The following is a 72,089-nucleotide window of genomic DNA, read 5'->3' on the forward strand; positions in this document are numbered from 1 at the left end:
AGCAAAATAAAATAAAAAAGACCGAAAACATAAAAAAAAATTAATAAAATAAATGCTGAAATAAATTCACAACTTAAATAAAGATGAGAAGATAATAAAAATCCAACAAACAACTCACAATAAAAGTTCAAAACAACAACGAAAAACAACTAACACTACTTTTATTGTGCCGAGTTGGGTAAAAACAACCGACAAACGTACGTACACGTATCTATTAGATACTCGTACACTCGAATACTCGTACATCTAACAGAAAAAGTGGAAAAAGTGTGTAATCCAATGCTAATTAAAACTTTGTTAGATAAAGATAAAGAAATTTAATTATAGCCTCACAAAACAGATTATGAATGGCAGAGCCGCTGCTGTAGTGCAAATAGCAAACCTATAAGGAGAACCTGGCGATAACAGTGGTTTTGCATGGGCTTTTCTTGTCTCTTGGATAAGTTGAGTCCATGTTTGCAAACGACAAACAGTGAACGGTAATAGATGCAAATACGGTATTACTGGTGTCGACTACTATTAAATTAACAATAATTAAAAATTATGCAATAAATTAAGTTTAACTAATTTCGTGGCATAAACAAAAGGTGTGGGGCCAATGTAATTAAAATGTTTTTGTTTAGAGATAAAAATCTAAAATTAGAAATATAAAGAGAAAAAAAACAAAATTTTATCTTTAAACCAAAACGTTTTTGTGATTAGTTGATTCCACATAGGCAGAGATAAACTTAAATATATTATAAAATTTATTAATTTATCTATAAACAGTCATTTTATTTTTTAATTTTTTTAATGTTGTTTCTTTTTACAAAATATAACTGCATTACTCCCACTATCAGCAGCGATAAAAGCTTCACATGTATTGCGCCATAATTTATTAATGCAAATGAGTGAGGTAACTTTAATATTGTACCAATAAACAACAATGAAGCACATTCACACTGCATTGTGAACAAAGAAAGTGTTTTTTACTGTCCTACTAATATTACTTCATAAATTCAGAGATTAAATAGTCAATGCCATTTAATTGTTATGGTTGTACGATTTGTAAATAGAAAAATAGTAAACAGGGTGCATACTCTAACCTTCAAAGAAAAGGTGATAACGTGGTTCAAAAATGTTACGATGAAGATGGTCCATATTTTTATTATTTTTATATATTGTGGGAAGTTGGGACAGCGCACCGTCCAACAAGTGGCCTCATTGAAGTGAAAAATTAGCGAAGTAGACCTCAAAACGAATCGGGTCCTTTTTCCTCCTTTGATTCTTGGATGTCGTTATTGAGCTAAAGCTAGAGTGGCTTCCGTTCGCATAACTACATCTCTTGTTATTACAAGTAGCTCATATAACTTGAGGTTGCCAAGTCATCACAAACCCAATGGTGTCCCAAGACAGTCATCTTGGCAAGCCAGTGCTGGACATTGGCACATTATATGCACCGCCGTCTTTTCTTCTTGACATAGTCTGCAAGTGTTTTCCTCAACAATGGTTATCTTTTTGTCCAGTAATCCATGAGGTCAACCAGCTTAGTGTGCTTCGGGGACAGCTGATCCATATATAATATATACCGCGATTTGAATTATAATAGAAAAGTCTACTTAAAAACTTAAGTTGAAGTTTCAATAATATCTCAGCACAGTTATATTCAAACTCTCCTTTATTCGTACAACGATTTTTACTAAATTTAATTGTAAATATAACATTCAAATATATATATTTGAATATCATATATATTATAATATATAACATATACAAATATTTTAAGTCAATATGACGGTAGTGACTATTATACTTAATAGAAACTGTTGTATTTAATAGAGAGGTTTCAAAAAGCAGGGCATGACTTCAACCCTTGGTACTTGCAATCTTAAAAAAATTAGTTAATAATAATTAAATATAAGAAATAATTCCAAGATCACTGATGGGTATTTGGCAATACTTGAAACAGCTGTATGGTCAGCCAAAAATTCAATTAATTAAAATAATATGAAATCTATTTTTGTTGTTCTAGTTTACTACTTTTCGAAACCTCTTTATAACGATTTACGTTCAATATTTTTGCATATTTTTGCATAGAAAAATAAAAACTTCAATTTCCATTAATGAATGCCAAAGTACCTGATTTATCAAATCTGCAATATTATTTACATTTGCAACTGTTGACTAGAATACACAGACTTCTTTAACTTTAAAATACCATAGCAGGATAAATTTTCAAAAACGTTACGAACATCACCCGACTGATGTAACTCTTTCGAAGCAAATTGTTATTATAGATATAGTTTTTATTTTCTTGCTGATTAAATGAAGAGATGATTTGAGATGATATTAACAGGACAATTCTAGCAACGATTTTTGAACTGACCACACTCAAAAATCTTGCGAAAGATCGTTCGAATGATCTTTCGTATTCTGGCAGCGGTCTTTTGCAAGACTAAAAAGCTGCTTTCGGTCTTTCTAAAGACCAAATGAAAGATCTACTGTTGATCAGATCTTTCGAGTGTTAGCTAAGATTTTGTTTGTGTTTTTCGTGTATAAAGTTTTCCTTATATAAAATAAAATACATAAAAATTAAAACAATTATTTCAATTTATTTCTAACTTTATTTTTAATACGACGCAAATGTAAATGTATTATGTACTGTGCTGCCTTTAAAAAAATTTTAAAATATATATTTTTTATATTTAATTTCTATATATAATATATATATTTTTAAAATATTTGTATTTTAATATTTATTAATATTTATTTAATATTCACTTATACATTTATTGATTTAATTAAATTAATTTATTAATTAAATTTTTTTTTGCTACTGCTGTTGTTAATGCAGCAATTGCTGCTACCATTTTTTCCATGACATGAGTTAAATTCAATAAATAATTATTTATGTATATATAATAATAATAATGGGACACACATCTGTATTTAAATTCAATCGTTTACTTCCATGCGGTAGCGATTAACAGCTGTTTTTGATTTCACCACTAAAGAAATAGAACAAAACAGTTTTGTACCACGTTTATACTTCGTGGTACAAAACCACGAAAAAGTTAAAACTTTTTCTGAAAGACTTTTGTGTCATAGCTAAAATCTTACAATCAGTCTTTCGGTCGATCTTACAAATATCTTAAGCAAAAATTTAAACGATCTTTGCCAGAATTGCCCTGTATGACTCTGACACCTAGATTTTACATAGTTGCTAGGATATAGTCTGAGTAAAACTGTACTTCTAGTTCTATATACGTACTTAACTTATCCTACTAAAGGTGTAGTTATGTCAGAGTTGGCAGACCTCACTCCAAGAACAAAACTATTTCGTGTGATGATTTCAAATTTTAAGTGTAAAAATAACACATATTTTTCATGCTCATCATTTTATAATTTTAAATAATCACCTATGCGGCTATATATGGTATTTCAATAAGGAATACTACTTAACATAAGGTATTAAATACAGTCTATACTGCGACTACATGATCAGCCTTTCTTGTTAATTCTTCCATCTTTTACTACCTTTCGCCGAGTTTGAGTACAGGTGAAACTTATCTAATTAATTGCGATGACTGCTCTATTAATCAAACAGTTTTTGCATTACGCCTGAAACAAGGACGTACAGTCATGACTTCTACTGTAACTTTTAGGTTTACTTTGTTCGCAAAACTTTCTTAATTATTAAGAATAATTTAAGCAGTTTTTTAAAGTTTGCTGCTACTAAAAACAGTATACATGCTTACTAGAGGGTGAATTATTTTTGGGAATTTGAAAAATATTTAAAAAAATTATTTAGTTTAAAACAATGTACCAATAAACGAAACTTTTTAAACATTGTATCTGATTTTGATTGTGCAAATTAAAAGTGACAACGGCAGAGAAATAAATTGCAAATAAAATTTAATAAATCAACAAAAAAAAAAAAAATGAACACAAAAATAAAAAAAATATATAAAAATAAAAAAAATAAGTAAATAAAATGAAATTCAGAAAATAATCATAAAATATGGACCAATGTCCCCTGTTGGTCTGAAGAACTGAAATGTGACAGCAACAACGATTCGTTCGTGTAACGAGCGGATAAATCGTGTTTGGTGCACGTTTTCACAAAATTTCAGTGAAAAAAGAATATTAATGAACGTACCCGGGCACGTTAGGTTTTTTCTTTCTTGTTTAATCTCATCTTGATTGTTGTAAGCATTGTTGTTGGTGTTGCCATTGAATAAATTGTACATTATTGTATCTTTAAATCTGCCTTAGCACAAAGCGACATACACAACTTCACATATAAAGTTTATTTTGGAAGTTTATATTCGCTTGCTTTGCACAGTTTTATAAGCGATTTTTTTTTCTTTATTGAACTGCAGTTTCTTGCTGGTCGCTTTTTAGTAAACGTTTTTGTGGTTGGCACATATCTACATTGTTGTAATCTCTATGCCGTGCTCAAAATAGTGGAGACAAAATACAGGCAACTGCGGCTACAATAAGAAATCATAAATATGCCAGATACGGCGTGCGATTATCTTTATTTGTACAACAAATAAACAAACAAGCAAACAAAATAATTTTAAATAAAACAAATAGAAAAAAATCGCAGGAGAAAATCAAAAATACAAAACAAACATTAAAAAAGTTTTGAAATGTTTTTGCTGAATAAAAAATTATATTTAGTTATGGGCCTACATAGAGAGATACGTTCGAGACTTTATATGCAACTGTTGAGATACTTTTGTGTATAAAGCTACTTATTTTTAATTCTTAGTGTAAACTTTGTTTCTTTATTACGTTGTGGTGTGGATGAGGTTATCGTGGATAAAAAACAGTTCAAGCGCTGTTTATTTTGTAATAAAAGATAATTTGAGAAACAAATTAAGTTTCTAAATGGAGTACGGTTAAGCAAGAGAAAAGTAAATTACTATCTATATAAATATATACATTAAAACTGTGTTCATAAATAAACTTCAAGCACGTTACACGTTTTCATTTTATTCAATTAAAAAAAAATTTCTTCTAATTGGTATTCATGTTTTATATTATTATCACTATTTACTATGAAATTTTTTAAACACAAAATCTGTGTGATTAGTCTTAAACATTAATTTTTTAATACCTTAAGAATGTTCAAAGTTGTTAGTACACCACATAACACAATAACCATCATCTATATTGCAATATTTTGAAAAATTTAATTATAAGCATCCAAGTTATTAATATTCTGCGTCTCCAGTTACTAACCAGTGCTTGTTAAAAAACAATTTTTTTCAGTGAGACTCCCTTTCTCCAATTGTTTGTCAGAAAAATCCAACAATATCACAATTTTACTTCGTGAAAGTACCAAATAAAAAAAATGTTAAAGATACGTAGCTGCTTTACCACTATAAGTAGTAGTTTAAAATTAATCGTTCTAACTAGGGATTCATTTCCTTAACTGTCTATCCGAATAATTTTAATGCAAGCATTAATGACTATTCAGACTTTCTGAAACAATGAATATCACAAAAAAAGAACAATTATAATGGTCAAAGTTAGTAATATTTTCTTACTTTATATTACTGGTTAGAAAATAACAATCATTAACAGTTCCTTTTACTCAATGATGGCTGGGGGCCAGTTTTACTCAATGATGGCTGGGGGGTTTCTGCATCCAACCCATCTTGCTGACTAATTTAAGTATTCCTCATAATCTTCGTGATTCAATGATTGATCTAAGATCTGCGTACCGTCCCGTGCGGTTAGTGATTAATCTGAGATTGGATAGTTATAGAAGAGTAGCCTATCAGAGCTCTGTTTCTTATGTACTTTTTGACCGGATCTATTTTAAGGTCTCTTAGCATGTCATTCGTGCGGATGTACCATGGCACTTAGAAGAGCCTTCGCAGAGCCTGACTTTGAGCAATTTGTAGCTTTTGGATGGTAGAGTCGACTTTGCTATACTCTACTATCCAAAAGTATGTCCATCCGATAAATAGAATGTAAACGTTATTCAAATACCAAAAATATTTATTTGATTCAAAATAGGAAATTAAATTTTAAAAATCAAGTAATATAAAATAGAATAGAAATAAATAGAGTACCGTCTCCTAACGGAACGGAGCACTGCAACCATAGTTGATCATTTGTGCTGCTACAGACCCTAACCGAACAGAAGACTTTCTGCGGTTCGAATGAAATCCAAAATGTTAACCATTGAGGGCCTTCTAATGTAAGAAAGGGAAAGTAATTCTCGATCCAGTGACCTGCTTCTGGCCCAGATCAAAGCCTGAGAGTCACAGAGGATGTGACTGGAATTCTCGTCAGCTTCAAAGCAGAGTCGACAATCTATCTCTTCGGACAGAAGAGATAGGTTGTCTGTGGTGATAACGTAGTCCGTGGTACTCCGTTAAATATCTTGCCAACAGATTCAACTCTGTTCTGTAACTGTAGGAATGAACCAGGTCTTTAGTCTGGCTATGATTCGGTAACTGTACCATAAACTTCTAGTACGGTTAGAATTAACTTGTTCTCTAAAGCTTAAATCAGCCACACATATTATGAGATAAGTTGTCATTGCAATCTATTATCGATATATAATGGTTTTCTTAAAACAAGCACTTTTTAACAAACATATACCGTATAACATAACCGAACTTGATCAAAACTAAATTAGTAGAATTACTTTATTAGTAGAACATACTTTAAATGAAAAATTGGTTCTAAATCACACTATATGGAATGATTCAATACTTTCTATTCAAGTAGGAAATAAATTGTGATATTCTATACATTTTTAAATAAATAAAGTGTCACTGATTCAGTGAATTATAGAGAGCACATTATCTAGGAAAATGTTAGTATTTCTGTTGTCCAAAAAAGAGAAACCTGAATTAATAATAAAAAAATATTTTAAATATTAAATATATAATATATAAATAGAATTAAATTGTCAAAGTATAAGAAAATCTTTTGAAAAGTTGTGCTCTTATTCAATGTAGGGGATTTTAAACGAATAAGAAGAAATTAATATTAACCATAATGTCGAGTTCTGAATTTGTAAGACCGCAGTAAGGTTATAACTGTTGTATGTATATTCCATATATATATAGCTGCAAAACATATTTATGCTATAGATATCAAAATTTTTTTATACCATGTAAGCTCTAATTATACAACCATTTAAGCATTTGATTACACGCTCTTCTATGCATTATAAAAATTAACATAAAACAACTAATAATTAATCAAAGTATTAACTCTCCAATATTTATTAATAGACGGTATATGATAAATTATTGTTATTAAAAAGATTATATTGATTTTATAATAGTAAAATTATGAATATATTAATGCTTCAGAAACAGTATCTTAAAATAAATTTTTTTCAAAACTCATTGCACTGTGGTTTATACTTTATATCAGAAAGAGGGGTGCCTAGTATAGTATTTGGTTTCCGCCTTTAACTAATTTTTTTCGAGTAATAATTTATGCTAATTTTTAAATTTATGTTTAAAACTCTCAAATTCAAAACACATTACTAAAAATAAATTTAATCGCATTAAAACATAAAATATAAATTAATATTTGTTTGGTTGAAGTTCACTAAAAGACAAATAGGGAAGCCACGCTTGAAAATATGCCAAATATGGATTTAAAACTGCCCACATATATATTAAAAATATAGGTAGATTATATATATGAAATTTAATATGTTTATGTGGATATATGAACGAAAGTTGTAATATTTATTTATGAACTTTAAATCTTATCACCTAAAACCTCAAAAATAGTAAAATTTTTCACGAACACTTTTTTTATATTACCATAAATTCACTTACATGAAAACTTTTTTTCATTCACTTTGTTTTTAAATAAGATATATGTTTGTAAGTATTGTACACTACAACTGATTGGCACGAATGAAATACCAGTTCCAAGTTTTTAAATATATACGCTGTTTATTAGATATATTTTCAGTGAAATCATAAATGCTACAACAAACTATTGCCTGCCAGTCTGAAAAGATACAGGCATTTTATGCTTGAAATAAAAAACTGATATGTCACTATAAACATATCCCATTATTTTTTACATAGTTTCTTCAGTTGTATCTGTTGCGACCTCTTCCAGGTTGTTGATGGCCGGCCTCTTCCCGGTTTTGATATTTCGTTGTATTCTTTATGCGTTTTTTCACTTCCAAGTTGATATTTGTTTGATTGGTAGCTACCCACAGTTCTTCACTGGAGATGATTCTCGACCACCAGATTTTTAGAATGTTGCGGAGGCAGCGGTTTATAAATGATTGCAGTTTAGCTTTTATTTCAATTGTTACTACCCACGTTTCCGAACCGTACAGTAACACCGACTTATCGCAGGCGTTAAATATCTTAATCTTCGTTTTTAGACGCATAACGGTCGAACGCCATATATTTCTTAGCTCAGTATAAGCTAAACGGCCTCTTTGGATACGATTTTTTACTTCCGTTTTGGCTCCCACATTCGTGGAGATAACACTACCTAGGTATGTGACGTTCACGGTACTTTGATCGTCAATTAGAAATGTACTATAATTGTTTGTTTTAACGCACATGGCCTGAGTCCAACACGTTTTGATTGCACATGATCCTGTCTGCGGGACAATGGTACTGTCGTTTACGTAATCGAGGTCTTAAGTTCCCAGTTTATTTCTCAGTTTTCGGTAAAAAAATTTATAAGAACCCAGTCCAGAACTACATTGAAAAACAGGAGGAACAGAAGGCATCGTTATGTGACACCCGTCGTTGATAGGAATGCCTCGACTCTAAATACTTTCGATCCACGACTCTAAATACTTTCGAATTATGTATTATCGATATTAAGAAAAGTAACAGTGCTGTTTAGCCATTAAGGGTGAAGACTACGATGTTCTACAAACACATGTATCATGATAATGTGCTGATAAATGCTCCATTGAAAATTCTGATAAATTTCCGCCTTCACCAATGAAGTTATATGTTGTGGACATAATTTTCTCCTTTATAAGGAACGAGACTCACCCAACCTCACCCGATTTTTAGGTCACAGCACCCAGTAACAGCACAGTAATGAAGAAGCAACAACATGGTCAGCTAAATTACAAAACAATTAATCAAATTTTTGTTGTTGCTTCTTCATTACTGTTCGAATCCTTCCACTTTTGCGTCATAAGACGCATCACATTCGACAAATAAATTAATATTAAAGATTTTTAATTATATCCAAACAACAATGATACCTGTAATTGGATATATGTACTTTCTAAGCCCACTAATTTTATATATATTAGATTCAATTAATTGTGTGAAATGCTTTATGTTTGTTTCTGTACGTGTACCGCATTTACTGCTTTACTTTATTAAATTTTATGGATTGCTAGATTTTATTAACATTTCGAATACAAAGAATATTGAACTAATTTGTTTACTTGATTGACGGATTCACCCGGATTCATATCAATTTATAGCTTTCGTTATTAAGTTTATTAATTCATGATTGCTTCCTCATGCGTACTCAGGAATTTTCGTCTAATAAGAACAATTTGTGCTCTAAATGAAGCAAGAGCCTATGCAATTTTAATATCGTAATCACTTTCAACGGAAGCTTTTGTTATTAACGTGAGCTATCGGCACAGTTATTAACTTAATCCACATCGCCATTCCATACTACATCACACTGCACGTCACCGTAACTCATCACAAAAGCACTTAGCCACTGTAATAAATGGAATGATATGCACCAAAAGGCACAAATCAAACATTATGACAAACTGTCACTTTTGTTAAGTTTATTAGTTCCAGCAACGAAGCGTACTAAACTCTACAAAATTAGAGAACATACTTCTGTGCACAGCTATATATAAGTAAAGATAAATTTTTATTAAGGACGAAAGGACATAACATGAAAACCTATTGTTGAAGTCAAATTAGGGAAACACGTGCACTAACCAAGTCAATCGAAGAAACGAGTATATTGAAATGAAGGACAAATGAATAGACAAGGAATGAAGCCGCATAGATTGATAACCGGTTGGGAGCAGAGTTAACTGAGGCACTACTTCGCCAGCTAAGCTCGTTGTTAATAATTTTATTTATAAAGTAACGAAGTAAGCAAATAAGCGTTGAGCCAAAAATCTAAGTTACTTGACTATTTTCTAATATATAATTTTTTTCGTGACGTCGTTTTTTTATGTGATTTCTTTTGGAACTCCAAAACACAAATAGCACTGCTTTTGACACAGAAGGCGTTACGTTGGCAATGAAGGCGCATAAATTTTCTTTAATATACGAGCACGACTTTGTATATTTTTACTATATTTTATATAACGTACACAATATTTTTCGTATATATTTTAGTTTTTTTTTGGATATGTTTAATTTTTTTTTTTGTTGTATATTCGCTTTTTTTCATTACGTAAATATTTTTGTGCTTTATTTGGCACAATATTTATTAACATAATGCGTGAAAGCTTTCATCGTTCTTTGGTATACTTTTCTTGTGTCGTTAAGTTTTTCAATTTTTTTGTTGTGTTTTTATTCATTCATTATGTTAATAAGAAAAATTTCCATGAACGAATCATTGAATCCACAGACGGACGCATAATATGTACAACAGCAGTCAAAGCAATAATAAGAGCAGCGAAATATCATCAACAGAAGAAGGAACAACTTCAGCAACAACTCCAGTAGCTGAAAAGTTATTACTTCAAAAGAAAATTTATAAAAGCTTAAATTGTGGTCACTTAAGACCGATAACGAAACACGCTACACTTGGAAGTCTTAGACTTTATACTATATAAGTATCAAACTGTTGGTATGTTAACTTATAAATAAAAACAGTTAGGTATGTTAAGTAAAAAAAGTTAGCTATCAAACCCGCGCATAAAAACTGAGAGGTTTAAATGTATATACCGGAATGCAGTCGTTAAAGCCACTTCAACATCAAAAACGAAATTTAGCTTCTCAAATTAGTAGTTCCAAAAAGTTTTATTTGTGTTTTCGAAAGATCCATATAGGAATGGAAAAATTGCTCCATTGTTTGCCTGATACTTAGATCTGTGCATTTTCGTTACTGCAAGTAACGGTCTTACGCTACTTCCTTAAGTGCCCAACGAGTAACAGTGTCCATCGAGTAACAACATAGTTTTAGTATATACCTAAATGTTTTAAGAAATTTAGTTAGGAGGACAACGGATATATCATCATAATGCTTCGAATTAGGTGGCACTAGCTTGCTACATCCATGAGTAGTAATTGAGAAATTATTATTATTGATAGACAACTAATGACACGTAGGATTTCAGACAATTGTGGAAGCCAATTTAAACTGGTAAAAGTCACTCCACAAAGTATTTATAAAAATACATTTGCCACAAGATAGCAGTAGGAAATCCAATTCAAATTTGTAAAATCAGGTGCCAATATCAGGCAATATTGTTTGGCTTGTTGTTATTATATAGTACATATCGGCGTTGGCAAGTAGTAGTATATGGAATGGTGGTTCCCTTCTAAATGTCTAGACAAAATAATATTCCATTACGAAAAGTGGACTTATGGAATTGTTAGTCCTATTTTAAACAACTGCCATAAAATGTGATGCACCAATGGCGAAAAGTATAGGTCATATGCATATGTAGTGCGCAAACAGTCTATCATAGACATATGTAATAATGTGATCACCTCTTTTAAGTGAAATTAGTTTTATAGATAATAGAATAAAAGATACTGGGATTTAGGGCTTTGGATCAGTTGGTTATGGAGCACTGACTCTGAGCTTCAAATTAGGCAGGGCATTAGATCGATTCCTGCTACTTACAGTCTCAAAAAATTATTTACAAATAATTAAATACAAGAATTATTTCCAAGATCACTGATGATGGGTATTTGGCAATACACAAACAGCTGTATGGTCAATCAAAAATTTAATTAATTTAAATAATATAAAAAAGAATTTTTGTTGTTGTAGTTTACTATTTTTCGAAAAACCTCTTTATAAAATTAATTAAGTATTTTCTTGCATTATGTGTTTCACTGGATAAATATTGTAGATTGGCATTGTAGATTGATACTGGGTTTACCATATATACCTTGTTATAGTATTTTTCGTCTGCTAGACAGCGTAGTACCATTAGCCGCTACCCATGCAAGAGCAGATTTCTTATGAATTGAAAGTGCTGACGTTGTCTTTTAAATTTTCTTTATTAGTTAAGTTAATATTGTTAACTAAACGAATTCACAAATCATAAATCTGTGTAATATCGAATGCTCATATCTTTGCATTGTAGGGTATCGAAATAAGTGCACAATAACGAAACTAAATATTAAGGACATAAATTGGGCAGTGACTTAATTGTGTGTAAGTGTTTAGTTACGAATGTATTAAGGGAATTTATGTATTTATGCGTATGGGCTTATACTTTTTCTGAATACTTTATTCAAAAATTTATAAATTATTTTTTGTTGTAAGTTCAGAAACTTTTTTGCCTTTGCAGCGAAAAAGTTTTTAATTTCTTCAGAAAAAAATTAATTCACAAAATTATAAATATTATAAGTGTTATATATGTGTACCAAAGTGATATAAATGAGTGAAATGATTTCTTAGTCCGTTAAACAAACAAAAGAAGCAACACAAAAATATATAAGAGAAGTGGATTTAATTTACAATATTAGCCGGAGTAGAAAGAAAAGTCGTTTAGAAAATATCGGTTTAATATATCTTTTTCCGAAAATTTTATTTCCACAATTTTATGCTTTAGTACACATAGGTTTTAACTTATTTGTGCTAAGACCTTTTCTGTATTTATTGAAAATCCAAAGCATATTATAAATTAATTTACTTTGCATGAATTAAGTATGGTGTCTACGTCTATTATATGAGACATTAAGTAAAAAGTATGTGACAAACACTTAATTACAAATTAAGTTTTTAATAATAACGTTAATTTGCTTAATACTTGGTTACAAATTATACAACGATTACAAAATATTAACAAATAAATTTATCTATTATAAAGTTAACTTTTTCATTAAAAAATATTTGCGAAGTTTTATAGCTTAAGTAAATTAAATTTACAGATAAATTGTATATTATGTTCGAATACTGTAGGATTCATTTAATACGGTGTTAGTGTAATTATAAAATAATACTTATGATTATCTTATCTAAATGTTTTCCGTTTAATTAAATTTAAAAAAAATAAATTTAATAAAAAATATATTTTCACCTTTGCTAAAAAGGAAAACAACTTAAAAACTTATATTGTGGACTTAGCTGAAGTCATAAATTTTGGCAAATCTTTATTCACATTTATAGCCAAGTGAATATATTACTGAATACACATTACATACTGTATAATATCTTTTTGAGATATAAATTTAAAAAGCAAAAAACTAATTATTTTGTAAAATGTGATTGAGAAAGATTGTAATATTTTATTGAATAATATAAAATGTAATAAAAATCAAGCATAGATAATTAAATAAATATATTTTTTTAATATTTCATTAGCGCAACATTAGTAATTGAAAATATGGTTACATAAAAATATATTAAAAAATATTTCATTTGCATGAAAAGGACTTTTTTATTTTATGTTACAAAAAAATTATTATTTTCGCATATTAAGCTTATAATAAAAAAGTTTTGAGTAAAGTGAAAGAGAAAGTAAATTTGAACATTATGCATGTCAAAATTTATAATACATATATTTAATAAGATTTAACTTCTTATTATACCATACTTTTACTCATTAAAACAGTCAAAAATTTATCAAATAAAACTAATAATATGGCCTCACCTATATTATTGATTATGTGAAAATAGGGACTCAAAAAAGATTCAGTACTGATTTAAAATAAAATATATTTTATTATATATTTATATTATATTATTATTTATTATAAATAATAAATATTCTATTAAATATATAGTCACTTCCGTCTGAAAAATTGACGTTAAATTACAACTTATATTCACAAAATATTGCTCACGCCCATGCGAATCGTGGTATCGAATCGTAATATTAGCATGACTTTCTCAGTATTACGTTCCTAAATTAGGTTCTATACGTAAGAAAGAATATATTAATCCTGCAACAAACAGACAGAATAGTATTGAAATTCAATAATTAAAAATAAAAAATATAATTAATTAATTCAATTATTACAACTTTTACAGCAAAATTAGCAAAACTTCATAAAAATGTGCGAACATAAAAGTCAAGTACGGCTTTGGGTCAGTTGGTTAAGGAGCACTGATTCTGAGTTTCAAATTTGGCAGGGCACGAGTTCGATTCCTGGTACTTGCAGTTTTAAAAAAAAAAATTAATTATGAATAATTAAATACAAAAATTATTTATAAGACCACTGATGATGGCTATTTGACAATACACGAAGCAGTTGTATGGTCAGCCAAAATTTTAATTAATTAAAGTACTACTTTTCGAAACCAATTTAAAAAACCATAATAAAAATTATTTCTAGTTAAAGTTTAAAGAGTAATAAAAAACAATAATTCCATTTCTATATTTAATAACATAACGCGGTATAATTAATTTCTGTCGAGTATTAGGTATAATTAATTTCTCTAAAAAGGAAGCTTTTAAACATAAATAATTAATAATAATTAATTTTAAATAATTAAAAGCCAAAATATTATCCTTAAATAAATTTGCTATGCGTTACCTAGAAAATGGTATAACTGACAGAGTAAATTTTAAATTCACTCTGTCCTTTGGTGGGTATTGAAGAATTTGCTTACTGGTGCTTTACTATTTATATTTTGAGCCTTGGCAACACTGTTTGAACATTAAAAAAATCGAATTGATGGGTCCTCCGTACAGTTCTGATATGGCACTCAATGACCTATTGTCCCTGCACGTCCAGAATAAATTGCGTGGGCAACGATCATGATTTTTGTCGGCGGAAGAAGCAGAAGCCGTTGTTCCATTTAAAAACCATGTTTTGAATATGTCTGCAGAAGATTGGAAAAAATGCTTTTACAAATGGTTAAAACGCATGCAGAAGTGTGTTAATCATAAAGGAGAATATTTCTAGATAATATTTTTTTATTATTAGGCTTAAAATATAATTAGTGACCCTCGTATATTAAACATTATATAGCATTTTTAGATAAGGAACTTTTAGTTATACTAATATATGTGCTATAATCATATTATTTTAAATATTATTAATAAATTATTAATAGTTGATATTAAGCACACATTTTATAGTTCTATTTGTTGCAAGTGCTTAATTGAATTAAATTTTTTTTATATCTTTTCGGCTTTTGATGGTTATTATAATTGCATTCAATTATTCCATGTCCATTACGAATTAATTAGATTTTTTTTACAATAAAAATTATTTCTATTATCTGCTTAAATTAAGTTCTTCTAGCTGCTCTATGTGTGCTAATAATAGTTAAACGCCATTTCTTGCATATTTTAAATGTGATTATCTTACACTTAATAAATTCTTTTACAATATATCTCTACTGTGATTCAATAATGAGTAAGAAAACCACTTTAGCATTTTGCGACTATTGTACTTTGTACACACATCTTGTGTAATAAGGCAATACCTATGTGCTAATATGTTTTGTACAAATGCATATATAAATATTTAATTAACATTTTGTTTTCTGTAATTAAATTAGTTTCGCAAAATGAGTTAATTCCATCGACACCCAGTTTGTTTTTCAGCATTCGACATCGTCTTACAGTCAGTATATGCTCGACTCATACACTGCCTCGTACACTATATGTTAGTATATAAGTGCCAGCTAGCATTTGCCAAAGCAATTCCGTAATATCGCAAACATGGAGCACATGCGGAATTTTATGGTCGAGCATTTCAATATAAGATCACTGCTATACGCAATCAATATTGTTGTTCCAGATGTACAAGTAACAATTCAAACTGTCGAATAAAATACAATCAGAGAAGAAATATACAGAAGAATTATACAAAAACTGAAAAAAAGTTAAATAACAAATTAAACTGTAAGCAGAAGTGGCAGAAAATGGCAATGCTGAAAAGGGCGGGAGTTGGAGGTTTTGTATAAATAAATTAAGGCAAATTTATTATGCGTAACGCACAAAAGATTTTCTTGTATTAATGTTTAGTGATTGTGATTGTGTTTGCCGTTGTTGTGCTTACTTTATTACAACAGCCGAAAATTCTGAATAATATAAAGTGCAGGGCAGCAGCATTAACACACACTGTTACTTACATATACATATGTACATATGTACGTGTAATAATAGGAATAACGCTTCGACGATTTGAACCAGCTCAAAGTCCAAACAAAACATAGCTTGTTTATTGTCAACAATACAGAAATACAAAAATATAGTAATGTGTTTTTTCTTCTTGTTGTTTTTGTTGTTGTTGCTTTTTTTGGAGATGATGACATGAAGCGTTTAATTTTGCGTTGTTCTGGGTCAAGACATAAAAAGGGCTACTCCATCCAGGAAACATTTGAATGCGAACATCATGCACACACCATTACAAATTTACCAGTAAATAAAAATTCAATATTTCATGGCTGTGTTGATTTTTGCTTTAAAATTTTATAAGATTTTTTAATATGTTTTTTGGGAGTCTTCGGTTATTTCGACACAGGGCTGCGTTAATTTATGCTTCCTGGCAACGAAGTTATAAAAAAAAAGCAAACTAAAACCTAAAGTTTTTAAAAAAAAAAATTAAAATAAAAAAGCTCAAAAATGTTTTTAAAAATGCGTACGTAGTTCTTTTGAAGTATGTAGAAATGCGCATATTTGTTTTAAAAAAAAAAGACTAACAAACAACAACAACAGCATGACAAACAAACAGTCTTGTAGTTTGATTTCTTTTCAAAGCGGCCGTTTAGCCCTTTTCTTGGAGATTCTGTTGGCGAACAACTTTTTGAATCACTTCTGCTGCTTAGTTTTATTTAAGTTTATTAGAATTTGTATTTGGATTCCGGAATATATGAGCATAAGCATGCATAACCTTTTTAAAATATTACATATTCGTTGGAAGACATGTCTTTGATATTTCGTAACCGAATGGTACACATAAGAGTATACTTTTCTTCAGAAATGAAATGGATTCTATAAGTGGAATACTGAATAATGGTTTAATGTTTACTTCTTCTACGATATGCAGTCACTGTGCACTTTATATTTAGCCAAACCAAATATTGTTACTTATTGTTTTTCAACAGTTTGAACAATTGTTTAATATTATAAGTTCTGATTATATTATATACAATGATATTACTATATACAATATTATTCAATATTATACAATATATTCAATATTATAAGTTATGATTATATTATATGCAATGATATTATTAATTACATTATAAGTACAGTAGTTGCTCGATAATTCGTACAGTTGGTCTTCGATTTTTCGTTTTGTTGAGAGTTCTCTATTGTCTTAGATTAGGTTAGGTTAGAATAGTCTTGTGCGCAAAAGCCATGGCCCGTTGATTGACCACACGGCATAATACAAAATGTATACAAATTAGTTGATTATATTGAAGCCAAAAATTACTTAATTCAGGGCACTTTTCACTTGTGTTCTCTATTTCATTATATTATTATTGTTCTCTATTTTATTACATTATTATTAGTTCCTTGTCAATTTATGTTGAAGCTATTTGAACCAGTGCATTTGAGCACTTTTACTCTTTCTTAACTCGAGGTATTTTCAAAACCGCTCTTTACGCCTTGACTGGATTATTGTTTATCACTTCGTCAGACTAAGCAATAATTAACCCCAGATCTGCATACCTCCCCGAGAAACCTGTAACTATTCTGAGGTAACCATTTGATTATTTAGCGGTTTTGGTAAGTCTGTCAGTTTCAGGGCTCTATCCTCTATGTATTTTTTGATGGGATCAATCTTGGGGTCCCTGAGAATGTCATCCTAATGTACTATGATACTTTGAAAAGTCTTCTCAGAGCCTGTCTTTGTGCAAATTCTAGCTGGCGGACAGTAGTGTTTGAAGCTTTGCTAAACGATACACATCCATATAAAAATTATTTGGTTATATATCAGTTTCTTGTTCTTAGCATTGAGATTTTCATTTCTGAATAGCAGTTACCCACCCAGTTTATTACCATATCTCCCACTCTCACTCTCCACGGATTCTGTCTCCACTTACGCGTTATAAACTGATCTTTAGCTTTTTCATTATAGATTTTTATTTCCCATTGCTGGAAAACCTCCAGAATGAGGTTTATATGCTCTTGAAGTATGTTGGTTATGTTGAGAGCACATTTATATGAATATAGCATACACGTATTGTCAGTATATAACGCCAGAGTCGAGAGACCTAACATTGGAATATCATATGTATAAATGTTGTAGAGAGTGGGCAAAAGTGGCGATCCCTAAGGAACCCCTGCTTCTATAGATCGGACTGACGATATTTAAAAATATTCAAAAAAATTTTAATTAATAATATAATTGTTTTCGATGATATTGTATTGTCTATTCGTTTGTCACTATGTTCCAATTTATACTTTTAGGACTCACTTTTGACGACCATCAACAATATATAGATATGCATATATAAGTACTACAAAAGAGAAGTAGAAGATGCAAAAGTATCTCTGTGACATACTTCATACATTTGTTAAATGCTTATAGTGCATATGAATTTATAAGCTTTTCTTTTTTTTGTCAATATATTCTTTTATCTAATTTATGACTTTGATTTTTTTCTATGCTGTTTATACTAAAATAATACTAAAATATAAAATCAGAAATGGTGGCATTTATACATTTACTAATTTCGCACTAGCATAAATATTAGAAAATTTATTGTATCATTAGTTTACTACTTTTCGAAACCTCTTTATTAACTCATTAATGTTATTTAAGATTCTTTCCGCAAAAAGATTTAGTCATTATGAATATTATGAATATTGTTTTCAGTAATACTATTCTTTATTTAAAAGTTTATCCCAACAGAGTTTTATCATGCTTAAAGTTAATAAGTTGATACCATCTGAATACAATACAATACATACCATCTGAATATAGCTACCGTATAAAAGCAAATCAGATGCTTTTAAAATAGAAAAAATCACATAGGGTCAAGTCTGGAGTATTCGGTGAAAATTTGATCAGTTACGTCAAGTATTTTGTTTGACCAAATAATTGTATGATACGACGAAATTCGTGGATTAATTTTGCATTTATCTAGATATTAATTATGATTATATATTCTTTAATGCTAAAATTTATCAAATAATATTATTTTCATTCAATATATCTTTATTAAAAGAATATCGATGGCATGAAGAAAAGTCATAGTTGATGCTTTCAAGAACTTTTTGAGCAGAGGCTAAACTTTTAATTTATTTTAACAAATATTTTTAATTTATATTTTAACAAAAATAACATAACTAAATTATTATTTATTAATAAATGTGTTTAATATTAATAAACTCAATTTATTTATATTTAAAAACAATTCATTTATAGAATTTATATGTTAGGTTGATAGAAGGTTTTCATTAACTAAATATGCAGAATACAATATTCATAACACAATACCTTTATATACCTATATATACTTATTGCATATACCAAAAATACCTATTTTTAAATTAAGTCAAATTTTGAAAACCATTGATTGATAATAAGTTATATTGTACCTATAATAAGTTTATTATAAATACAAGAAATTGTATTTAAGTACTTAGCTGAAAAGACAGCAAAGACAAAATTTTATCGATCTATCAAGTTTTTAGTTACGATATGTAGTATAATTTATTTACTTGACATGTATATTTGATAAGAAAATTTGATTTAATAGAAATGAGCTACTAGCTTATAGGAAAGCTACATTCAAATGAAATTTAAAAATAATACTAAGTTATATTTATGTATTTTTAGAAACAAATTTTAAAGTTCTTTTATAAATTGTCAAAAAATGTGTGATCGAATTTATAGTCTATGTGTTATAATAAACAGATTAATATATAATATATAACCATCATCTAAAAAAACACCTCGAAAAATGAAATTTTGGGTGGTGTTGTTGGGGTGGTGGCATGTTGGGCAGCACTTGTTCATATGTAAATTAAATAAAAATACGAATATTACAAGCAATGACAATCGAAACGGAGTCAAGACTAACGATCTATTTTTCGAAAAGTAGGTTAAAATACTTTGGAAAATGACTTATAAATGAAACAAGACTGTGGTACACGTAAAAATGTCGTAGAAATCAATGGGTTATAAAATAAGTGATCAATATGTATATTCTATTCAGAATTGTAGTTGCAACGCACAGAGAGGCAGAACTTTTCCATAAAACTTTTTTAAATTGAGAAGAAAATATATTTTAAATATAGTGATATTTTAGTTTTACAATGTGACTGTTTTTAAAATGTGAACACTAACAAATTTTTTGGAGACAATCATTTGAATGCAGTTTTTCATCTCGTATGGAATATCTTTGATAACTTGATATGGCTATCCGTTCAAAAGACATTTAATTTTTGCCCATTCAATTTTTGCTCTTTCCCATTCTCTAGTACAAACTATGAGCAGTGATATCCAATATCCTGTGATTTTGGTTAAAGTATTTAAAATCATTTTTGTTTAAGGAAAAGTCAACACTGATTGCACCCTTGTAAGCAGATATTGAATGAACTATTTGTAAGAAAGAACAGATTTTAAGGCGTTTCATAAGTTTTTCATTCCATTGTCTACTGAATTAAAGGTATTGCACTCGTTTGCTTAAATTTGAAATTCTATCCACATTCATTTTGGATATTTTTATAATTATATATTTTTCTAATATTAAAATTTTTTTTCTTCGTTAAAGTAAAAAGGCGGAGACCTAGCACAGACTCTTGAGGGATGACTGCGGCAACAGGGAAGGTGCGGGATAGTGTGAACCCTACATGGAACTGGAAGGTTCGGTCAGTTAGGAATCGGAAGATGATACTGCATAGGATGTTTTTATAATTATATATTTTTCTAATACGAAACTTTGTTTTTTGTTGAAGTTAACATGCGGAGACATATCATAGAGTCTCGAGGAACGGCTACATCAACAGGGAAAGTGCGGATAAATGTGAACTCTACACGAAACTGGAAGGTTCGGTCGGTCAGGAATCAAAAGATGATGCTGCATAGCGTGTGTAGCAGACTGAGTCAGACTAATTTGTAGACCAGTCCTTTGACCTAAACCGTGTCAAAGGATTGATCTGAATATCCAGCCTGACCGCTACTGTTGACTGTCTACTCAGAGGTCAACACAAATATCGGTTTGGAGTATTGACAGTGCATCGACAATAGCGCGCTTGTCTCTAAACAGGAATTGGAAGTTATGGATTATGCGATTTGTGAAAACAAATAGAGTCAGTTTGAAGCTTTTATAGAGTTTACTCACTGAGCTAAGAAGGGACATAGGCTGGTATTGATGCAGGTCATGTTTGGGCTTGCCTTGTTTTTATAATTATGATATTAAAATTAAATGACCAATTTTTCTCTTAAAAAATCTTTATGTACAAAAGTAAGACAAAATGTATTCTTACGAAAAGAATAAAAAAAAATAGCTTGGTTTAAAGATGTGCTAAAGTCTCGCATCGTTTAATTGTTCATTTAAATATTTCATTACACTACAGCTTATCTTTAATTAACGAAAAATAATTGAACCAAATAATCAAGTCACCTTGCTGTAATAAATGCTGAACTATTAAAAAAATAGAAAAAATATATGCAACAAAAACAAAACCAAAATAAAGTGAAATAAAAATTATACAGATTTTTTCAATGATTACTTACTAGGGCACTCGAACACATTTCCATATAAACGTACACTTTGCGTCAAGTGGCTTATGCCACTTGGTAGTTTTTAGTTGGGGTTTCATTGCTGTTGGAAGGTGTTTCACTAGAACGAATATATTCCGCTTCTATACGTTTTCTTCTGCTCCCCATTGTACTATTAAGCTAATTACAATTTACAATTTGTTTTTAAAGTGTTTGTTGCCACCATTTTCACGGCTCTGCCTCCCCTACATACTTTTCATAAAACAATTCATTACAATTAGAGCAAGTTTCATGAATAGTGGCTCAGTGCGTAAAGCAACGCCATATAATGAATTATTTTAATTGCTCGTAGCGTCGCCGTCGCTGTCGTCGTCGTCGTTGTCGTCATCGCCATTATAATCATTGCTATTGTAGTTGTTTTTGCTCCGTTTTGTTGCTACTTTTGGTAGTTATCATATTTTTACATTTGATTTGAATACGGCACTATATGGGTGAGTTCCTACAAAGCTCTTCCAAATAAATACTCATATCTCTCCATGTATTGAATAAATGAAGGAATTATTTCTATTATTAGTGTGATAAAGCATTATATAATGATGAATAAATCATTATTAGTTTAATATAAGTGAAATAAAATAAGCACATTCAATTCATTAGAAATTAAGATAATGAACTGAAGAAATCTGCCGAGATGGTTTATTAAAATTTACTGTTGAGTAAGGTTATCCATTTAGTATTCCTGATTTATCAGCACTATTTCCATAACAAACATCTAATAAGTCTGTCAGTCAAGACATCATTTTATCAACACAAAATTTGTCATTTCATAATATGTATCTCTTAACAACCGATAAATAAGTACACTAAAATTGTAAAAAGTTATATAAAATAATTAAGTCTTCAATAATTATTTTTTAATAAATAATTAAAAAATCTTGTTTTCTTTATTTTATTATCTTTAACTGTAATACATTTAATTAATAACAAAATTAAAGAAGACTGTCCTGTAAGTCTTATGATTGATCGTAAATAGTTAATTATACGTCGACGTTTTGAATGGCTCCGTTAAAGTTAAATCACATACACATAGAAGTTGTTTGTTGTTATTAACAACTTATTAACGTAACTAGTCACAGTCTTGTGGCATGATTATAAGTTGTTCGTTGCTACTCCTGCTACATAGAAGAAACTTCTAAGATAGAAAAAAAAATTTGCATTAATGGTAAAATATTGTATCAATTTTAAACGCAGCACACACTTTTTTCATTTATAATATTTCGTTTTAGTGTCACATCTCAGAGATATTGGCACAAGAACGGTCCGCATAGTAGTCAAATTTTATTGTTTAAGTTTAAAATCGAATTTTTACCAAAAGAAAAATAAAATATGAAATTCTAAATTTTAATTCAATATCGTTAACCTTTCGCTTCTCATACATAGTAAGAGAAATTTTTAAAATACAACTTTCTAAATGAAGAATATAAATAGTTTTGAATCGTATTTGATGAATTAATACACGCTATAGAATCTCTCTTTGGTAAAGTGGGCACTAATAATCATAGTATTCAAATGAGATATATTTATAAGATATAAGATATAGATATAGTATTCAAATAAGATATATTTGAATACTATGATTGAGTTGTATTATATAACAATTAAAGTTAATTTAAAGTTATTAATTTCTTTGTCAGACTCAATAGAGAAGACAAGAAGATGATATATACTTATGATTTGAATCTGCTACCAATAGAGCAAAAATTAAAAGAAATATTCTAAAATAACTCAACAAATGAGGTTCCGAATTCTATTTTGCTAGGCTAGGCCTTTCATATGTTTAGGAATACTAATTACATTGGGCGACTTTCATTTGAAACTTTTAATACATTCATCATATGCTCCATTTATTACATCACTAAACTCAAATTATTATCTAGTTCTGTACCACTTTCTAGATAGTCTAAAACTGACCTAAAAAAATTACGATTGGTTTTTACAAATAAAATTCAAAAATACTACAATGTAATAATAATGGTCTCAAATAAAAAATGACAAATGATTGTCTAAAAAATGAAATAATATTTATTATAAACATTTAAAAACAAAAATATAACATAACGAAACACGTTTATTATAAACACTTAAAAACAAAAACAGAACATAATGTAACACGTTTATTATAAACACTTAAAAGCGAAAACATAGTATTTTTTCCCCAAGGCATTAACAGTTCTTAAAATTTTTTGTTATATAGGTTGTTTTTTAAAGACGATCCATAAAATTCATAAGTGTATCCGTGGTCAAAGAGAAGTTATAAGAACTCAAAATATCTTACAAACGGTTAAATAAAAGTGCTTTATCCAGACACCAATTTTTTTTCTGTAAAATATTCCTCATGTTCTTATACTTAAAACGGAATTAGCTTTTTTTCCAAGATTTTGAATTATTTTAGTAAAATCTTACTTTTAACTTTTCTTAACATATTCTGGTCCGATAGAAATGACAAGTGCTTAAAAGACACAAGCACCCAGAAATGTTAGGAACAGAAATGTTACAAATTGAAGAACTTAGACACGTTAAAGTAGGAATTACACTACAGTTTAGCGAGATAATCGGACTAAGAGAATAAATTTAGGTCCAGTAGTAGTACAATAGATCTGAAGGTTGCGGTGTATACACTCACATAATAATAATATTATACTTTTAATCTATTTTGAACAGCAATCGGCCTATAAAACAAGCTATTTATTTTTTTGTGATTTAATGAACACATTTTCTATAATGTGTGGGTAATAGCATAAAAATTAGTACATTTTTGTTGCAAAAAGTAGTAGGTAATTAGTTTCAAGGTTAGATTACAGAAAAACGGTTCAGGATAAAAGAAAACTTTAGGTTATAACAAATTTCTTTTGCGAAAAATAAATTTCAAATCATTTTGCGAATAGTGAAAGCAATTAGTGATATACCGAGACTTTTTAATTGAACCATTTCTGACATATTTAAAACTTAGTAGCTAGAGGTTTTTTATGGGCAACTTTTCTTTGATAACCAAATATTATTGATAATATTGAAAATTATTATGTACTCTTCCCCTCTTCTCTAGGGTTTTTTTTCGTTGTTTAGTACAAAAAATCGGCAGCGAGCTTAATGAGAAACGCACAAGAAACATAAAATGTATATATATATATATATATATATATATATAAATATAATATATATTACATATATGTAATATATATATATGTATATTACTATAAACCATTGTAGTCCGTTATTATTTTTAATGTTTTCTATATTTTTTTTGGACGCCCTGCCGTATAAGTAACATTTTGAATATAAACAATGAAATTACAGCTCTCAGCACCGATTGCTCTTTATTTAGTTTATGTACGTTTTTTTTTTTTTTCGTGTTTATAATACTGTGTTTTTCCAAAATTTCAAATGTGTTCGCTACAGTATTGAATTATTTTTAGAAAAGTACAAAATGAAAGAAAAGTTATTATTGAAAAAGTTGTGTCGTTTGGCTTAGACGCAATTGAAATCAATATTAATTCCCATTAGTTTGGGAAGAAAAAGCCTTGCGGATCTACATGCGAATATGAAATCAAACACACACAAAGCTTTCTGGTTTACTAATGCGCTTTTATTATTTCAAAATTCATTATAGAAATAAATTAAAAATTTAATTAAATATTGCAGTTAATTATTTGCATATGGAGCACAAACAAATACGCACACTCAAACGCAAAGTAATTTTTTATTTATTTTCATTTACAAACAATTTATACTTAACCGGGCAATATTCGACTAACTTTGTGCTTTTAACCATGAAGAAACGCATTCACCCAGAGGTGTTCTGCAGCTTTGTACGCATGCATCTATGCATGTAAATATGTATCATTGGCTTCACACATTCATACAAGTGTACTCGTGCTCGTGCGTATGTGTGTGAAAAATTGTTATTGTTGTAATGTTGGTGCGTGCGGTAGAATGGTTTTTAATTAGGTTTTCGTTTTGCTTATTTTTTTAATTATTTTAACAGATTTTTTATGGAATGGAAAGATGTTACTGACTTACGCAAGTTGTGCCTTGTATGGAATACATAATTAGGGATTTTAATATGTGTGGCTTGGGTTCGCTATGCGAGCGAGTATTGTTTAAATACGATTTTTATATGTGCAGTGTGTTTTGTCTATTGTTGTTTGGGTCGTTGATGTTGTTGCTGTTGTTGTTGTAGGTTATTCTGTTGTTAGTACTTTGCTTTATGTATGCGCTGCTTATTCATGGGAGAGTTTGTGCGTGACTTGTTGTATTTTGTTAAAAAAGACAATTTTTTTTTAGTTCAGCCTTTAACCAGATTTTTTTCATTCTTTTTTCTTCAAACATTAGTGTTTGTGCGTAAGTTCTTTTAATTTTTTCTTTTTTTGTGTTTTAATTTATAAAGTCAATTATAATATTTCAGCATTAGTGGATTGGGTGCTTGTGTCTTTTTAGCACTTGTCTTGATTATATGTAGTGGCGGTGGTCGTAACCTTTTCTTTTAGTGACATTTTAATGTTTTGACAAGTGGCGGCTTTAGTTTTGAAGTGGAAGTGGATTTTTCCATTTAATGTACACTCGTTTGTCAAACTATTTTAATTTTCAAAATGGATTTTCGTTGTCTTAAGTGCTAAAAATAATGTGCTTAACATTAACAATTTCTGTAGCCTAAAGCTCGTAAATAATAATTGCAAGGCACATTAAGAGTATTTATATAATTTTATGTTGTCAGTTTTGTAACATTAAATGATTCTACAATTGGAGATGGAACACGAATAACACTAGAGATGAGATATTAGATTCATAACACTTCTGATGATATGTTAATTTTGCGTTCTCCATGCAGTTCATATTTTTGGTGGTTTTCTTAGAATGTCTTAGAATGGCTCGTAAAAATTGGCACTTTTGGGCAATGAAGTAAATGCATGTCATGCAGAGTGTGATACAAATTGTAATAATTTGCTATTAAAAAACACAAATAATCACATTTATTACCAAACAATAGAGCTTTGCCTTTAGTGACGAGTCATATATAGCCTTGGATCTCATGAGCAAATTTGAGCCGACATATTGTTTTTTCTCTCCCTCTAAATTTTGTTATTTGTATTAAAAACAAAAACAATTTTGCTCATGACACTCTTCATAATATGGATCTAGACTTTTATTTTTCATCAGTCTTCAAATGTATATAAAGAATATTAAAGAATTATATATTAAAGAATTATATATATTAAAGTATATTAAAGAATTATTTAATAAAAATTCTCATCATTATTTAACTGAAATAACTAAATCATACATTGAAAACACCATGCTGTATATGAAATGAAGTTTATATAATTTACGAAGTACCTATCAATACTTCATTCACTCAAACATTCAATACTAAAGATTGCTTATTTTTACATATATGTACAGATAAAATAAAAAAATTGTGCTAGCTAACCGCTCTTCAAAAAGTCAAGATAATAAATTGAGATGGACACTTTCACAAAAACATGGCTTGCAATGAAAAAAGTGCTAGTTAACAGTCTCAAAAATAGCTACAACAAGAATCAAAGCCGAACAAACAAAAACAAATGTACAAATATACCAAAGTGTACAGAAATTAATTGCTAACAGCGCTAAAAATGAGCAAAAGTGTCTTAAGGTTTAAAAATTATTGTACCAAAACGTTTTGTTGTTTGTTTGTAATAAATATATATAAACAATAATATGAAAAATAATTTGTTAAAATATTTTATTTATACTTTACTCTGCAGGACAAAGGAAATATGTTTAATGCAACTTAGATTAAAGTAGATTCAGTTGAGACTATTCATCGTATTTATCCAATTTACCATGATGTCGTCAATTAATTGGATAACAATTAATTTGTGGTGTTATCTTACTGAAATGACAATGTTTCTGAGTTTGGATATAAGACAAATAACTTCAGTTTAACTTTATGAACTTCAAATAAAGTAGTATATTTGTTCGATTTCTACTTTGCACAATTTTTTGCGTTACCATTGAAATGATAGTGTGTTTGGACTTGAATCCTTAATAAATACTCAAACCCTATAGTATAGTTGCATCGTTAGCAACAACTCAACTGCAATAATAATTTATTTAATTTATTTTATAAATTATAGCTTAACAAAACTAACCTGCACCAATTCTCTCATACATTTGGCATGAAGTTACATAGAACAACTTCAACACACAAAAAAGCGCATCATGTTTCTGTTTTTATAACACAACGTCCAATGTTTCGGTTATGTTTTGTTTTCAAAAATAGTAATTATTTTTGAGTTTTATAATTTTAAGGCAAAAATAATAATTATTTCTGAGTTTAAAAGTACAAAGTAGAGTGTATGAGTTATTTGTGTGTGGAAAAGTAAAATACACATAATAATAATTATCTTTCAAATATATATTATAAAGCAAATTTATTTATTATTTTTTCAGTTTTATTTTAAAACGCTTACATATATAAAACATGCATAGTATTAAGGACGAAAGTTGTTCGAATGATAACTATATACTTAAATAAGATTTTAGACAACTTTTTGTTGCTGCTTTTTTTAAAATTATTATTTTCAGTCCCTGTTTTAATGTTTTAGAATTTGTCTAACAATCAGTTTCTTATTAGATTATTATTAGTATTTCCAATAAAAAAATTAATTAAGTGTAGAATACATGAAAGTATTTATGTAATGTTTTTTATATTTTTAATAAAACAATGCAAAATAAATATCCTAGAGCAGTAAATCAGCTAGCAGATAATGTTTTAAAGGAAAGGAGAAATAATTCCATTAATGATCTCTATAGTTTGTTTTTATAGTTATCAAGCAGAATCCATAACTAAAGGATATTATATAAAACGATGAATTGCTTGATTTAGTTTAAGCTATTTTATTTTAATTTTTTATACTTTATTTGAAAATATAATTTGTTTAGTCAAGCCATTCTCGTACTTTATGCTATTTCCCTTCAAAATTATTACATTGAACTAGTCTAAGCTTATTCGCAGCACTGTATATTAAGCGATGTAGAGTTATTTAACTGTACAAGATTTTAATTTTTGTTAGCAGGAATTAGAGTTTTTCTGTCCGTTATTGAAAGTTGGATACATTGGTGTATCCAATGTAAATTTGTTAGGATGTTAATACTTTCTACATAACTGTTAGCTGAATTTAATTTATTCGGTTCCATGTGTTGCTGGAGCTTAAATTAACAGCAGATTCAGCGACTGTCTAGAAGATTAAGTATTAACTGAAGAAAATTCAAAATAGTGTCAAGTGTTTTTAATGGTATAATTCGTAGTAACTTCGTTAAATAATAGAAGTCAGTTTTATACAAATTAACAGTGCTTTTTTTTATACAACATACCATAAGGCAAGAATTAAGTTGTAGCCTCCACTTCTTTCCAATACATTAATTGCTCAATTTTATACACAACCTATTGTTTAAATAAAAAAAATTATTTTATGATAGTTCTTTAGCAATCCACTTCAAATTCATGATCCTCTCTGTTGGTTCTTTAGAAAAGGTATCTCTTTTAAATTTTGTGCGATCATGATTAAATTTAGATATATATTATTTTCTGATGGGTTAGAGATTGGTTTGTGAACTTTGGCGATAATAAAGGCTTCAGCTTTTTGGATAACTTTTTTGTTGTTATTTCAGCGACAACTTCCTTTCATAGCAGTTTTTTTTCCATTACTCGTAAAATCCTTGGCTACTCTGTTTAACATATTACGCTTTCAATATATGAATGATCAATTACAAGGTTTTGTTATTCGTTGATGTGATCGTTATTTAGATTGGGTAATCATTATATTCAATGACTACTGTAGTTCATTTGCATTTGTATAATACAGCTAATGATTCATGAGCTCTAACATCAATATTGAGTTTTCATTTTAGTTTTTTTTTCCATATAACTCCAGAGTGTCTTGAACTGTCTATCAGTTGAGGGAATGAAGATAGACTATGGTAATATACACAATGATAATATGTGTGTAAAACGAAACATAAATAAAAAGTAAACTACTATAACAAATAAAATAATTAGTTTCGACTTCATGATTTATAACATTTAATTGTATGTGTATAAATAATCCAAAACCAAATAAACAAAAAACTTGTATTGCTTAAGAATACGAAACGTGTTTATAATTGATTAAATTGATTATTTTTCAATGAAATTAAAAAATGTCTTTTAAGAATTATATATATATATATATGTCTGTATGTAAAGATATAATGTACATATATTTTTATACTTTATATTTTAATCTTACTCAAGTGCGATCATAATTATATTTCAGTGAGTACATACTTCGGTCTAATTAGTTAGATATTCACTATTGATTTTCAATCTAATCAGCGAGAAACTAACAAACAATGTTGCTGGAACTAACCTAACCCAATCAATTAAAATGTTGCCAAGTTCTGACTTCTCTACTCACGACTATCGACAAAGCATTGAACTGTTCATAAGCAAATATTGCACTCTTTATCAGCTGCCAGCACAGTTTATCGCACTTTACTTATCTCTAAATAAAATTGAAAAACATCGTACATAGCGCAAAGCAAAAGCGTTCTGGCAATTGCAACTAAAAAGTATCTACACTGTAGGAAATTCATGTACGAGCATACGTACGAGTATATGCACAAATAAGCATTTAGGTATGTAAGCTGTGTGATGTATGCACGGGTTTATATATATGAAATTTTACGTGCAACAGTTAAAGCAACCACGCCAACCAGAAAGTCAAAGTAATAAAGTAAAATTATTGATAAATAAAAAAATAAAAATAATTTAAATTGCATTTATAAAAAAAATTCACGGATAAATGATTTTAAAGTGCTTTGCTGATTGCCGTTGGTATTTTTATTATTTCTGTTTATTTTTTTTTTTTGGTTTTTTGATTGGTTTTTATTATTTATAAACGAAAGATGCAAATTTTTATTTAAACAAAAGATTTTACTTTTGTGTGAATAACACCATTTACAGGCTAATTATTTAGTTATACAATAAAAGCTGCAATTTAAAACTAAAACTAGTTAAGTGCGTGTCAGAACATTTACAGAAAAAGGGTTTGCACAACCCTCTTCATTAAAATTTTGGAATCATTTATAAATTAATGAAATAAATTTGTGAATATAACCTACTTTTTAATTTCTACACTCTCTTGTACGGTACTATTAACTGTTATAAAATATCGAAACATCACTTTACTACTATTAGCTACACTTTTGAATTAAGGGAGTTAGTAATAAGGTTGACACTTGTCGTAGATCGCTGACATTTGAAGCACTTTTTGAAACATTCTCCAATATTTTTCAGATTTGACTCCCAGTGACTAATGGGGTTGAGATCTGGAGATTGGGGCGGATGCGGCAATGTCTTTTTGCATTATGAGCGAGTCACATACGCACATCATAAACACTATATTTCAGAACATAGTCATATTGAAAGCTAAACGTAGCTTGTAAATTCAAGATTTCGGCACTTTCTTTGACATTTCTCTTCTGGATGGCTATATTATATTTTACGTCCATAATACCGTCAATGAATTCTAATCTGCCATTTTCAGAGGACATACAGCTCCATATAAATATTATGTATCACAAACATAGCAGGATTATTTTTTTGCAGTTCGATGATTAGTTTTCTCCAAACCATTTAACTGAAAGATATTAAATTTTGTTTTGTTCGGGAAGATTTTATTGTTTCAAAAGTTAACTTAAACTTGATTAAGAACTCTTTGCATAGGCTTAATGCTTCTAGCAACACACCAACTATAATAGATTTCTTGCAGTATGCTCTTGACCTACATCATTGATGTAACGGTTTCTATCCATTATTCCTTGAATATCGGCATAAGATTTGCCTTGATTTTGTAAATATAGAACTGATTTCCGCTGAGATTCGGTGGTTTCTTTATGAATTGTTTGTTAATATTATAGGCATTATGGAATTTTTAGCTAGAAACTAAACCACCACGTCATTTATAATGTAGAATTAACAAGTCTTTCGTATTTCTTATGATTTTCTAATTTTAAAAAATCAATTATAAGAAATAATTTAACGAAGTAAAATGAATTTAATTGTTAATTAAGTATTTTATTTGAAAAAAGTTTTTGTTAATTAAAACTCGCTGCAATCACTGTATGTAATACAGTAAGATCCCGATTTGCGTTGTTAATTGGGACTAACAAAATGTTACGCAAATCGAAACAATAGCAAATTGAATCACATTTTTCCATATATTTCACTTCTTAAAATATTTTGGTTCTCAATCACTTGTTGAAGGAAAATTTCCTCTTAACTTATTGAATATCGACAGACCCTTATTCTGAATTAGCATTTGGCTCAATGACATTATTTTTTGATTCTTATTTTCTATCCACATGGATAAAACGGACACCATTTTTACAATTAATGGACTTCTAGTTTTTGTTACTTGTTTAGCCTGCAAAAGTGTGTCAGCTTTTCCGTACTCTTTTATATTGTTCGCATCTTTTTTGATTCTGATTTTCTATTCAATTGGAGAGAAGGGACTTCATTCTTACAAATAATGGGATTCTAGTTTTAGCGACTTGATTGGCCTGCAAATGTGTGACAGCTTTTCCATAGTACTTTATCTCGTCCGTATCACGAGAACAAATTGTTCTTACAGAAGTTGGACCTAAACCCACAATTTTCCCAATGTCAGCAGATTTTTCTTCAAGTTTAAAAAATTTTAAAATGTCTACCTGTTCTTCCAAGGAAATTCTTTTTCGTTTTGGGCTCATTTTTATACTTTATAAAGCAGAAATTTACCTTTCCACTTCACCAAACAAATGTAAATTAACATCTTTAAACTAAACACTTAATACATGTAAGTCCCCTTTTACAAAATGTGACCTACAAGAAATAAAATGGAAAACCCCTCTATAGCAGTGACGACTGCTCTAAGGTGCGGAGGTGTGCGGTGAACACCCTAACATAATTTGCAAAATGTCAAATAACATAGGTATAGGAATTTATTAATTATCTTCACATCAAGAATTATTATTATTTATTACATTTCCATATATACACATTTTTAAAGTTTTAGCAAAAACAATTAAATATAATTGTCTATGAAAACTCAATCAATTTGCTTCTGTTAGCTGCTATACTTGTTAGTTGTGCTCATATATTTGCAGCTCAATTCACAGAACATTTCTATTTTATTTCGTCTCTCCCCTTTGTGTTCAAAGAAGGTGGTCGCACATTTATACGTTGCATATGAACAAAATAATGTGCGTGTGCTCCCGTTCGTAATATCAGAAATAGAGATTTATATTTGGGAATTGTATGAGAGTAATTTTCTGTTCTATTCGAATATCAACTGCATGCATACGAATCCAACATGATGATTTGCCAAAGTGGTTGCATGAGCGGCTGAAGTTTGCAGCTCATCTCGCCATACATTTCTATCACATTTCGTCTCTCCCCTTTTAACAGTAGCACCCACGAATTTCTGTCGCTCACTGTGCGGAGTACATGTGCGCACATTTATACGTTGCAAGTGGGTTTGATTTTGTTTGATCACTGCATAAACATGTATGGTTCTAAGTACAAACTCTTTTGTTTGAAAAAAGTTGGTTTGATGTTACGAGAATTATGTGAAAAGTTTTGTTTCTTCCATATTGATATAATATTCAACTTATATATATATAAATTATTAATTTAATTTGTTTAATATATTATTTTGTTAATAAATTGTTAGTATAATATTGCGAATATATTGTTGCCTTATATAATATAGTTATTATTAATAAAAGATCTCATATATTTTAATATAAGTGGTACATGTAAAAACAACATTATAGAAGGGCCGCACACCCTTCCAGATAGGGCACGCGTCGTCACTGCTCTATAGGTATGTATTAAAATACTTCGCGAATCGAAACACTACCGACGCAATTCGAAATCAAAACTTATTTTTTTTTTGGCAATGCAACTCGGGGCGACGTAAATCGAGGTATTAGTGTATTGAATATATGCTAGTCCCACTAATGCTCAAGAACGACTATATCTCCCATTATGTATCTTGCCGATCCATTTTAATCTTTTCTCGCACTGTATCCATGTTTTCTGATGCACCACCCATTGTTGGACGATCTTTACGAAATTCGCCGTGAAGAGCATGAAGATCACGTAATATTTGATAAATATTTTATACTCTAGTATTTTTTTCAATATTTGCAAAACTAAGGATTAATTATTAATTTACTGCTGGAAGTAAATTCTTGAAATTATCTAAAGATATTTACTGAATGAAAAAGTAATTTAAATTTAAATTTAAAATTTATTTATGTATTTTGTTTTCAGATTTTCATTCAAATTGCACATTTAAAATATTTAATAAACAAAAACACTTATTTTTGTATTTCTCATTGCTTCCATGCCAGTACGCCTTTTTGCCCCTTTCCCGGTTTATTTGTGAATTTATATTCTACAATTTTTTGTTTTTTGCTTTGCTTTGCCTTAATTTTTATTCCTCTTTTTATTTTCAATTTTTTTTATTTTATTTATTACTTTTTGTGTACATTTTCAGTATTTTTTTGAGTTTTGTTTTGTATACAATTTGTGTATTTTGTGCTATTGTTTCCACATTCATTTTCGTTTTATGTTTTGTTGATAAGTATATAAACGAACACCGCATACACCCACCGACCACTTTGCCAATCAGTTAACCACCGGTGAAATCGTGTGGTACCGACATGGCAATGGATTGGTTTGTGGAGCCTAACGCACATGGCAACTGCAACAATTGCTGCAGCAAAGACGTCGGCATAGGCAACGTTGGCTGACGGTTGTTTAATGCACTAAATCTGTACGTGAGAGTGAATATGTTACGTGCTGTTCATATGTTTGCTGCAATGTTCAAAATATTTATGAAGGGGGTGGTGTTGGGTGTTTTCATTCGTTTGTGTAATAACGAGAAAATTTGCCATGTATTTGAAGTGCTTCGGGAGTAAAATTTTACAATTGGGAATTGTGAAGTTTTGTGCTTGTTAGTTTATTTTGTTGTTGTTGTTATTGTTGTTGTTAGTATTGCTTTGTGTTATATTTTACATTTGCCTTTTGCAAACGAATGCAAACGTATGCAAACGTCTGTATGTGTGCTTATTGTAGCAAAATCTGTGCAAACGCTTCTCTTTTTTGCTTTGTGTTATGCTCTTGCATATTTTCTGCATATTCCTATTTCTTTGCGTTTTGTTTTAAATTTTTAACAGAGACTTTTTTGTTAGTTAATGCAATTCTTGTTTCTACGTTCTACACAGTCTCCTACGATTAGCAAATTCATCTCATTGCTATCGCTATTCGTTATTCGTTATTCTCCTTCCTCTTCGCAATGCACAAGTAATGCGCGCTCATTGAAATCGCTTACTTCATCCTGCTGCTGTCCAACTCTTTAACTTCGACTGTCTGGTCTGGTCTGCATGTCTTTCTTACTATTCCATCTTATGGTGGGTATTGTAGTTATCGCTTTGCGTCCCGTATACCGGTCGGCTGTTTGTTTTTTACCTTTTATTCCGTGTTTTGTTTACTATACTTTATGTGCCGAATCCATTTATGTTATTTTTTTTTTAACTTTTTCTTGTTGGGTTGTCGTTTAGTTTCTTTTGACTTTTTTAAATAATTTTCTATTTTTTTGTTCTTTTTTAATTTGGTGTGGATTTTACATGCGTTTTCTTTATTCTCTTTTCACAACCATTGCTTCTACTCTGCGCCTCAGTATGAAATTTACTTCAGCACTGTTTGCTGCTCTGCTGTGTTTTTGTTGCCTGTTTGCCTGATTCTCCTCTGGTTTGTGTCTCTTGTATCTTTTTCGCTTCGCTTTTGGAATCTGAGCAGCTTATTTCATGTGGCGCTTTATTTTGTTGTATTTCTCTATTTTCCCCAATCACATTGTGCTTTTTCATTTTAATTCTTATATTCTCGCAGCTCTACTTTCAGTTATTCGCCGATAATTGATGTCAAAGGACGCGTTATTGTGACGGAATACACCGCATATAATTAACAGGATAATATAATACAAACAATATTGCTGGATAATCCGTTAACTAACTTTGTACGTTTGTTGCGTATTTGCGTTTGTCGTGCGTTCGTGATACAAGTGATATACATAAAATGCCTAAGGAAGATCCATTCGTAAATCGTGCACAACTGTTGAAAGCGATTAAAAAGTACCCAGAGATATGGGATTCAAACAATAAACTGCACATGTGCCGAAGTGTTACTGCGCCGATGTGGAATGAGATTGCCGAGCAGTTTGGAGGGCATGTGCCGACCGGTAAGAGTGTTTACGTGAAACACAAAACATTAACACTCTTCTTTCTCTTTTTCACTTGCCGGAAGAAGAAATTATGTTTTGTTGTGTGCACGTAAAAAAGTTAACAATTATTTAATATGAAAAAATATACATTTTGTATTTTTTTTCATTTTTGTTTACACACAAAAAAAAAGTAAAAACAATATTTGCAAGCATTAAGTGTTTGCACGTGATTACGTATTAAGCATTATAATCCCAATTATTGAGAAATTTCTACAAATGAAATTAATTAAATTCAAAAAAAAATATTAAATTTTTTTTCTATTTTTTATGGTTTTTAGTATACATCATTAAATTAATAGTTAAATATTTTTAGCTTAGAATATAACAATCATGTTTTAAAAATTAATTAATTCTTTAAAGCTAATAATAAATTGTAATTAATTATAATTAAGAAAATTTGTTATACTGCAAATTTTAAATGGTCTTTAAAAATTTTCACTAGAATAAATAATAATTTTAGTTATTCCTCGTCAGACTCGTGGAGTAACATTAGCATGACTTTCTCAGCACTACGTTCCTTGATTAGGTTCTATACATTAGAAAGAATATATAAATCATGCAACAAATAATGCCTCTATAAACAGAATAGTATTGAAATTTATAACAATTAAAAATAAATTATATATAATTAATTAATTAATTAAATTATTCTACAACTGGTTTATGATTTCATTCTAATATAAACACAACAAGTAAATTTATTAATGAAAACTTTCACAGCAAACTAACTAATCTCCAGAAAAATGTGCGACAATACAAGTCAAGTACAGCTATGGGTCAATTGATCAAGGAGCGCTGACTCTGAGCTTCAAATTTGGCAGGACATGAGTTCGGTTCCTGGTACTTGCAGTCTTTAAAAAATATTCACGATTAATTAAATACAAGAATTATTTCCAAGACCACTGATGATGGATATTTGGCAATACTCAATACAGTTGTATGGTCAGCCAAAAATTAATTAAAATAATACAAAATTAATTTTTGCAGCTCACTATTGTTCGAAAAACCTTTTTATAAAACAAATAATAAAAACTAATCTTTGGATTAAAAATGTATACACATGTTTTTTAATCTTTCAGTAAAATTGCAATCAATTTGGAGTCAAATGAAATATCATTATCATAATTTAGTGCATCGTCAAATTTTACATAAAGATCGTTTCACAACAAAATGGGAACATTTCGAACCGATGTCTTTCATGTACAACATAACGGTTGCGAAAATTGTTGGCACCAATACTTCACAGGAATCAAATCAAGCTGTACAACATATAAGTCCATCGGCATCACAAACAGCACAATCGCAAACACAAGGCAGAGGACGTCCTAGTGGTAGCTTCACATGGTTGCCAACAGCACCGGTTCAACATGACATCAATGTCGAAAATAATTCATATATGACTTTTACTGGACTTGTACCACCAGCAGCTATAACTGTAGAAGCAACGACAACTCCTATGCGTAAACCTGGTAGACCAGGTCCATTAAATAATAGCATGCGTGGTCGTATTATAGATGCGATAAGAAATCATTCAATATTATGGGCTGGGAAACAACGTGATCAACGTCAAGGACAAAATCGAACTTCAGCGATTTGGAAGGAGGTTGCAAATGAGTTGGGACTAACACCAAGTAAGTAATATAATTCGATTAGTAAAAATTTTGAAATAAGAATTACAAAATATACAAAATTTAAAAGTTACTACAAATAAAAAAAAAACGTCTCTACCCAAAAGTGAAATTTAATTTAAATTATTTAAAAAAATTATTGAAAAAAATCTTCAAATCAATAAAGTTCAAATACTAATACAATATTTATTACCATTTACATACAAATTCGCAATATATCCGGTAATAGTTTACCTAACATATTCTTGAGATTCTTGAATCATCCATCAAACATATTTCATAAAAATAATTTTAATCAATTTTTTTTTTTTTTGGATTAAAGACCACCATGATATTAATGTTTTTAATAAGGACCGCAAATTTTTAGAATATTAAACTGCATAATTATTTTAATATTCTTTATTCATTTCTGGTATAATGTATAATAAATTGTATAAGTGCACAGGTACATTATATAGGCTAGAAAATAGGTGTATTATAACTTCAAAATTTTTTATGTTTTTTTTTTTTAATAAGTGAGGTCGCAGTGAACAAGTTACAAACTATATATCCATACTTGTTAAATTTGATTTAGGGATCATTTTAGCCATCTCGCCGTATATTAGATATATTGCTTGCTCCTGTTATAATTATAAATAAAATAATTGAAAATTAAATTTTTCATTCTCTTTCAAGACATTCAATTTAGGTTGAAAATTTGATACATATGCATCTTATTAAGATGTGAAGACTAACTCATTTTTGTATTATCTCAATACGAAACTTTTGCCATACAAAATCCACACAAAATCCATGCAAAGATGTGAAAGATAAGCACGTGCTTATTTTTTAAGCCTGTTGTCTTAGTAAATGCTGCTTTGAATCATAACTGCAACTTTTGATAAAATAAAATAATATACATTGTGACCGAAAAGCTTTCGGAAATTCTCATTTAAAATTCGCGCGCTGTATATTTTTCGATATTTTAAGTTTATGTAGTTTGGCAGCACTGTCCTTAATTACTATGCCAAAAATGAGCGCGATCTGTCGGACAGTTCGTTTACGGCAGCTGTTGAAACCAGTTCACCTCAGTAGTGCGTTGCGAAAAAAACAATGGAAAAAAATATTGAACAAAGAGTTTGCATCAAATTTTGTTTTTCGAACGAAATTTCGTGTGCAGAATCGTTGCGAATGCTACAAAAGGCTTATGGGGAATCAGTTTTATCGAAAACTCAAGTTTATGAGTGGTACAAAGCCTTTCAGGACTGTCGTACGACCGTCGAAGACATGCCGCGTTCTGGACGACCTTCGACCTCTACCACCGACGAAAACATTGAAAAGGCAAAGGAAATCGTGTTCAAAAATCCTCATGTGAGTGTTAGAGAGATAGCACGAGAGCTAGGCATCGGTCGTGAGATGGCTCGTTTGATTTTGGTGGACAATTTGTGTATGCGACGTGTCAACGCCCGGCTTGTTCCGATTCACCTCAATTTGTTCAACATTATCAACGATTTTAAGGCCAAACATTCAATAAATACCATCGAACAGCCACCGTATTCACCTGATCTTGCACCGTGTGACTTTTTCCTGTTTCCCAACCTCAAATTACCACTCAGAGGAACGCGTTTTGAATCCATAGAAGACGTAAAACAGAATTCGCAGAGGGAACTCAAAGCCATACCGGAAAGCGCCTATAAAAAATGTTTTGATGATTGGAAGAAACGTTGGCATTTGTGTATCGCTTCTAATGGAGCATATTTTGAAGGAGATAAAATAAATATTGATGAAGATTAAGAATTTTGCGTTTTATTTAAAATTTTCCGGAAACTTTTCGGTCACAATGTAAATCTGTGAATCAAAAATGTTTGTTTTTAACAAAAATGAAATGTAAATAAGGATGCAGCATTAAATGAATTTATAATTTTTTATTTAAAATAAATTTAATACAATAAGTTCAAAAATTGCTGAAAACTTTATATATTTATTTCCTATCATCATAGGAAGTAAATTTCAATTAAACAAAATACTTTTACTTTCTTTTGCTTCACTGTTCGCTAAGCTCTGAAAGGTGAAGTTTAATACCATGTTTCCACTGCAGCTAAATCAACTTATATTAATGAACTTAAAATTTGATCGTTTCCAAAAGCAATAGGTACGTATAGAAAACACTATGCAACATATCAAAAAAATTTAATCATTATTAAAAACAAGTAATAAGCATTACTTTCGTCAACAATTTTGAGAAGGCGCAGGAAATGCTGGGCTTTTCTTAGTATAGACAGAAAATATTATTATTTTAAGCATAAAATTTAAATGAGTTGCTTATTTTGAAAATAGCAAAGTATTGCGATTTTTCACAGATCAATTACATATTTTATTTGTAAAACATATAATTTGTTTTTCGTTTATTTAGCATCAGGTGTCAAATATGTAAAATTTCGATCATTTCCCTTTTGGCAAATATATTTTGCAATGTTGCATTCGATACTTAATTTATTCTTAACTAAGTTGATTTGTATGAGAGCTCTTTCTACGGTAAATCAACTTAATTAGCGACCTAAACTAAATAAACAGTTTTAATGAAGGCAATGGGAACATACTATAAAAACTTAAACTTAGCTAAAAATCTCTGACTCATGTAAGATAAGCTAAAATACTGTAATATATCATTTATTTATTTCAGTTGATTGATTGCAACTATTAAAAAATGTGATATACATTCATAATCTATATACATAAAAGCAAGTCGTGTTAGTTAGACCACTCATAACTCAAGAACGGCTGAACCGATTTTAATTATCTTTGATTTGTTAAAATCGTCTCCGCTCCGAATAGCAGAATACATTATAAAATATTGGAAAAATCCACTTATTTTAGCAAAAATAATAAATTTGTAAATGCTGTTTCATTCAAATATTTCAAATTTCAAATATAATAAATTCAAATATAATAAATAAATATTGTTATCAATATACCATCGAATCCACGTGACCTGTGGAACAAATATAAGGATAACATGTCAGAAGACATTTTACATAGAATTCGTGTCAGTTCAAGAAATCCCGATCTTGAGGTGAATGATGAAATGCATAATCAGGCTTTGCTCTTGATCGAAGACATATGTTACCATACCTGCGGTGGTTTGTTAGTCAGATTAGGAATGCCAGCTCCTGATCGTGGAATAAATAACGCATTTAATCGAGAATTGGAACGTGCACGTGAATATGATCGACATGAATTAGACCAATCAGTTCAAACTAATGTACCTCTATTGAATCCGCAACAGAAGGAAGTTTAACATTAATGAAAGCGATTGATGAATAAAATGGTGGCTTTTTTTCCTGGATGCCCCCGGTGGGACTGGTAAAACATTCCTCATGTCATTATTTTTGGCCACTGTTCGTGGGATATTCCGCCATTTCGGTAGCAGTAGCTTCTTCTGGAATAGCGGCTACATTGTTAGAAGGATGCCGTACGGCTCATTCAGCGTTAAAATTGCCGTTAAACCTTCAAACTACCGAGCAACCGATATGTAATATTGCAAAGCATTCTGCAATGGCTAAAGTTTTAGTAGCATCTAAAATCATCATCTGACGAATGCACAATGGCGCACAAACGCGCATTAGAAGCATTTGACAGAATATTGAAAGATCTTCGCAATGACTGGAGATGTTTTGGAGGCGCAATGATTTCACTGTCTGGCGATTTTCGCCAAACACTCACAGTCATTCCAAAATCGACTGCTGCCGACGAAATAAATGCTTGCCATAAATCATCAAATCTTTGGCGCTATGTGAAGAAACTTCAGCTGGTAACAAACATGAGAGTTGTATTGGTCAACCATACATCTGCTGAAGAGTTCTCCAAGCAATTGCTGTTAATCGGTAATGGCCGTGTGGCTGTTGAAGAATCGAGCGGAATAATTGCATTTCCTTCAAATTTTTGCAATTTCGTCTCATCAAAAGACGAACTTATCAATGAAGTATTTCCGAACATCATTGATAATTATAAAAAAAAAAAATGGTTGAGTGAGCGAGCAATTTTGGCAGCTAAGAACAAAGATGTGAATGACTTAAATTTTGTAATTCAAAATCAAATCGTTGGTACTCTGCATACATTCAAATCTATTGACTGTGTAACAAACGAAGAAGAAGCTACCGACTATTCAATTGAATTTTTGAACTCCTTGGATGTGCCTGACTTACCACCGCACAATTTACAATTAAAGATTGGTTCGGTAGTCATTATGCTTCAAAATCTAAACCAACCAAAACTATGCAATGGAACGTGATTAGTGATAACAAAACTGATGGCCAATGTGATTCACGCAATGATACTCAAAGGAAAATTCCAAAGTGATGAAGTTCACATTCCGAGGATTCCAATGATCTCAATCGATATGCCCTTTGAATTTAATCATAAGGCCAATCCTTTAGTGTTTGTGGTCTGAATCTAGAAAATGCATGTTTTTCACATGGTCAATTGTACGTGGCATGTTCACGTGTAGGCAAACCATCTGCTTTATTTGTTCTTGCGCCTGATAAAAAAACAAAAAATATCGTATATCACAAGGTTCTTTATTGAAGAGAATCAATTGGAATGCAACCCATAAGTTCTTGCTGACAGACCATTAAAATAATTAATTATATATCAATATCCTAATAAACTATTGAATACAATAAATTTTTTGTATTAATTTTATTACGTTAATAAATTTCTAAATTTAGTTTACCTATAATTTAATATAACATTTATTGACTGTTACGCGGTACGAAGTTCGTGGGATCACCTAGTTTAAATTAAAATACCTTTTAATATTTAACACTACTCCATCGAATTTGAGTATTAAACGCTAGAATAATAGTATATATGAAAAAAATAAAATTTAATTGATTGGTAAAAGTATGAATATATATATTTGAGCTGTTCATAATATTTGTACAATTTTATATTCGAGATATTAGGTCGATAAGAATTTCTAGATTTGTTCCAAAAAATTTGAATATTTGATTACTCATACAGTGCATTCTGTATGATACTGAAAAAACTTAAATAATTTGAACTATTCAAAGTGTGGCGTATCTATACAGTCAGTTTTTAATTGATTCAATTTTAATTTTATCATTTTTTCAAGTATAAATTTTTAACTGATAATTTTGAAAATTGGAAAGCTATAACTCGTATTTAATTGTAGTTACGAGAGTATATAAAATAATTTGATCCTTATGATCCTCTTACTATTTTATATTATAAAAATGACCAAAACTTCATCCAGAAGTTTTTATATGTTGTTTACTTTTATATGATACGTAGTAGATCAGGTTTTCTTAAGAATCAATTTGGTTAAATCTATTATGTAGTGTTTGTATGAAAAGTATGTTTTTTTTGTGTATTTGTAATTAATAATAAAGTAAACACTATATTAAATGTCTTAAAAAAACATTTTGGAGTTCCGATTTACTATTACTTTTTGAATAAATAATCCCGTATTTCCCGTATATTGGCTACTTAGTGTTTGCTTCCAACATTGATGTAAAATTGCCAATCAAAAAATGATTTTCTAATCAAAAATCAAACTAGCCGGAAGGACATGTCACAACTTAGTTTCTGGTGACAAAAAGAACATTTGTTTTGATAACTTTTGTTTTTGTAATCCGCGATGATCTGTTAGGACTTGTTGAGAATGATGATGGTTTTCATAAAGGAACTCGTCGATTTCAACGACTTAGGGTCCTTTCGATAACTCGTTCGTTTCTCTGATAATATAAAATGTAGCATGCTCTTGTTGAAATCAGAAATCATTCAGACTATAATCACGCACACAGAAAAATATATCGTTTTTTTTCTCGGATTACATTCCTATATAAGTTCCACTCAGTCATGTCACCAGGATCAAACAATGCGTTTTTGAGTATATATCTGTAACTGATTAATTAGTTTAGGTCTTTCATAATACAAATATGACAAGCTTTTTTTTTATCGACAATCGACAATCCAATCCAAAAGTTTTAATAAAATTCTACTAAGTCTTTGTATTATGATTTGCCAAATGTACTTCAATATCGAATTAATGTTAACAGATTTGAATATAGTATTTAAATATAATATTGTAAGAAAATATCGAAAAATCGTTTATAAATATAATCGTTTTTATATATAAGCATAAGGGGTTTTAAAGCGTCTATAAACTTGTAACTAATACTTTTTATTTATTTTTTTATAATATATATCACCTTAACATAGTTTCTATACTTTATTTAAAGGTTTGTTACAAACTCGTTGGTCCATTATAAAACAGCGTTATGTGGATGAGTTGCAGAAAGAGCGCCATTCGCATTACACACAACAAGTTTTCCATTCAACTTGGGAGCATTTCGACCGCATGTCATTTATGCGCGATATTTTGGCTAGAAAAGTTGATGAACGTGAACAGACACGCGAACACATACAAGAAATTGTGAGCGAACAGCAACATATGCAGACGCAGCACTTGCGTTTCGAGCCACGCAACTCTACGATGGTTGCTATGCAAACTGGATTGACTGCTGCAGAACATGCAGGAATGGTCTATGATGAGGGTGTAGCAATGTCACTTGGATTGACAAGTGAAGGTCCTGTACTATCGGGGGCGGTGCATGGACTGACACCAAATCGTAGGCGTGTGAAAACCGAACATGACTTGGAATGGGATCCATTTGAAATGATATTACATGTGCAAGGCACAGAGACTACTGCTAACAAGTAATTAACAACAATCAAGAAGACTGAGAAACTTTGATCTTATTTATATTGATATTTAAATCATTTTTCATATTATATTTTTCGTATAAAACACTTTATGTAACTTATAAATTTGATATGAGTTTATTTTTCTATAAAATAGAATAAAAACATTTAAATAAATATTTTGAAATGTGATTTTAATTTCCGTCAATAGCCTGATTGCATTACATTGCATTCACGTGTTAGCAAAGTGCGAAGCTATGTTAAGTTTTTATTCGTAAGTATAAGATATTAAACTCTACTATATTCACCCTCTCCTTAGGAATACGTTCATGGGTATACCAATAAACGTATTTAAGTTGCTGGTTGGCTCAATATGCGATTTGATAAATATGTATGTGATTTTTCGATCTTTTTTTCGACTTTCAACCATAATAGATGAATTTTCTTATATGTGTATATTTTATTACTACAAATTTCTAGCGTAGCACACAAATAACACGTTTTTTAATGTATTTCTGTAGATTTGCTTACCAACACTTAAGCTAACGTTAACTTTCCCGCAAATGCAAAATTCATATCACGCACATCACGTAGTAAAGTTTTGTCAAAACTCTGAACCGTTTATAAATCAGCTACAGACTCAAGTTTAAACGAAAATATTTAGAATTCGTGTGCGATGATGATTGAAAGGATTTCTTTGTTCCCAGCCGCCCATGTAGTCCTGCTTAGCTTAAGCTGTAAATGCATTCTGATGTAAAATTTACCGCATATTACACACGCGCCAAATTACTTAAATATTTTACATTTGGGGTTTACCATTTCAACTATTTTCAGTCATTTTCCACTCCTTTCAAATAATTTAAAAGCAAAAATAATATTTGAAGCGTGCGTAGCTTCATCTCAACTATCGTCTTACATTTATCAATGCCACGTAATGTAAAAATTTCATAAAACTTTTCCACAAGATGACAAAGTCTCGCACTATTGTGCATTGGTTTTGTACTTTTCTATTTATTTGACTTGTAGTCATTTTCAGTCCTAACATTTGCAGAGTAGTTATTTCCGTATTGACTTTTCTTTTTTCTGGTCTTAATGCCATCAAGGCATCTTCGTTGAGAGTTCCTAGTTTGTGCGCAAAATTATTTAATGTGCCTGCTCATGTGTGCGCTTAAGTATTTGTTACCAAAATGTTGCACTCTTGAAGGTAGTTTTCATAGTTGCTAAAGTTTCCACACCAATTCGCAAATACGCAAAAACGAAAAAGTTCAAAGTTTTAAATTTAAAATTACTTTTGCAAAGTTTATTTTCATTTCTTTTAAAAATGTTTTTGGCTCTACGCGTTTTGCTATCTGGTGACAGGACTGCGAAAAGCTTAACTAAATAGTATCTACCCAACATTAGACTTTGGCTGACAGCGTAGTTAAGAAATTTTTCAAAAGGATATTAAAATTAGTGAAAATACCTGTCAAGTTACAAGGTTCTGCAAAAAGTTCGTCTACCGCCAACTATTCGTAAATAGTTGAACTAAAACTTAATTGCCTCTTCAATATTCCAACTTCTATAAGAAGTTTTATAAATTTCATTACATACAATGATCAATATTTTAAATCATTTAGCATGATAAATGCCACAGTCACACACAATTCAACAAAAACTCTTTCGAATGTCTCTCTTAACGGAATGATGATCCTGCTTTTCTAAAGATCACTCTGATAATTTATCTTATACGCCGTAATATCTGATAAATAAGCTCTGGCTACTTATTCAGAGAGGCACCATTAAAATAATTTACAAATCATATATTTCATTATAGTATGTTTATATAAAATAATTTGTGATGTAATGTTATTAGTCTTTAAGATTCTAAAACTTATTGTCGAGCTTTAATTTAAAGCGATTCAATAAACACAAATTGTTAAAATATAAAAAAAAAGAATGTCTCTTGTCAGGCATTCAAGGAATTTTTTAATTTTGAATGGTGATCGTAGTTCTATTGTTAATACATGAGATGTGATCAAACAGTAATAAGAACTCTTAATGAACACTGGTTATACCATAAGCTTCAATTCAAAACCTCTCTAATATAGATACCAAGTAATTAGCTTTAAACAAAATCGTTAAAACCTTTTTTTAAGTACGATTTTGGAGGCGTTTTTTGACTTTGTATTTATTTCAATTTATATCAAAAAATGTTTACTTTCAAATATTATTTTGATATGGGAAATAGAAACTGTAGGGTGCGATTTGAGCAAAATGGAATGGTTGCGATATAACAGAAATATTATATTATATTATATTGTATGTAAGTGTTTTCCCAAATACTTTTAGAGAACAAATTATTTATGTCTACTTATTTCATATGCAAAACAGTAGAATATGTGGTGAGATTGTTCTCCATAAGCCTCCTTTAGCATATCATATAGTTTCCACCAATTTATTACGTTTTAAAACAAGATTTCGCACAAACTCTCTGAACTAATATTTTGCCTCACAAAAAAAAAATCTGGTGCCTTTAGACGGTTACAATCCAAATCCATAGTTTGGATTTGACATGCTTTGAAAATAGCTACTATAACAAGTTTATTGTCCTATGTGTCGTGGGGTACGTAGCACTCTATCGTTGAAAGTCAAGTGAGGGCATAAACAACTTTATTCTGTTAATAAAAAACAAAAGTACAATAGAAGTTTATAGAAGTTTAACATTCACAAATTTAGATTTATATAAACCGATGCGTAAATAAAGTGATATGAATGAAGTATAAAATGCGAAAAGGGCGGAAAAATTGTGCGATACTTTCCAAAACTATTAAGGTAAGCTAAGTAATTGGACTTTAAACTGAAGAATGTTTAATAGACGTGCGTAACCTATGTTATTTGAGTTCCCCATTTGTCGATTGGTTTTTTCTTTGTAGATCTGTAAATTCGGGTAACATTAAAAATAGAACTCTGTACCTCCCACAATTTGTACTGAAACAGGAATTCTTTAACATAAGATATTAAGCGTTTTTGACTTCATGTTTTTTTGGTAAAGTCGTGTTTAACTTCGTGCGTTTTTCCAAGAACAATGGTGATATTGTAGTAGAACAAAACAGATTCGAAACTATATTGAAACAAAAACATCAGCAAAGATATATATTCAATCGTTCAATGAATTTGTAATTAAAAAGCTTAAATTCATCGAACGTAAACATTTGCGGAATTATATGATATTAAGATAGACTATGATGTTTTGAAATATTCAAGTTTGTATTATAAAAGAAATTAAATGTAGATAACCTATTAATATTATATTATAATTTGTCTTTAATCATAATTATATTGTATCATTTTTCAACAAAATGAACGGGACGAAAAATTTGCGCATCAATAGCTTCTGATATAATAGAGAAAATATATATATTTACAATACTTGTGTGAACTTGTCGGATATCGCAATTTGAAGTCTATAACTTTTTATTCATTTTGCATAAAAATTGCATCCATTCGTAGAAACTATTCACTATACTGTAGTGTTGTGATTTGTTGCAGATATCACATCATTACCGATTTTGTTTTAATTCAGATTCAATCATATTTTTAGATACCAAAATTTCTGAAGATATATTTGCGTATTTGCGTATTTCAGTCATAATATAAATAAAAACATATGATCGTTTTTATAGGAGTTCTGAGTTCTGCCAAATATCTTAAGAACGAAACAATTTTTGTACTCATAAGTTACAACGGATACAACGTATATACAGATCATATTCTGTATTTACATTCGTTAACAGCAGAATATATATTTTAAATTAAATTGAAAGCTGCATTATCAGGAGTATTACTAATATTTGTACCGGGATGGCTATGTAGCTACTCTTCTCGTTCTATATTAATATAGAACCAAGTGCGAACTGTCAAGAAGTGTATGATATTTAATGAATAAGTAATGCTATTATCCAAATAGAGCCTTTAAAATATTCAATAATAAAAACATATTATGACAAACCGTTCTAATGTATGAAGTGTACCTTAGATCATTCTACGGTTGAAAGACACTCGGCAAATCGTTGACTACATTTTCTGTTTGATTAGCATAGAAATAGGTATACAAGTTATTTGTGGAAAAATTAAAATATAAATACTAAATTGTAACAATTTTTAATATAATACGAGTAACTTACGCTTTAATGTAGTGTAGATGCTTCATGAAAAATATATCGATATATGCTATATCTTCTCCACTACACATCTGTAGCAAGTATACAAAGTACCAAGTACTTTTTAAAAGCGTGAAATTTAAATTTATTGCTGGTAAAAAATAAAATATGAGGCAAATTTGAACTAAAAATTTTAGCATCGTCACATGTTTACAATTAAAAAAAAACGATGACCTCAGCTTATTTTTGTACACATTATAATAGTTAAATGCATTAAAAATTGGGATGTCTTTTTCAAACGGCAATTTATTTCAATAAGCTTCTCGATCTGAATTTATCGACTGCAGTCGGACGACATCGACAATACAGTCGATTTTGTTCACGTGCACTAAATTTATGATATAAAATTCTCGAGATAATGGAAAAAATAGTATTGACAGGGGTGTGACTCTTCTACTTTCAAGAATAAATATACCCAATAAAAGTATTCTAATATCTCATGGACAATATATTCATAAAACAATTTCTAGTCCATTATGAGGATCCAAATGAGGATGTCAAAAATCAACTGAACTGTTTTTAGCCAATAAAGGAAAAAAATTATATGAGAGTGGAATCATGCGATTGTCAGAATAATTTTAATATTAAAGACAAAAAATCGTCTGGTCAACCAAAAAGTTCAAAGAAGAAGAAGAATAAGAACCACTAATCGACGATGAACAGACCAAACATAAGAAAAATTTGAGCATCATTAGAGGTAACACAAGTAGCAATTTCTAAATGTCTAAACGCATTGGGATTTACCCAAAAGTACGAAAATTAGATGCAGTAAGGGTTGGAGATAAATGACATCGAAAGGCGATTGTGTTTTCGAAATGTTGCTTGAACTATATCAAAACATTTATTTATAATTATTTATAAATTTAATCGAATTGCAATTGATAATAAAAAAATTGATAAAGAAATCTTAATGTGCAAACAATTTTATGTTAAGTCCGACAAACCAATCAAATCAACAATAAAGTCGATTATTCATGGCAGAGATATTGCTCCATATTTGGTGGGATGATAGGGTGCCATTTATTATTAGCTAAAACCTAAAACCTAATGATTTCGTCGGGGGAGGCGGTATACCTTAGAAGACGCGTCGGAGGTGGTGGATAGCGGATGTCTTTCCCATTATCAGGTGGTAGGAGTTAAACAAAATACCTCCCGCGAACCAAACAGTAAAAGGTAAAAGGTAACTTCCTTAAAAATTTTAAGGCCATCGGTTGTGGATAAAGTTGCATGCTTAGACAGGAGCCTGTAAAAGAGATGGCGCGGAGGAACCATTACTGGACAACCGTGGTGGTCGTATACCTTCAAAAGGAGTATTGTCACAATATTTTCTGTCGCTCTGGAGGGAACAGTTCGAATTCCCAATACCAGAATCGGATGCGGTAGGTCAATCACTTGCCAATCTTAACCCAACTGATTAAAGAAACCGCAATAAATAATAATAGAAATTGCAAAAACTTACCGATGAGCGGCCCTATGCTCCTCCTAAGAGTTAAAGGATTCATCATATATACATAAAACCTAATGATTATTATTAATTATTATTTAGTAAAATTATTGTCGTGAAATAGCCTAACAGCCGGTACTGCTAATGATATTATTACGGGAATTCAGTACAGATAATCTGTAAGGTAATTTGATTGAAAAACGGTTGCAATTAAACACGAATCTGTAATTTCCCAACACCAATAGATATATCCGAAATATCTGGATATGAGTTCCTTTTAATTAATTTTAAGCATATATATTTAAAACTATAAATAGTTTCCATCTCAACACAGTACTAATGTTATCGTTGCTGCACGCCACTGTTTTTAAACAAATCTCATTTTTTTCGGTTAAATCAAAATGCTTGTAACCTGTTCTTTTCTAACTGTATTTTTGTTGTTATTGCTGTTTAAATGATGATTGTATGTAAACTATGTGACTTGGTAACTGTATGTACATTTGTGTGTTGGTATTGCATTTGTGTGTGCTTTGCTTAATGTTTATTGTATCCTGCAGCCAAAAATGTTAGCAAAAACTAAGTAGCGTTTTTCCATTTCGGTTTGTTTTTTTACTTGAAAGCATTTTTGTTTTACTTGCCTTTGCCTCTGTAAACTTCTTAAGTTACGTGACGTACGAATTCGAATGCGAATGCGAATGCGAATACGAATTCGAACAAGTCGTATGCGTCGCCGTTGTGATTGCAATTGTATACGCGCTTAGTGCATAGTTTCGGTTAAGCTTATTTCGGCGGGATAAGGAGAAAGGTTGGCTTCATTTTAGTTTCCTACAGTGAAGTTTGCGCTTTGAAATCGATTGGGCTTTGTTTAGTGGTTTGGCTCGCTTCAATTTAAGTTTGAGTTTCGGTTGTTGATTGTAATTATGTTGGTGTGAGGGAGGGAGTTAAAGTTAGTGGCTTCAATACAACATATTGTTAACTAAAAGTAGAAAGTTTTCTTTTTGGTTGTTTTTGTTGTATATTACATTGTTGTTGTTATTGAAAATGCTTTTTGATGTGTTTACTTTTATGGTTGTTGATTTCAGATAACAAAAAACTTCACCAGTTTCTAGTAACTCACAAATTTCGGATTCACTTTTAATTAAGATTTTGTGTTTTGTTTCGTTAATGACTAAGTTGAGCAAATCGAAAATAGACAGGTTATTTCCTTTAAATGTAATAAACAAAAGTTGATTTTATTATATCAAAATAAATTGTTTATCTGTGCCACTTTTTTTTTTTTTTGTAATATACGAAATTAAGTAAGTTTAGCAAATGAGTGATGTAGAGAGTATGGGTGCGATAATTTGTTTGATCTGAACGTAATGTAAAAGTTGTTAACTGAATTTATTTAAGAAATTTAATTAACTGAGAATCATTTAATTAACGTGCCAATATGTTGATTTTGCAAAGGGAAAAATGATTAAAAATATATTTATTTTTATTAATTAAATAATATGTAATTGGGTGATATAAAAAGTATTCGCCGTTATTTAGTACATTTATGAACAAAACTTTTCGTTATTAAAAATTAATTTTAATAAAGTTTATGTTTTAGCAAAGTTTATGATCTCAGCCATTTTTCGCGACACTTTATAATCTTATTGGTGTAGAACGCATATGAATCATCATTAAGCTTACCCAAAAAATGACGAATGCTATTACTTGTGCTTGTTATTAGTTAGGGTTCGTGGATCAATTTCATTCGAATTTCTACGAATGAAATTAGTGCAATTGTGCACAATATATCTTGAAACCTACCAATTTTTACATTTACTAAAGGATGATGTTCGTTGGAATCGAGAATGCTCTTCTTTTGTGAAGTCCACAACAAATAAAAACAAATAATATGGTTAAAAACATTTTACATAGAGAACGCAGAGATACACAATGAGGTTTTGATATCTTCGGAAGTTTTTTGCGTAATGACGTCCACTAGAATGTTGGAATGCCTGCTTCTTATCACCCCATGAGCGATGCATTTAATCGAGAACAGTAATACGATAGAAATGGTTTGAGTCAATATTTTTTATTTTAGATAAATTTTACATAAGATTCGGGCACAAAGTCAAATAGCATCATCAGGAATCTCTGCTACATTATAACAACGGACCGGAAAATCTGTGCTCTAACTTCCATAGAACTTACAAATAACAGATAAACCGACATACCATACAACACTAGTTTACAAATAATTAAAAGTTTTGTTTTCCAAAGACGAAACCTACATTTCTTATAGGGATCTCGTTCCATCGTTAATCGTAGATATGTCAACATTAATTTCAATGTACTAAACGAACGTACGTAGATAGCAATTGATATTGCATCAGTAAGATGTATTTGAAGTGCGATTCTTAAATTTGGTAACACATCTTCTCCATATGAAATTATAAACTTTAGAAGTTCTAATAGAGTTTTACATTTATTTCTTTTCTATTAAGAAGAAACATTCTGCAATCGATTTTTTCGAGAAAGAGTTCCGCTCCATCTATTTCATAAAACTCAATCAGATTTTAACACCTTTTTTTCAAGATCGTTATAAAAATAATACCGCTTGATAACATTTCAACATTTAGCACAAATCCAAACTTAACATTAAGATCACCTAGTCGTATATATTGTGTATTTAATGCTTACTGCAAGCGATCGAGAACACTTTTTTAGACGCCAAATTTCACTTTTTGCGGAAAAGCTAACAACTCTTGCCAGTTCTCCGGGCATTATTCGATGTTTTCTAAAATACGTTGTTGTATCAATATCCCATTTTTAATGTTGTATAATATTCTATTTTCAGTAATGTAACAATACCACTGAATTGATTGAGTTTAGTACTATGTTATTGCAATATTTCATTTTAGTTTAGTAAATGTTTTATAATAAATAGTCAAAAGAAAAAGCAAAATTAATGAGAAATAGATGGTGAAAATTGTACCGACATTACATTAATCTTGTGGAAATTTTTATAGGGTGCCAAATATTACATGGAAAGAAAGCTTTTAAAACGTGTCCAAACGATTTTGGAGATTTCAGTCTGGTAGTTTTTTAGCGAAGAACAAAAATTATAGGTACTATATCATAAACAAAATATAACATATATGCAACTGTGAATTGGACTATCTAAGATATATGATTATAATAATTCGATATATCAAAAAATAATAGGTTTTAGTGAGCAAGGTCTAGTAAAATACTTAGCTTAATGAAAAACAGAATAAATTTAGACTTTTTAATTATTTATCAAAGCATTAAATGTAGACTTAGGAAAAATTAAAATTTACAACTATAAATCAATAACAACAGTTAAATTTTAATTAATGGATATTATATAATATCCATTAATGTTTAGAAAGCTTAGGCATTTTAGAAGTAGAAGATAAAACAGTACAATAATTGCTTTTTAATCGATTGTTTTATCTGCAAAACATTACATAAATATATATAAGTATAATATTTGATTGCTTTTAGATATATTTGCGTTATTGCCAATTTCTCTAGTTTTCAGACGACATATCTTCTCCTCAAAAAGATTTTGTTGTTTGTTAACTACTCCTTAAGTAAAAGACCTTTTTCAAAAAAGGTCTACATCCTTTCTTGACATATAGTACAAATTTGGGCGCCATCTGTCAATTAGTTTGTTTACAGCAGCTGTTAATGTGAGATTACCTCAAGTGCATTTAGCGATTTTTAGTATGGAAAATTCTTGTTGTACGCGATTTTTTGACCAAACACGGCACCACTATCATCGCTCAGGCACCATATTCGCCAGATCTGGATCCGTGCGACTTTTTCCTGTTCCCGAAACCCAAATTGCCCCTTCGTGGTAAGCGTTTTGAGTCGATTGAATCGGTAAAGGAGAATTCGCTGAAGGAACTAAAAGCCGTACTTTCACGGACCTACGAAAAGTGTATGGAAGATTGGGCTAAACGTTGGCATATGTGTATCGCTTCAGAAGGAGCATATTTTGAAGGAGATAAAATAAAATTGGGATAAAATTTAAATTTGTGTGTTTTTTTTACAAAATCCGAGTACTTTTTGAGCAGAAGGTATTGCTAACACAATGACAGGAAAGGTAAAGAAATTACTATTGCAACTAATCGACCATTGTTTAAACTTTCTTGCAATGTAGCAATTTCTAAATAAATAAACTTCATATATATCTTTTTATATACCGTCTTATATGTGTTAACAAGCATTTCTTTAGGTATGAAGTGCAGTATACAGTTTATAATTTGATAATGCTGAAAAAAAGAAATTCTAGTTTGATATATTCTTTATATTTTTCAATAACATTTTTATTTAAATAATGTTAATTGTTAAACAATTCATTTAAATTCTCTTACCAGAAAATTCATTTAAATCAGTAGTTTTTTTATATGAAGTAATGACAGCGAATGAGTAATTTAAAATAATTTATACATAAAATTGATTTCTAGTGTTATATATAGAACAAACTAAAACTTTGGAAACAAAGGTTAAGTATATACATTATCACAATTTTCTAAAGATATAACCTTTCTGCTTTTCTTTCTGCATTTCTTTCTGCATTTATTTAGAATAAAATTGACAATTTCATTTTATTCTCTTTAGAAAAACTTGAATAGATAAAAAATTATTGTCAAAGCACGTCTTCGTACTTTATGCCTCAGATGTTCAAGAGTTTGCAAGTCACCAGGTTTTTTTTTTAGCAGACTCTAGAAAAGCAAAAACTATTCAACAATTTTAAAACAATAGGGACATACTTGCAGGTAAGTTTATACAATAGTAACAGTTTTAAAATTTTCAATACAGTTCAGTTCACTTAAGATGCATTGATAAGTCTTTGAACTTGGTTCATTTATTCGAAAGGGCGTAGTTAAAAAAGTTTGGTATATTAATACAAGGGCTGCTTGATAACTTGGTACTAAATGTATCAAGCAATTGAAATTTTTTCTTTTAAATTTAGTTTTTGTTATTGTCTTCTTTTAGTTCTGTATTTTCGTAGCAGTGGTATTCCAATTTATTTATATCCCCTGAAAAATATGACCTGGTCTCTAAAGAGTTTACTTCAGAATTCGATTGAAATTTTCATTTAGTAATCTAAATTTTTCATTTAGTAATCAAATTTGAAAATCAAAAAACAATCTTAGATACAAATTTCGTGAATATGGTAGATAGATACAACCTACTATGTCATAATATGATTAAAATAATCTTCTCAGCGGTCTAAAAGCATCACATAATATTTATCTGTTATTATTTTCTCTCTTTGACCTTTGCGGCTGATAGAATAGTCTCCACTTTTTTGGGATCACATTCATCAGTTGATACAAGTTGATCATTAAGCACGGTTAGAGGTCAATTCTCATTTGAAAAAAAGAAACCAATTGAATCTCCTGTCAATTCATCTAAGTTGATGACCTCAAATATTTTAGTCTACCAAAAAACAATTTAAAACATAATACTTAAGAATTTCTAATTAACCAAATAATCATTTGGGATTATTTTATTTAGGTAGACAGATTTCAGAAATTTTAAAATTTCAATAAAAATTGTAATTTAAATTATGTATATATTGAGATCATTTTGACAATTTATTGGCGATATCCATATAATTCCCTTTTTTGGATATTGTTAAAATGTGGCCTAAAAAAGTTGAAGAAATTTTAGATTCTATAAATTTAAAAACATTCTAATAAATATACTTACACCGACTATTGTTAGTAAAAATAAAATCAAGAACAAAGAGAGACAGAAAATAATTTCTATAATATTTTCAAGCTTTGAAGTAAATAAAAGCGGTGGATACGCTACATATATGTGGTCTTACGATTAGATAATCGGTAAAGCTTTTGTGATGTCTGCAAATTTGGTGACGAATCAGTTCATTCATCTGTTTGTATATCTGGATATCGGTAATTTATCAGTACAACATGGAACAAAACATTTACATATGAAGAAATTGATCTAAATTTTTAATTATTAAAGTTCAAAGTTTTCAATATAGATTAATTTCACTGTAACAAGATTTTGTAGATTCTGAAAAAAAAGAAACATCTAAAATACAACACCTCGATTAATTTGTTCATATCATTTTGATTCTGGTAATAGGGAATATTTTTAATCATTCGCTGGTAGAAGAGATTCAAATCAATCATTTGACCACGTTGTGGCAACTTATAATTCATGCTGTCAATTAACCAAACTTTATTACCTTCTTAATTGAAAGTACCATTAATAACAAGACTTTATTTTTGTTCGACCATGTCGATTATCTTATAATGTCTTTGTATATATCCCAATTTTTATACCATATGCTTCAAAAAGGGATCGGTTTTGTGTTAATTCAACAACGAATCGCAAATAAAAATACGTAATCATCTAATTCTAAACAGTTAAAAAAATTTACTAATCACACAATTGGTACCTCTTTTCCTTTCCAGAACTTTTTCGATATTTCACTCATTTTTCGATATTTTGAAAGACACTTATTTTGCTGTTCTATGATATTTTCAAATTCCTGTTGATCGTAGAATAGTTTCTAGCGTTTAATATTAAGTCATCAAATAACAACAACATATAACTTTGAAAGTTCTCACGTATTTAATAATAAGGTTAGTAGGAAAATTTTAAGAATTAACTATTGTGAATTAAAAGACGGAGGTGTTAACTTTAACGATTATAATAGAAAGGAATTAATTAAAAGTAATAAACCGAACAGAATAACACCTTAGATTTTACTTTGAATTACTTACAATATAAGAAGTAAATATAAGTTTATTAGTTATTAGTGCCACTCACCGTTTTTTTAAGTCTCATAAAAAACTTTTGAAAATCTTTAAACTCTATAACTTGATTTAAAATCTCTCCTAACTGAGTTTATTTTTATTAGCCATTAATATTTAAGTACTTATATGCTAACATGCATCAGAGTAGTGATTTTTAATTGGTGCTTTAAGGTTAAACTTTCAAACGAAATAACCAATTTCACATAATCTCAACAAGTTTATTACTTTTTGATTAAAGTATATAAATTTAATTATTTTATTATGTTTTTAAAATTAAAACCAATATTACACAAATAAATTAATGTAGGACAGCACGTAAAGCTTAATTGATTTAATAGTCACTAAATCCAATTAATTATGGTTTTCTCCTTGGCACAAACCTCATTTAATCCTTTCAATTATTGGTTGACTTTGTACTCCTTAGCATTTCTATTTTTTTTTTGAAGTATACATATATAAGTTTCCAAAGCATGTGCTTATATGCAGTTAAGCAAATAAACATAATAATATATAATCCTATTACATTTCGATAGTAGTAGGAAGTAAATGCATCGCTTATGCAAATGATTATAGTTGAATCACGAAGAAAGCATGAAGATAATAAGGAGACATGACTGCAGACATAACTTCACATATCTGCAACACACATAAAATTCTCTGCTTGAAAAAAGGTTACAAGCAACGGAAATTTTAAGCGTAGTTTTTGTGGCACCACAAGAATCAAAACTAATTTGGCGTTATTTTCTTTATAATCAACACGAAGGAGTACGTAACCGCAGCCAGCTAGGTTAACATGCAAAGATACTTTCAGCTTTAGGATTTTAAATATTTTATCATATCAGTAAATCAACAAGCAAGGAAACCGTTCGCCCAACTTTGCTGAATGATTTTATCTGGCAGTGTAGACTACTAAGAAGCAGTTTCGTGAACTTAATAAAGGTAATATAATAACGCTAAATATAGCTGTGTTTCAAATTACAATTAAAAATCTTATTATTTAAAAATATAGTAATAATTTAATTGGGTTTCTTTACCATATTCTTAAGCGACATTGGCTATATATGTCTTATGTCGCCAGAACAGTCGCTCCATTATGTCTTTCACAATCTTGCTCATTAAGTTTGCTAGTTAAACTCTTTATGTTTTGTCTACATTGTTTTTTATGCCTCAGAAAACTGCATTCATCTACGATACTTGCTGACATCCGTTTATACTTGATTAATATGTCTTTCTTTTCTCATATGTTCAACTTTTATCGTACTTCTGACTTGTATGATTTTGTGCATTCGTATTTTTATGTGGATAGGATGAACCATCATTTTTAGAAAGTCATAGGGCTAAGTATATCTGCGGTGCTTATTTCCAGTGGCTAGCCACCACTGTTGTCCAGGTGTTGAATAATATACCGAGAGCATGGTCTTGTAACTATGATATAGTTATGAAGCCGTGACAGTTATAAAGCTCCAGAAGAGTTTCATAACTCCAGTACAAAGAAAAAATTATACAGATAAGCACAGCATTTTCATTTCGGCAACATCGTGACTTGATATTTTTAAACAAAACAACCCAACGTTCTTACGTTATGGCAGAAAACAAAGGAGCTTTATAAATTTTTCCCTTGAGATTATTAGTCATAATTTACAAAACATTCAGTTAAGTTACTTTATTCTATATTCTATGAGCTATGTTAACGTTTATACATACTTCTTAATATAAAATTGAGAAGAGGTATTGAAATTTCGGAACAACTGTGATTGATTGATCGCCAACAATTGGTGTTTGATGTCAACTGTTATCACTTTTGCTAAATGGTGAAAATAAGTATTAAGTCCTTTTTACATTTATATGCATTACTGTGTAAAAAATAATAAATATTAATTATTAATTATTATGCCGTTCTGTCAATTTACGTCTTACCAGTTATAATAATCTTCAGATGTGTTTCTGCAAACTATCTTGATGCACCATAATTTTAGTGCTCAGAATTAAAAGTATAAGAGCATTATGTTATTAGATGTCGTTGTAACACCTAATAGTAGCAAAATCGATTAAGTGATAAAAATATTGGTTTATTTTAGTTTATTTTAGCCAATAACTAATTTTGGACAACTTATTTTGTATAAATAAAAAGGGATAATGGAATTACCTTTTACTGACTTATACTCAATGCTGAATTGTACTAAAATTAGGCTATTCGGATGTCGTATTTCTCATATCATTATATCATATCATCATATCACTGAAGAACGTTTAGCCACAGATTTTTGGTAAAGGCGAGTTTTTATAATAATGACTGATAAGTAAAGTAAAACTATATCAATAAACTAATACAACAAAAACTGTGATAAAACTGTTGCAATTATAATTTCATTTGATGCTATGCTAAAGGTGAAACGTATTTCAGAGACTAAGGATTTGAAGAAGTGCCAATATAAAAAAACTTCAGAATAAAAAAATGTTGGCTCTTAGTATATAAATTTTACAGACGAAGGTTCCAATGTTTCATTATAAAAATAAGAAATTGATTAAAAAATATAAGATGCTTCATATTAAATATAATTTCGTTAGATTAAAACAAAGAAGGGTGCATGTACTCCTTTCATTGGTTCAGAGTCCTTCTGTGGGGTAAGATGTAGCTTCACAAATAGCTTATTATGTGAACGGGAGAATTAAAATCTACTTGAACACTGGAGAGCCCAAGCAGGCATGCGGCAGTCAAGAAGATTCATTGATCCTGAACACATCAAAGTTGACGTTATTTTAAACCTTAGCAGTAACCATATTAAAATCCACACAGAACTTCTTACAGGACACTATGGACTCAATTACCACAAGATGAATTGAGATGCGGTGGAAAGTGATTCCTGTCGACTCTGTCGTGAGGAGAAGATAACATCTAATCATGTTCTATGCAACTGCAAATCAAATAGGTAAAATTAATCCCACAGCATTTCCGAGATTTGTAAATAGTATAAAATGGTTTTAGTTTGACTTTTAGGCGTACAATAGATCCTTTATGTCGAGGTGCATTTATTGCCTAATATTTAATAATAATAATTGGATTAAAAAAATACCTATGTTCAAAATATTTCAGGTAAGTAAAGATCTTAACTAATAGATCTTAAGCTAATATCTTTTTAACAGTACTGTTATATAAATTCATTTAATTTCAAAGATATTAAATTTTGACGACCAGTATCAGATGCAGATTACAACTTTAGTACCAACCACTATACATATAGATCACATAAAGAAGCATTATATAACATTATTAACGATGTTGTATCTTCTTATTGTTGTTAAAACATAATTAAAATATATTAATTTGCAACAATTTTTAAAACTAAAACATAAACTATTATAAAACACAATTTTTTTGTTGGTGTTATTAATCTATCTCATTAAATCGGATGTGTTGAATGTGAATGATACGTAAAAAATGTTGGAGAATATAAAACTTAGAAATCAAGTTGAAAAAAGCCTATTTAAAATTAGAAGTAGGATAAGTATTAGTTTGAAGTGTATTTTAATAACATCTTATTTAAATAAAATTTATCTATTATGATTTGATGAAAAAACCGTACAAATGTAGCGAATAATCTTAAGTTGATATTGCAGATACGTTCAGAACAATTCGTTTTTTGATTTTCAGCAACAGTAATTGCTAAGCCCAACCAAACAGGCCCGAAAGGAGCCTTGTTGGTTGCTGCAAAGAGTGCAGTTGTACTGCAGCAACAGAATGAAAACTGATGCTGCCTGACTGACTCTGCCATGTTTGTGGCTTGGATTGGTTCTGGTCTAAGTTTTTTGCCGTTGATTACTGTGTTCGTAGCACAACCAATTGGGTCGTTCAAACATGGGCACGTTTAGTGTGCCTAAAATAAGAAGCATAAAAACTTGTTATTAGAAAAAATTAAAATAAGCAAAAATAAAAAGAGCAAAAACGAAATAGTGAAGCAAATACAAGAAAAATTTAAAAAAACACCCGATATCTGTATCTCTGATATAAAAAATACATAAACGTGATCTATCTGAATCCAAGATATTCATACATATTTAGAAGAGAGCTCACTATTGTTCGATTACTACTTTGTTAGTGTATACATTTATAATACAACAATGTTACGTTATCTGCGAATGAAGGTATAACCAGATTATAGATACATTTTAGTTGGATTGTGCACAAAGTGTGCATACAGTTAAAAACGCACGTAAGGAATATTGTTTGAGCTTGAATGAATTATTGTGGTCATAGTATCAAATTTATAGCATGTATCTATAAGATACTTTAGTGGTGTTTAAGCATTTTTGCATGTAGTGGTGGCACTTGATATTTAGGCAATTTTGTTAGTGAATTTATATGTATGCATATGATGTCCGAATTTTGTTTAGTTTCTTCTCTGTTATTAGTATACATTTTTTGCATTTACATTCGACACACTCATGTCTTAGTCTAATCCTACATACAAAAGTACACATTTAACAAAAAAAAATTTTTTTCTTTATTTTTTTGCTGTCAGAAACTACTTGTAAGCCTACTCATCAACCTCATCATTTTGATTGACAGACATCAACAACAGAAATTCAAAGATATCTGAAATATAAAGAAAAAAATACTTTTCACGCATTATATCTAATCATAACTGACGTGTATATGTTCAAATCTCTGGCAATCCCTTCCCTCTCTTCCAACAATAATAGCCAAAGTATTCTAGCAGTTTAACTTTTACTCACGTTCAACTTTAGTTTCGGTCTTATTGTGTTGCTTGATTTTCTGGGTTTTTAGTTTTTTTTTTTATAAAAAATTCGTTTCAAGTTGTCAACGTTCGGTTAAAGGCTTAATACGTTCTTTAGGTTAAGTTTTGGGGTTTTCAAATTTAATATATTTTGCACTTATAACCTTTTTTATTGTTAATTTAAAATTTTTTGCTTCTATGGAATATACAATAATTTTTTGGATGGTTTTTTGTGACTGCATACCTTATCGAAACCAATAATTTTGAAATATATGCTTCTGACGGATTTCAAAAACTCTTCAACAAAATTACTTTTATTGATTATATTTACTTTTTATTTCATTTTTTTATTTCATTTAAACTTTTTATTCTGTGTTTTTGAAAATACTTATACGTACTCATGTTCGTGTTTCTTAACATGCTGCCTTAAGGGTTCTTCACATAAAAATAATTTTTAGACAATTTTTTGGTCTCATACCATTTTTTTGTGTAAGCACTGTATGCAAAATGTGAATGCGCTACATTATATTGAAAAGAATATTAAATTTAAAAACAAAAAACGTTAGCCTTTGTATACCTAATACATATATACATATAAAACACATATATTATTTACAACTAAAATTATTTTATTAAATTGTGAATGTATTTTTTGAAGATAGATCAAAAAGTATTTAGATAGTTGTCTTTCTAAAGCACATAAAAATCAATCGTTTAATTATTATTAATATGTAAACCATACATATTATATATAATATTTAAGGAAGACAACCACTGGAAGATAGTTATTTTCAACAAAATGGATAAACCCATTAAATTCAAATAAAAAATAATCTTATTAATAATATTTTTCTTAATATTAAAAAGGCTTTATAAACTTTAGATATAGACAAAGATTAGCAAAGTTCTCCGAAACATATTTTTAAATGCCAAAGTATAGATTGTAACCATGCTTTATCGTATTATTCTTAGTTGATAATTTATATTATAATAATAAAAAGGCTTGAAGTTTAGCATCCCTTTGCTTCCATATTTGTCTTAAAAATATACGTGTGTGTTATCACATTTTTGACCAAAATTGCACTTTATTTATATTCCCTGAATACGAGACTGGGTATATATGTGGATGCAAACTCTAGATTTTGCAAACACAATGAAGAGTCAGCTATACATGTGCTGTTAGAATGCCCTGCGCTAATGCACATACTCCTGGAATAGACTCCTGGAAATGGATACCTTTACGGAAGACGCAATAAAACTCTGTGAAGTAGGTTCTATACTACCTTTTGTCGACCCTGTTGTGTTTAGAGCAAGTCTCAAGGTTCTGCAAGGTTCTTTTGTGCCTCCTTGGACAGTCGCAGTGCAACGTCCCATAGCAATAATAATATATTCCTTGTATTAAGTAATTAGTTTATTAAGTATATTAAGAGCTCTCCCAATTTTTCTTCTGCGATAGCGCCATTAACAAGAGAAGACGACAGCATGAAATTATTAATGCTTTTAAATTTTTTCATGTTAAAGATAAGAAAAGTAATCTGTTTATATGGATGCCACATTAATTTGATTAAGAATAAATAAAAATCACTATAACAAAGTGCGTAGTAGCACATATATCTTAACCCTGTCTGACATCAGACACTAGATGCCACCAGAAAAACGAAATTTAAGAGTCTGGATCCATATTGCAATTCGCGTATCGACTCTTGGCAATATTTTAATCAATTTGTTTATGAAATCGATAAATAAAGCAAGAAGTCGGAATCGGATTCACCATTAATTCATTTAGTTATGTTCGATAATTGTCATACTAAGAGGCGTTTAAAAATTGTTTAAATTAGAATTTTAGAAAATATTCACTTTTCTATCAGTAGCTTTATTAAAGAAAAAAATAAACTTAATAATATATAATACTTAACCACTTGTTTATAGATTATGACTATTTCTAACATTAAATGGACCAGTTATCTCAAAGTGAAGCTTGTTGAATTAGAATTACTTATTATAGCTAATTTGTAGTTGTTTATATATCATATAATTTGTAAACTAGATGTAAGTGATTTTAAGATAGAATACTTGCTAGTCTGCACTTGTAAAAAAACAAAAATATCAACCACAAATTTTTATCATTGAGTGTTCATGCAGAGCCATTCTACAAAAATGCTTTTCCTAATGATACATTTTTTTAATTTAATTGCCTGTTTCTATGTTGATAGGTAGCACTAGCAGTTTTTTCTATTAAATTTTTTACTGATATTATGTAGCACTTTTAATCCTCTGCAGACATTACTTTATTCCAAATATTTTTGGTGCTGTTAGTGAACAGTTCGGTTTATTGTTTTGGTGAAATTGTTCAGTTTAGTACGAAAATTATTTGAAAGTCAAATTCAATGTTAAATTAAATTCTTATTCTTTTAATTTGAAGTTTTAAGATAGCGCACAATTCATTTATCAAAATTTGTCTGTTTGCTTGCTTGCCTGGAATTGAGAAAATTAGTCTATTAGTTTTTGAGCTTACAAAGTGGTTTTAGAATAAACTTATTGTCAAACCATGTTAATAAAATCTGCTAAAGGACTATTAATGCTTACAGTTAATGTGCATAATGTTTTACACAAAAATACTGATTTAAAGGAGATGCTGTACGAAATTTACAAGTTGTTACAATAACATCTTAATTAATCTATAACTTAATTTTCTAAAAATGATTTTTTGTGGGTATAGTAACAAAGTAACAAAAAATCTTTAGAGCTATAGCCAAGTATTCCCAGGTTATATTTCGACAAGAAGCGCGCACTTAATACACATATTGTGAGGCACGTAGTTTTTTTGTTCACCATTAAACGAACTTTCATCTTATTTTCATTTATATTATAGATTTAAACTGATATAAACTGAAACTAACTTTATAAGTAGTACAATGATCTCGTGACTAGTTCCCGTGCTAAGACGTCCAACACATTGGATTTCGAGGCACTCATTTTATTTTTAAATATTATTCATTTAAATAAATGAAATTATGTAACATATATCAAATAAAATCGAACATATAATGTTTATAGAACATAGGTAAAAAATATAGCAACCTGCAATGTTTGGACTCTATATGAAAGCAGCAAATTGATACAGTCAAGAAGGCGTACTTCATATACCGCATTATTTATATTATTTCTGTACTTAAGGCTCAAATTAGTTAAATTAAACTTATGACAGAAATATGAAAATGTCAAGTACCTGTGTAAGGTACATTCCTAGAAATACGGAGAAGCATATGGATAAGTTGTATTCATATTGTTGACGATTAAATGTTATTTGTGTGTATGTTAGAGAAGTGATAAAACTAGTCAAATTAAAGGTACAGAAAAAACACGAAAACGTAAAAAGGGCAGTAGATTAGGCACTTGACAGATTGCAACAGTGCATTTTTTTGCCACACTTGCGAGCCTCCGAAAACACCTATTGTTGACAGACAGGTACTGCGGTGGAACCTACACTATATAACGCATACCAGCAACAACAAAAAAATTTCTTATTTTTGTTACCGATGCATTAACAGTAACGTATAGAAGGATAATAGATCTCAAGTTAAGAAACCACCTATTGTTGACATACAGCTATTACGGTGGAACCTACAATATATATTGCATACCGGCAAAAATATAAAAATTTCAATGTTTTAGGTACCGGTGCATTAACAGTGACGTGTAGAAGGATAATAGATCTCAAGTTAAGAAATGCAGAATATTTTTTAACTGATATTTGTAGCTGTTCCCATAATAAACTTCATAAATATTTTTTATTTTATTTAAGAATAGACTATAAGCTCATTGGTTAAAAGTAACCGGTTCTTGCGTGAGGAAATGTTGTAGATTTCAAACAGTATTATTTCAGTACTTAAAAAAATAATTAAAAATCAACTAAATTATTTCAAAATCTGCATATTAATTTAAAAATTCTTTAAAATTACTTTCATTAACAACTTTAACTTCTGCATGCCGTAGAATATTGGCAGATTTTTCTGTTACTATAGAATAAAGTAGAAATGTTGCCATAAAGTTCGTACTAAGTTTTGCATACGTAAAAGTAATTTTGCTGCTTTTCTAATAGCTTTCGAAATTACTGTAATTAAAAAAGTTTTATTCATTCGAGGTATATTGTATGACAAACTTTTCTAAACTACGTAATACGAATATGAGGAGTAATTCTAAACTGACTTTGTGCGGTTTTGTTTTTAATAACAAATATTTTAAAACATTTTGTGGGTTCGTTAGCTATGACGAGTCACTTCTACACAAACATCTATTCCGAATGGGAATGAATATTTTCTAAAACTGAGATATACGAGCGTTGCCGTAAAGAAATTACAAAGCCGGTAAGCGTGCATAGTGAATATCGTATACAGGCAGGCAAGTGTGTGTGGAAATTTAATTATTTGAAATAATTTTCTTAACTTTCCTGAAACTAACAAATTACAATACAATAAGAATACATACATTTGTATATATACATATATAAGTAAAAATATATACAACACTGTGTAAAATTTCTGAAACTTGAAAATAGAATGAAAGCGTTAATAATGGTCTAGCAATTTGAGACATTTAAAACTAATTACAAACTAAAAAATATTTTATGCAAATTAAATAAATTAAATATTAACAAAAACAAAAAAAATATTCGAAACTATTGCGGCTATTTAATATGCTAATTTTTATATTTTCAATACAAATAAAAATGAATATCTGAGTTTGTTGTTAGCTCACCGTAAAGGAAGTTGATAGGCTAATTATATATTATTAATGAAATTTTTAATACACAGGGCTTAGACATTGCCGCATATCTTTTGAATAATTTACAAATTTAGGATTGGCTTAAATTAAGGGTTTGTAAATACACGTATTAAGAATACATCCTCAATGGGAATTACATCATAAATGATAATAGCTGAACTTTACGAACACCTGAATTAAATGTTAATTTAGGTCGACTTAATAAGCAGGCTCACCACTTACAAAAGTATTATATACTCATAGGCACAAATTTGTGTGTATAATTAAAATATGTACGGGTACTTAATTACAAAAACCGAATGTGTAACGTAGCTCATACCTACCTAAGAGTTCCTCATATTTATTTAACTGAATTGAAATTCGTTACGCACCGTCTATAGCGCAAGAAAAGGGTTTCTCTCCTACCTTACCTTTAACTTAATAAAATTTGTTAGATATTGAAATTCTCCTTTTATGTTTTCCTTGTGGCTACACGTTTGCCTGCATGTCCTTGTAGTAAATTGTAGATTGGCATGCATAAATTGGTTTTTCAAGAATTTTACAATATTGAGTTGTATGTTATAAGTATTTTTATTTTTTTATAAGTTGATAGGCTTTGCGTTATTTTATTACAAAGCAAACATTAAAATGTTATATATGAAACATATATTAAATAAAGCTAAAATTTCATTTAGCTGCTTTACATTCAACTCATTTTACTGGGTTTCGCTTGAAAAGTAGAATATCTATGCAAACAAATTATTTTTATTATATTTTATAAATTTAAATTTAAATTAGATTTTGTGATGAAATGAAATGTGGGCAAAATAGTACTACAGCCATTGTTAGATGACTGAATATATTTAATAAATTAGTAATTCTGTTTATTACAAATCTATAATCAGAGCCATTATGTTCAAAGTTCTAATGATTTAAGGACCCCGTGTAATTCTTAAATGAGGACGATATTAACTATAATAATGAAGTTGCGCTCAGTAAAATTATATATAATAAAAAGTCTATCTATAATGATCTGGTAAGCTGTTCATCAATCTGCGGATGTTCTTTGCGAATAAATTGGTAAGTTGCGAGAGCATTACTTAATAGATAATGTTACAATAGCCGTCATCGTCTGGTTGGCATCACTTTTAAAATATGTTAAATTCTCTTTTGACATATGTTTTTTATTGTGTTGTGTATGTAAAAGTTAAAAATTGTAAACACTGAAAATTAATTAATTTAAAGAAAACATTAATTAAATTAAACAAAATGAATATTAAAAGGGCAATGGTAAGCATTTTTATCTTATATGCTTAAATTATATGTATCATGTGTTTAAATTAATTTATTTATTTATAAAGAGGTTTTTGGAATATTAGAGACTACAACCACAAAAAAACTTTTTTTTTATATTATAATAATTAATTCAATTTTTGGCTGATCATTCGAGTATTGCCAAATACACATCAAAAGTGATCTTGGAAATAACTCTTGTATTTAATTATTCGTAAATATTTCTTTTTAAGACTACAAGTACCAGGAATCGAACTCTTGGCCTGCCAAATTTGAAGTTCAGAGTCAGCACACCTTAACCAACTGACCGAAAGCCGCACTTTGCACATTTTTCTAGAGTTTTGTAAATTTGCTGTGAAATTTTATTAACAAATTCCCTTGCTGTGTTTATATTAGAAGGAGATCATAAACCGGCTGTAGAATTATTGAATTAATTTTCATATTTTTATTTTTAATTGTTAAGTTTTAATACTATTCTGTTTGTAGTGACATTATTTGTTGCATGTTATTTATTAATATATTTGATTTTGTTAGCGAATAAAATTATTGCATTGTTTTAATGGATGACTGAAATTTTGCAACATATTTCCATGATCATTCACAATAGACTTATTTTTGAATTTGGCTGCACTAAAACTTAAGCCGTAAAAATTTTGGCGAGTAAAACCTAACTCTGAAGGTTTTAAGACCATTGTTGTTGCTTCACATGGTTTCTTCTGTAAGTTGCGAGTATTTTTTTCTTACTCTGAATGAAAAAATTACTAGGCCTTTCTCTTCATCTCGATTTACACAAGTTTCATATGCAATGCGTGCTTAAAATATCCAAACACAATTCTTAAAGAGTAATACCTACTGTTCTCTACTATTATCGTTTACATATTCTTATTAAAACATGGTGATATTTATTTATAGTTTCACTTTAATCCATCAATAACTATTAAACAAAAATTGTAAAATTTATACCGTACACAGTGAATAGTAAACTAAAGTATTTAAGTGGCGTAAACGTTGGGATCACCGAATGCAATTAGTTTTGGCACACAATGTGAAAATGTTATGGAATTTCAATGGAACTTCGGTAATTCCAAAAAATTTCACCATTTTATGCTGAAATCGATGTGAATGCAATTACTTATAGAATTTTTCACTGCAGGTTTTGGCAAATCGAGTTTCCCTGTCGAAATAAAATCAATTTTAACTGTAAAGAACTAGCTTCTTAACAAGACTGTGAGCTGATAGTTAACATATAAGGTGTTATTAATGTTATTAATGTGTTAAATTTTTAAATATATTTTTAAATAATAATAAAGGACATATCAATAAATTACATATTGATATGTGCTTTATTAAATAAATCATATTAGTTACAAAAACTAATTGCAGGTATATGACAGTTTTGATCAATGTCAGCGAATCGAGTAAAGCTTAGGAAAAGTAAAGCATATGACCTCAAAGTTGCAAAGATTATGTTCAAATTTAATTGAAATTTTTTTTCAGCAAGTCAGATTTTTATATTTGAATATAAATATAAATCTGCTAGAGTTTAATCAAGATGCAGGATTCAGATTGTAATTACTATCCAATAAGATGATGCGTTGATGCGATGCGTAACAATATATATTTCTGCTACAACTGCGGTATTCTATTCTTAATTTCAATAATATTACACTTTATTACTAATATATTTTATGAAATATATACATATAAGGTTACTTAGTGTAGTTATTATCGACTTTTAACATTACACTTTTGGTTTTCGAAGTTTTGGTATGTCAAAGTTAACATTCGTACTCATTTTTAGTTATAAAGATAATAAATTTATAGCATAATTAGAGAAGGCATAGGTTTATTTAATATAACAGTAAGATATAGGAAAAATAAATTTTTCCATATAAGTACTTGTAGTCAAATTTTTACCTTAAGTTCTATTTATCAAATATCTGTGTAAATAACAACACAACTCTATTATAAAAATTATAAGACTAATTTGAATTAAAACTTGCAGAAAACATTTACTAGAAGGCGATATAGGTACATAGGTATCGCTTCGACGATGTGCCTTTTCGAGTTTATAGAGAATTCATAAATTTATATATACGTTATAGAAAAGTAACAAAACTCCAGAAAAATGTGCGAACATAAAAAGTCAAGTACGGCTTTGTCAGTTGGTTAAGGTGCGCTGACTCTAAACTTCTAATTTGGCAGGACCTGAGTTCGATTCCTGGTACTTGCAGTCTCAAAAATAATTATTTCCGAATAATTATTTACAAGAATTATTTCCAAGACCACGGATGATGGGTATTTAGCAATACTTGAAACAGCTGTATGGTCAGCCAAAAATCAATTTATGAAAATAATATAAAATGAGTTTTTGTTGTTGTAGTTCACTACTGTTCGAAAAACCTTTTTATATAAATTTATAAAAAGATTTGAAATGTTAAATGCACCTTATTCATTCAATGTTTGTAAAGATTATATTTATTCAAATTTATAAAAATACATTTACGAAAGTTTTTTAATCTAATTAAATCTCTGGTACTGTTTTGTTCCATTTCTATATACCATATGTATCTATAGTTGCTGTGAATTTGATGAACTTAATTATATTTTTACTTAAGTCGCAATAAATGTTATGTACTAACATATTGCAAAATGGAATTTTGTGCAAAACAATTCCTTTCTGGATTTTTGCCAAAAAATAATAAAATTAATTGAATCATAAAATCATACACACAGCTCGACACATGGCATTAGGCAAGAATTGCTACTGCTAGCAACCAACTCAACTGACGGACCGACAGAAACTATGAATATTTATGAATATTTGTGATTAAATTAAAAAAAAAAAATAACTAACACAATATAGGGACAATCTCTACATCAAGCTTGCAAAGTTATTACCTGACAAACGTGTTTGACAATGGCTTGCAATATTTCTACCAACGCTCTTATCAGTACGGCTTATGTTATGCCTTCCATGCGACAGTATTTAATTAAGGAAGCAAATGCCAGTCTACTACTCTATGCTATACAAACAACGAAGTATAAAATAATAAACAAAAGTATGAAAAAAATGGAAAATACATTTAATGAAGATAGTAAAAGTACACATAGATATAAAATAGATGCAGATAGGCCCGGCGCAGAAGTACTTATGCTGCGAACAGATACAAATAGCATATTGTTAGATTGCTTTCGGTAGTGTATAAAAACTTTAGGGAAATAATGAAAACTTAATAAAATCCACTAACGCTCAGTACTAATGGGTGAAGAAAATGTCTGTGTATAAGAGTGAGTTAGCGAATAAGAGTAAGAGAGAGAGAGAGAGAAAGAGAAAGAGAGACAGAAAGCGAAGATACAATTGCTACTTCAGAATAGATTCGCTATGAATTTGTACGTGACAAAAAGGCTGTGCATGGACACGAGTGGTACACAATGGCTAATTGGATTTGCGAATACGTTACAATGATGTTTACCTTGCCTCACTACAAGGACTCACTTTGGTTCTATAAAAGTGTACAATCTAAAAAATCAGTGATGTCTTTAACAATACAGGCACAGATATCGCTGGTACCATTGCTGCCGCTGTTATTGCTTTTTTATTAAATTGAGTTGATAGCTATAACGAAATCATTAATGCAGTGTCACGCCAGCCAGCAATTTCAGTTTATTACAGAATAAAAACACGTAAACTTCTTGCTACGCATTTTAGTTTGACTCATTTGAATAAACATTTTATTTTATTTTATACAGATTTTTTTTTTTTAAATTTATGTTTACACCTAATAAGAAAAAATGTGTTAGTTTGCAAATAAGAACTTAATTTACTTATAATGATTATAATCTTTACTCTCCTTCTGTATGCAAAGTACGAAGAGTTTTATATCCGGCTTAGAGTGACTAAAATAAATGTGAAAAAAAAATAAAATTGAGGCAATATGCTAATACGGTCGTTTGTATAGTTACTGTGAAATACTCATACTTTTCATGAAGTCCACCCTTAAAAATTTACACCTGAAAAATGCACAACAAAGGCCTAATACGAAATATGCTTTTGACTAAATTTATTGTCGAGTTGTAAGCAAGTAATTTGCAGTACAGAGAACAGAGGACACTTTAACTTCAAGTCCTAAATATTCACATCCACATATTATGCCTGAATAATACTTTTCCTTTTTTATTCAAGGATTAACAGCGCTCATTGTGCATGCGTTTCACTTGCATGGCGAGGCATGTCTTAGTAAATGTAATAAAAAAAGAATTATTGCTCGTTTTTGTAAATTTCTATTGCCTTGAAATACGGAAGTTGATATTCAGCCGTGTAGGTTTCCGAAGGATTTTTAGTGCAGCA

General features: G+C 29.5%; 1 protein-coding gene across 1 annotated transcript; it reads left to right on the forward strand.

Annotated features, from left to right (window-relative positions):
* The first annotated feature begins 35,468 nt into the window (after positions 1-35,468).
* On the forward strand, positions 35,469-44,603 carry LOC119672962. Its single transcript, XM_038084148.1, has 3 exons — positions 35,469-36,127; positions 37,249-37,800; positions 44,040-44,603. Exons 1-3 carry the CDS (start codon positions 35,965-35,967, stop codon positions 44,519-44,521), a joined length of 1,197 nt encoding a protein of 398 aa, XP_037940076.1. The 5' UTR covers positions 35,469-35,964; the 3' UTR covers positions 44,522-44,603.
* The last annotated feature ends 27,486 nt before the right edge of the window (positions 44,604-72,089 follow it).

Source organism: Teleopsis dalmanni, chromosome 1, assembly GCF_002237135.1.
Source record: "Teleopsis dalmanni isolate 2A chromosome 1, ASM223713v2, whole genome shotgun sequence".
NCBI classification, from domain to species: Eukaryota; Metazoa; Arthropoda; class Insecta; order Diptera; family Diopsidae; genus Teleopsis; species Teleopsis dalmanni.

What these genes read in the sequence shown, in the direction of transcription:
- LOC119672962 (XM_038084148.1), top strand. Translation starts at nt 35,965, where the DNA reads ATGCCTAAGGAAGATCCATTCGTAAATCGTGCACAACTGTTGAAAGCG. An exon ending in TGGAGGGCATGTGCCGACCG is followed by an intron (nt 36,128 to 37,248) that starts GTAAGAGTGTTT and finishes TTAATCTTTCAG; the next exon opens with TAAAATTGCAATCAATTTGG. An exon ending in TGAGTTGGGACTAACACCAA is followed by an intron (nt 37,801 to 44,039) that starts GTAAGTAATATA and finishes CTTTATTTAAAG; the next exon opens with GTTTGTTACAAACTCGTTGG.